Source organism: Arvicola amphibius, chromosome 2 (genome assembly GCF_903992535.2).
Source record: "Arvicola amphibius chromosome 2, mArvAmp1.2, whole genome shotgun sequence".
NCBI lineage: Eukaryota > Metazoa > Chordata > Mammalia > Rodentia > Cricetidae > Arvicola > Arvicola amphibius.
In genome coordinates, this window is record NC_052048.2 from 572,521 (window position 1) to 644,609 (window position 72,089).

Genomic DNA, 72,089 nt, shown 5'->3' on the forward strand with positions numbered 1-72,089 from the left:
GTCTGACTGCTGGTTAGTGAGCAGCACAGGATCATCTGTGGATAAATCACTATAGGTTCATAGGGTTCCCTGGTAGATAAATAGATCACACAGTTGAATGAGAATATTTGACAGAAATTAAAATTTCCAAGAACAGTTAACTTCAAATATAATTGTGGTTTTCCAAAATTTCAAGAAAATACTGTCAAAAGTACAATGATTTACAATGTGCTTCCCCAGAATTCTAGGATTTTGCTTGGATAATCTTTGTTAACTCAAAAAGGAGAACAGACAAGAAAACTTTCTGATATATCACAGTCTTTTATAAAGACATATTAATAAGTTTTATATTAAATAGAAAATTACTAAATCATGTATATGTAAAGATGACACTTCCACAAGTAACCAAGTAGACATTGTACCATAAACATTTAAAGGTCAAAGTCAGGCTAGGCAATCCATCAGTCTAATCAAATCTAGTTCATGCTCTAAGTTTATCTTAAAAATAAAACTATTTTTGTTACTCTTTATTGATTTTAAAGCAGATTACATATTGCCTTTAAAATTCCAATATTGGGGATGGAGAGGTGGCTCAGCAGTTGAGTGCTTGTTCTTTCAGAGGAATCAATTTTCATCAGCAAAACCTATAGTGGTCAGTTCATAACCATCTGAAACTACAGCTCCATGGGATGTGACACCACTCTTCTGGCTTCTTTGAGTGCCTGTACTCATGTGCACTATCTTATATAGACATTCACACATACATATAAATAAAACTAAAATAAGTTTTAACAAACACTCAAGGGCTCTATAGGTGACATATGCTGCCCTAGAGGACATAAATTTAGTTCCCAGAGCATACAGGATGGTTGACAACAATCCAGAGCTCCAGTTCGAGGGATCTGACACCCTCTTCTGAACTTGTGTATAGTGTATATACACGTATGCAGGTTTTGGTGGTTTGAATGAGAGTGGTCCTATAGAATCTGTTGGCAGAAGTATTTGAGAAGGATTAAGAGGTATGGACTTTTGGGGGGACTAGTGTTACTGAGGGTGGGATTTGAGGTTTTTTATTTTATTTTTATTAAAAATTTCCATCTCCTCCCCTCCTCCCACTTCCCTCCCCTCCCCTCTACCCATACCCCACTTCCTCCCTCTCCAGGCCAAAGAGCAGTCAGGGTTCCCTACACTATGGGAAGTCCAAGGCCCTCCCAACTCCCCCCAGGTCCAGGAAGGTGAGCATCCAAACTGACAAGGCTCACACAGAGCCCATTCATGTCGTAGAATCAAAGCCCATCACCATTGTCCTTGGCTTCTCAGTCAGCCTTCACCATCAGCCACATTCAGAGAGTCCGGTTTGATCACATGTTCCATCAGTCCCATTCCAACTGGCCTTGGTGATCTCCCATTAGACCTGTCCCACAGTCTCAGTGGGTGAATGTACCCCTCATGGTCCTGACTTTCTTGCTCACATTCTCCCTCCTTCTGCTCCTCATCAGGACCTTGGGAGCTCAGTTCAGTGCTCCAATGTGGGTCTCTGTCTTTATCTCCATCCATCACCAGATGAAGGTTCTATGGTAATATGCAAGATAATCATCAGTGTGGCTATAGGACAAGGCCAGCTCAGGCACCCTTTCCTCTGCTGCCTAATAAACAAGCTGGGGACATCTCCTTGGATACCTGGGAACCCGTCTAGAGTCCAGACTCTTCCCAACCCTAAAATGGCTCCCGTAATTAAGATATATACTTCCCTGCTCCCCCAACCACCCCTCCTCCATCCCAACCATCCCATTCCCTCAAGCTCTCCCCATGCCCTCCTTCTCCCTTCTCTCCCTGCATCTCCCCTTATCCCCACCTCACCCCCACCCCGCTGCTCCCAACCCCTGCCTGGCAATTTTGTCTATTTCCAATATGCAGGATGATAACAATGTTTTTCTTTAGGTTCACTTTCTTATTTAGCATCTCTAGAATCACGAAATATAGGCTCTATGTCCTTTATTTATGGCTAGAATCCACTTATGAGTGAGTACATACCATATTCCTCTTTTTTTGGGTCTGGGTTACCTCACTCAGTAAAGTGTTTTCTATTTCCATCCATTTGCATGCAAAATTCAAGATGTCATTTTTTTTTTTTTTACCGCTGAGTAGAATTCTAAAGTGTATATGTGCCACACCTTCTTTATCCATTCTTCTATTGAGGGGCACCTAGGCTGTTTCCAGATTCTTACTATTACAAATAGTGCTGCTATGAACATTGTTGAACAAATGCTTTTGTAGTATGATTGGGCATCTCTTGGGTAAATTCCCAAGAGTGGAATTGCTGGGTCCTGAAGTACGTTGACTCCCAGTTTCCTGAGAAACCGCCACACTGATTTCCAAAGTGGTTGCACAAGTTCGCATTCCACCAACAATGGGTGAGTGTTCCCCTTACTCCACATCCTCTCCAGCATAGGATATCATTGGTGTTTTTGATTTTAGCCATTCTGAGGGGTGTAAGATGGTATCTTAGAGTTGTTTTGATTTGCATTTCCCTAATCGCTAAGGAGGTTGAGCATGACCTTAAGTGTTTTTTGGCCATTCAAACTTCTTCTGTTGAGAATTCTCTGTTCAGTTCAATGCCCCATTTTTTAATTGGGTTAATTAGCATTTTAAAATCTAGTTTCTTGATTTTAGCCATTCTGACAGGTGTAAGATGGTATCTCAGCGTTGTTTTGATTTGCATTTCCCTGATTGCTAAGGAGGTTGAGCATGCCCTTAAGTGTCTTTTGGCCATTCGAACTTCTTCTGTTGAGAATTCTCTGTTCAGTTCAGTGCCCCATTTTTTAATTGGGTTAATTAGCATTTTAAAGTCTAGTCTCTTGAGTTCCTTATATATTTTGGAGATCAGGCCTTTGTCTGTTGCCGGGTTGGTGAATATCTTTTCCCAGTCAGTAGGCTGCCTTTTTGTCTTAGTGACAGTGTCCTTTGCTTTACAGAAGCTGCTCAGCTTTAGGAGGTCCCATTTATTCAATGTTGCCCTTAATGTCTGTGCTGCTGGGGCTATACGTAGAAGCGGTCTCCTGTGCCCAAATGTTGTAGAGTACTTCCCACTTCCTCCTCTAACAGGTTCATCGTGTTCAGATTGATATTGAGGTCTTTAATCCATTTGGACTTGAGTTTTGTGCATGGTGATAGACACGGATCTACTTTCATTCTTCTACAGGTTGACATCCAATTATGCCAGCACCATTTGTTGAAGATGCTTTCTTTCTTCCATTGTGTGCTTTTAGCTCCTTTATCAAAGCTAAACCTAACTCTTAAAAGTGCAGAACTTCTGAAGACCCATAAGAGACCAGTAGTCTCCGAGTTTGGAATATTTTGGTGATATCTCTCTAAATGCGACAATATAAACACTACAGGCACCACCAAAGCGACTCCCAAAGCTCTGCTCTATGCAGACACAACCCAGGCAGTGAAGTTATTGAGAGGCTGCCAGCAGAGATCACATAGCACTACTTAGGATGAGGCAGGAACACAGTAAACTCTGTGTCTGTCCACTGGCTCTCACCCAGGCAGGAGAGGACCCACCACACCAGCCACGAGCCTCAGCAGGCCCGTCAACCTAGTTTCAGGACAGGGACCCCTTACCCGCCAAGCCCAGCCACTGCTCCACTCGTGGGGACAGCAACCCCACCCCATCTTCCGCATACCAAGGCCGGCCAATCCTCCCGCTGGGAGACATTGGTCCCTTACTCACCTTGGCCCACCACTCCTCCTGTCTGTGGAGAGGAATCCCTCACTCACTATGGTGAAGCTGCCGAGCTGACACACTCTCTCCCAACAAGGGAGCCCAAGGCGCAGTGCAGAAGCGAAACTATGATTTCTTCAAGAAGAGATAAACCAGAAGTGCTAAACCGGAAGTGCTAAACCAGAAGCCTGGTTCCCAGAAGAACCATCCCATTTGACTGGTGGGTCTGCTGACGACTCTGATTGGCTAGTGAGGTATGAGTGACAGAACCAGGTGAACAGAAGGCACACAGCACAGCATTCCCAGCACTGGCTGCTAATCTACAGAAAGACATGTCCCAGATAGACTGGAGATTTATGTCAAATTCAAAAGCAAGTCTCTTGCTAATGTAAATCAATGGTTTTGGTTTTAAAAGGAAGTATACAAATTCAGAAAGAGGCTAATCAGACAATGTTGTACAAGAGGAACATTGGGTAAATCAAGAACATTATAATCATAGTCCACAGTGGTGTTGGAACTGATAACCAGAGTTTTCACCCTTCAGGATAGCAAGGCCAGGACTAAGAATTTCAAGTCCTTTGCAGTAAGAAAAATTACATTTGAGGTATCATTTTTTGTTCCAACATTCTTCTCTGTTGCTGTGATTAAATTCTCTATCAAAAAGCAACTCAGGTAATGAGGTTTATCTGGTTGATATTCTTAGATCACAGTCCATCCTTGTGGGAGCTCAGGATAGAAACTCAAGCTATTAAATGAAGGCAAAACATGGGGAAACATTGCTTCCTAGGTTTCTCTCTTATTTTGTCATGGTCTCATGATCTCTTCTGCAGGTCCACTCACTTAGAGATATTGTCAATTCAGTGGAAGAGCCTTCCCACATCAGTTGAAGCCAATACAATCTCTCTCAGATGCAGCAATTAGATGTTCTCATCTAAGCACACCCTCAACTGATGCTCCTTCAGACAACCCTAGGCAATGTCATGTTGACAGCTGAGGCTAATTAGGAAAAGACAATAATACACAAGAAGGTTTTAAAAATACAAAGTCAATGTGCTAATCACATCCAATCACTTAAACAGCAAAAACCAAAACATGAAGATAGCAGCAACTGGAAAACACAGATATGCCAGGAAATGGAAAAAGGCAAGCCTCTAAGAACAATAAATAAATAAAAACTAAAACAGACTCTAAACAGAAACTTCTCAAACAAAAACACAAGGAACTTTAAACAAGAAATTTTCTGGATAGAAACTGTTGAAGGCTGATTATTTTCCAGAGGAACAATATAATCAGACGATAATAAAACTAACAATATAGATTGCACCACTCAAAAAAATGAGACCTAAAGACATAGCTACCAATATTGATCATAATCTCTTAAACAAAAATGCCAAGATTTTAATCCAAATCAACTACAAGAAATCACTGACCATAACTCATCCAGTACACCCCATTCTTTGGAGAGATTCACTTGAAGCCTTCTGAGGTTTTAACTTTGTAGAAAATATTGTGACTACAAAAAGGATATCATTCTATTATGATAAAGAATAGAATGTCAGTTAGGGTCACTTAGACAACATTTTGCTTACTATTGTTGGGTTCAGGTGTCATGCAATTATTGAGGAGGGGGCCGACCACTAAAATTTATTAAACATGAAGCAAACTTTATTCCAGAAAAAGGAAGGAAAAAACCTCAATGGAACACACAAAGCTTATCAGTTATATCTGACCACAGCCAGAGATTGGATTTCTATATCAGTGGCAATAGGAGATTTCCAAACTACCCTTTTTACAGCAAGAAGCAAACATTATGCATGAACAAAAGAATTTTTATAATCTCGAGGTAAAGCTCAGGTACTAATTGCTTTGTTTGTTGTTATAATTTTCACTAACAGAGTTTTTCAGTTAAACTAGTATTTGCATTTAGCCTAATGTTTCTCTCTGCCACTTTCTGATGGTGTTTATATTAAAGTTCTCCAATCCCTTGATACTGACAGTTTTGCATATCAGGAAAGGATATGGGACAATGCACAACAGAAAAGTTATGTACATCCCATCATTTAAAAGTTAACTCAGCTCGTGACGGTTGTTGGTCATGGGTGGTCAGAGGGTTATCTAAAAGCTGACCCTCAGTTTGAAGTGGGACACTCAGTTCGCAGAGGGATGCTTCAGGCTTTCAGGCAGAGCTATCAGTTGTAAATCAAACTAATCCACTGTTTAATAATCCTTAATGTTGAAGAAGGCTACTGGTTGGTTCCCAGCTGCTCATCAGCTCAGACCTGAAATAATCACACAGTAACTATAGTATTTAAATTACTGTTTGGCCCATTAGCTCTAGCTTGATATTGGTTAACTCTTACATATTAATTTACCCACCTCCATTAATCTGTGCATCATCATGAGGTCCTGGACTACCAAAGTTTCAGCATGTCTATCTCCAGCAGAGGCTCAATGGCTTCTCATGACTCTGCCTTTTTTTTGCCCAGCATTCAGTTTAAATTTCCCTGCCTACTTAAGTTCTGCCCTATCAACAGGTCAAGGCAGTTTCTTTATTCAACAATGATATTTGCAGCATACAGAGGGAAATCTCACATACCTTAAGCTGCAGAGAAAGCTGCTGACAGTCTGTTCTCATTCTCCTAGGCTTACAACTTTATTTTTCATTATTTTTACATTTCTATTTCTGGAACCTAAACTTTTATATTCTTATTCTTGGACACTTCACTATGATTTTTGATTGCCAATAACTCTACTTCAAAGTGAAGAAATAAAAACATTTTAAAAATTAATACAAGATAACAGACTTTTAAAGAATTGGTATATACCTAAAGCAACTGTTTATACTTGTTTTATAAGTCACAATCACTTTTTTCTTTTGGTTTTTAGAGACAGGGTTTCTCTGTATCTTTGGAGCTTATCCTGGAACTAGCTCTTGTAGACCAAGCTGGCCTTGAACTCACAGAGATCCACCTGCCTCCTGAGTGCTAAGATTAAAGGAGTGTGCCACCGCCGTCCAGCCACAAGCACTTTCGATAACAAGTTTATTGCTATTTTTTGCAAATCTTTGTGCATGAGAATGAATGCTCTACATATGTATACAGGATCTAGAATAATAGATATTTATGAGTCTCTGATATGGTATCTGAAATAAGAATATATGAGGAACTACCTGCAAAGACATTGTATCCAATAAACCAAAAGTCTTTCACAGATTAACAGCAACAAGAAAAACAAAACCTAAGTAAATAAAAAAGCAAATAATTAACTCTTGGGAACATGATGCTGTATATAGTAAATTTGCAGCATAAAATGAATAAAATTCAATGACAATTTCCAAAATTTATAACAGAAAGGCTGATTACAAAGCTACATTCATAGTAGGAACACTCAGAGTAATCAATGAGATTATGAAAAAATAGTACACAGATTGACATAATATGACTTCTTGCTGGAAAGTGGTGGTGCACATTTTTAAGCCCAGCACTTGGGAGGCAAACACAGGCAGATCTCTGTGAGTTCAAAGCCAGAGAAACACAAAACTCAAAAAAAACTTATGACAAAGCTATAACAATCAAGAATGTGAACAATATTTAGAATAAATATTTAGAAAAATATTAAGAAAAATAAAATAATTTAATATCTGTTTCCTGTCACAAGGATTGTATCACAAGATATAGATTCTGCCCTATCTGTCTGCCCAACACCATGCACACCTGAGAAACCTTGGTAGCTCCTTTAGTTGCCTAGAACTAAACATCACTGAATCATATCATTGCGGCTGGTGAGAACAGAAAGTTAGAAGCATTGTAATCATGTATTGCCAAAAGACAATAAACATCACCATAGTTCTACCAGCTTTTAAACTATTTGAAACCTTTATATTATAAACTTGAAAGTGGAATGCAATATTCAGAAAATCTAGAAACCATATCATCAGTTTTCCACTGCACACCTAAAGCATGCCCCTGTGACATTTATGGATCACTTAAAATTAATTACCTAGTTCTGCATTGCTAATCTCAACTATTGAAGTAGGAAAGTTTTCAACCACTGTCCTATCTCTCCCTTTCTGCACTGTTAATCTACCAGCTTCAAGCTTTGTCTAGGCACTCAATTCTTGCACAGATCCCTCTTCATCTATAATCACAAACTAAAAGTCAGAGAGACTGGAGGTCACTCAAGAGCTGGTTTATTTTTCCTTAACACTGACCAGTCAAAGCCCAGTCCTGAAGAAGATGTAGGACTATCTACCCAGCACTGGGCAGCAGAGGCAGGATTAATATTCAAAGCAATTCTCAATTACACAGCATGAGGCAACAACATTGCAAGCTCATAGTCTCCCATGCCAGGATAGAAAAGCCTCCCCCTCAAAAGGGAATCCTCACTCAAAAAAGCTCAGAGACCAAGGACCACTACCCAGGTCACCACAAAGAACAATAGAATCTGTTTGGCTCATGGTTCATCGCTGTCCAAGCAGCTCTGACAGCTCAGCCAACATGTTTCTCCTAGTCTGGGAACATTCACCATGGCATGGCTTGTGGTTATCCTTACAGCTCCCTAGAGCAGAACAAGAGAATCCTAGAAAGAACCTGTAAACTAACTCCTACTGATGCTCCTAATTGCCTACAGTCCCCTATTAGCTAGGACCGCTCAGCTGGGCTTCAAGACATTGGCAGTTACACTACTGGGTGAACAGAGATCAAATGTCTCAGAAAGTAAAAATCCTCCAGGTTTGTCCTTTCACACTATGGTCAAAGAAGATCATAATCTGGGAAACTTGTAGTTTTGTAAAATCATCCATTCTCTCAGAGTACTTCCTGTTCCTCCTCCAATGCACAGGGTCCTATGTGTACACATTCCATTACACAATCAATGCCCAGTGTAGCCAACCCTTTACTTCATAGCTGGGAAGTCCTGCAAACATAGGTCATATTCAAACAGTAATTGTTGTTAAACAAAAAGAAGCCATGAGAATTAGAATACAATGAATGGTCTATGGGAGGGCTTAGAGGCAGGAAAGAGAGTGGAAATAATGTATTTATAATCATGAAAAATTCTGTTCAAAAGTTGAAACAGTCTTTAAGGTCATGTGCTCCAGAGACTAGGGATTTGTATTAGAGCACACCAAGTAATAGTCACATCATTTCTCTCAGAGTATACCTCTTAAACCTGGAAAATAAAGCATGGTAGGCAGGGCCACACCATTTTATCCAGCTCTTCTATTTTACCTAACTACTGTAACTACAGTAATTTTGTTCAAGGATAAGTTCAGTTCTTTATATGGATTCATGAATACATGGTCTGTGGACCAACAAAATGGCCAGACATAAAATTTATGGAACATCTAAAATTGATCACCTCACTACTCACTATTACTCACTATTACTATTACTGCTAATATCAACTGTTGTCATAGCAGGAAAGCTTTTACTGTTCTTCTTGCCCATCTCTTTTTCTGATGTGACTACACTGGCTTTACAGTTGGTCACTGAACTCAATTCTTGCACAGGTTTTACTTCATTTGTAAATTCACAATAAAATCTATAGAAATTGGGGATACTCATTCACTAATCTATTTCCCCTTCACACAGACCAGTCAAGGTCCAGCCTGGTAGGAGTTGCAGAACTGTCTTTCCAGCACTGGGTAGCAGAGGCAGGATTAGGTATTCACAGCAATTCTCAGTTACATAGTATGAAGTAATCCTGAGCTACAGGAGACAATAATCTAATCCACTTGTTCTCAATCTTCCTAGTGCTATGACCCTATAATACAATTACTCATGACGTAGTGAACCCCCACCTATAAAATTATTTTTACTGCTACTTCATGACTATATTTTTGCTACTGTTATGAATTATAATATAAATATCTGTAGTTTCTGATGGTCTTAGGCCAGTCCTATGCTAGGTTCATTTGATCAATCCAAAATGAGCCATGACCCACCAGGTTGAGAACCACTGCTCTAAACTGATAATTCAAATACTGGGAAACATTGGAAATAGAAACAAAGAGATTATAGCAGTAATGCCTTTGAAAAAAATGAAATAAAAAATGATAAACAATAGTTGACTTCTAAAAACAATAAAAATAATTGAACACTTAGTTATACTGACTTTGAAACAGAGTAGGTACTTCCCTGGTAGGGAGAATGCCATTAATAAGAGAATGCATGACTTTGTCCCAAGTAAAATGTTAGCTGTTGAGTGCTCTAAGCTGACACATGGAGTTACAGACAATGGCCTGTGTTTCAAACATCTGAGCTGATTAACTGTGTCAACCAAGATTGAAAATATCTGCATGGGAGAGTTCACTAATTAGAAAATGGATACTTAGGAGTTCAAGTTCTCCTCCCTAAACTATACACCCAAGGGTGTCTGTCTTTATTCACATGAAAGGAAATAATGTATGATGGAAAAGTACACAGAAAGTAACACACTGTGCCCCATCAGGTCCTTCTTTGTTATGGAAACCCCTGCAGTCCATGACCTTAAACTTCAGTCTAATATCTAGCTATTGTCCAGTGTGTTTACCCCTGCAGTGTACATGGTACACTGTTCCCACTCTTCTGGTCTGAAGAGAGAAGCCTTGCTCCAAACACAAATTCTTTTGTTGTTATTGATAATGGACGCCTCACCATATGACTCAAACTGGTAATTTTAGAAACTCTGTGATGCAGCAAGGGTAATGCTGTGTGGGGCTATAGACAGGAAACAAGTCCACCTCAATCAGTATAGGGACATTGACTGTAAACTGCTTTTTTAAAAGCTAAGAAATGCAGCTGTTCTAAAATTATTATACTTTCATGGCACACAGGTTGTGACCCTATAATGGCCCCTTGAGCAGCATGTTGGAGGCCTTTGATCGGGAAGTGGGTCTTTGGCTGCTTGTAAGTCATGGTTATCTCTTTGTTATAGGAATGTACCTTAATAGCTGATTAATCGTGGTGAACAAACATTTGAATCTCATGATACTAATTTCTAACCAGCATGGTTTGCATACTACTTATCTTCGGGGTATCTGGGATGTGGTCCTCCCTTACTTAAATTCTACTTTGTGTGACTTTATGTCTCCTAAGAATTTCTGCGTCTTCAGAGAGCTCACTTAGGAAAAATTTGGAGGTTCCCACCAAGGTAGGGAAGGCCCTTTCCACGTGGGAGGCCTCGTGTTGAAAGGCCCCTAGTCTACAGTTCCAGCTCTCTATGCCAGGCTTAAAACTGGCTTCTGGGCTACAGTGGCAGCGTCTTGGTGAGTCACTTTTCTTATCTATGCTTTAGGGTATGGGGGGACCCATTCGTACTTATTTTTGTCATTTTCGGATTCCCAATTAATGAACTCCCCAACCCCTCCTGTGGAGCAACATTCTTTCCCCCTTCCTTCCCTCCCCCAATTCGGAGGTTCAAGGTCAAATTCCACCTTCCCCCTCCCCTCCTACCTCACTGCTCCACTCCTGGACCCCCTCTGCACACTGGGCTAGTCCCTCCCCTGCTCCCTTTTCTCTTCCAAATCTCTCTCAGGAAAAAAAAAGCGGCTAGCTTCCTTTTCTACTAATCATTCTGTTACCTCAGCCAGTAACAGATATTAGAAAAGAATTTTTAAAAAAAAGTTGAGGATGATCCCCAAACTCCTATATGGGAATTGGTGAAAATGGCCTTTAAGGTTTTTAATGCCTGAAAAAAATCAACTGAGTCTTCCTGACAGACAAAGCTACAACAATATACAGGCCCAGGCCTTACCAGCTGCCCTAAGGTCACAGGAAAGGGGACAAGGGAAGTCAATCACAAGACTGTATCAAGTGTGGCCTAAATGGTCACATGGCAAGATATCGCACTACACCTGCTCCGAGATTGTGCCCTATCTGCCAGCAACCTGGACACTGGAAATCACAATGCCCCTGTGCGGGCTTGTCCTCTATGCCAAGAAACGGAGGTCTGGCCTCATCACCATCAGCAAGTAAAACTGTGCCAGCCTTCAAACATCTCAGCCTTGTAGAGGACTGACACTGCCCATAGCCCTCTCCTAGGCTAGGGTCAGGCTACAGTGGCGGGTGAGTCCTTTACTTTCATTCTCACTCAGGCAAAAGTTTCCCTCACCAATTTCAGCTATGGGGGTAGAAGGGACCCATTCCTCCCCACTTAAAACTATGCCACTGCCCTACCATCTTGCAGGACATTTTTCTGCCATTCTTTCTTAGTGATACCTGCTTGCCCAACACCCTTATTGGGTGGAGATATCCTTAGCAGGTTCCCCAAAGCTTTGTTCCACTTCTGGGAGTCCCTTTTAACACCACCCATCTCCAAGATTCTATTTTACAGGTTGACTCCTCCTGCCAGACGTGTGCCCAGGCCAAACGACAAGGAGCTCTCCACATACACCAGCTTCACGGACACCAACTGGGCAAAGATTGGCAGGTTAATTTCACCCCTATATCTACTCATAAAAAACTTCGTTATCTCTTAACACGTGTGGACGCTTTAACAAGATGGATAGAAGCATTTCCAGTCTCCAGGGAAACAGCAGATGTGGCGGCTCAGGGTCATGAAGCCCGTGTCAGAAGCTCTCAACATCTCCTGGACAATGGGACTCATCAAACAACTAACCAAGCTCTTCACTGAACTCAGGTTATCTTGGCCCTCGTCTCAGGGCCACCCCATGTTCCCCTATGGGCCTGAACCCTTTTGAGTTGCTTTATGGCAGGCCCTTTCTCTTTAACCATCACCTCCCAGTACAAACTCCTCCACTGGCAGGGTACCTTCCCTACCTCTCCCTCTTAAGGTCCCTTCTCCGTTCACAGGATGACAATTATCTCCCTGCCCCCACACCAGTGGACCCTAATGCCCCTAAACCTACCCCGCTCTCCCCAGGGGACAAAGTACTCGTTAAACAGTTAACTCCTAGGTCTCTAGAGCCTCGATAAACAGGACCTCACACGGTAATCCTCACCACCCCCTCGGCTGGCAAGGTCTTGGGACACACATGCTGGTACCATCTCTCCAGGCTCAAGCGGGCACCTACTCAAGACACTTGGTCTGTCCAGCAGACAGGACCTTCCACCCTCTGGTTTTCCAGGATGCCGCAATGAAGGGCCTACCTCCTCCTCATCTGGCACTCTCATCTTTATCAATAACAACTTTTTTTTTCCTAGACACCTGCCTTCTCATCTCCACAAGGAACAGAAACCTGCATTCTCTGGGATGACAGTTCATAGAATGCCTTTCCAGCCACACCTCTCACTAAACATAGACACCTGGCTCTCCCCTCCCCCACGCTGCCCCGTGACCGCAGGAAGTAGCCGGATTTGAGTCTACACCCTTTGTTCCCAATGAGAGCCTAAGTGTTTGTCATAATTACCATTCCAATTTTCTGTCACCCCTATAGCAAAAGAGTCTGGAATGTTAGGCTGGGAACATAGGTCACAGTCCCTCGCATCTATCCCAGCCCACAGGCCTGGTCTGGACTTCAAATCCCAGCAGGCCAGGTCCTGACCCCAGGACAAATCCCCGGGTTTTTAAATGATCCCCAAAAAGAAAAATTCTTGGTCTCTCTTTCTCCCTCCAGGGGGTCTCGTTTCCACAGCTTCCCTGTTTACCCCTCGGGTCCACGCAAGAGAACAGTTCTCCATTAAACATGGATATTTCTTAATTTGGATTGTTTTGATTTGGATTGATTGGAAATTTTTGCATTGCCAGAGAGCTCACTTAGGAAATATTCCTAAAAATTTTACCATTAATTCTATTATCAATTCTACTCTTCTACATCACAGTTTAGCAGCGGAGTGCTACTCTACAGAGGAGAAATCTTTTACAAGCCCCAAAAAATATACTACAGACAGATCCTAAACCTAAATGTTAAAAGTGCAGAACTTCTGAAGATACTGTAGAGACCAATACTCTCCAAGTTTGGAATATTTGGTGATCTCTCTCCACATGCAACAATATAAGCACTACAGAAACCAACATTTGCAGCTCCCAAAGCTCTGCTCTGTGCAGACACAGCCCAGGCCTTGAAGTTATTCAGAGGCTGCCAGCAGGGATCACTTAGAACTAATTAGGATGAGGCAGGAACACAATAAACTGTGTCTGTCCACTAGCTCCCACCCAGGCAGGAAAGGACCCACCACACCATCTCCGAGCCTCAGCAGGCCAATCTACCTAGTTTCGGGACAGGAAACCCTTTTCCGCCAAGCCCAGCCACTCCTCAGCACATTGGGACAGCAACGTCATCCCCACCCCCTCTTACCAAGGCCGGCCACTCATCCCAACCTGGAGATATTAGTCCCTTACTCACGTTGGCTCACCACTCCTCCTGTCTGTGGAGGGCAATCCCTCACTCACCATGGTGAAGATGCCGAGCTGATATACTCTCTCCCGACAAGGGAGCCCAAGGTGCAGTGCAGAAGCAAAACTGTGATTTCTTCCGGAAGCGCTAAACCAGAAGCTCTAAACCGGAAGCGCTAAACCGGAAGCCTGGCTGCCAGAAGAACCCTCCCATTTGACTGGTGGGTCTGCTGGAGGTTCTGATTGGATAGTGAAGTCTGAATGACAGAACCAGGTGAGAAGAAGAGACACAGCTGCCTGGCCAATCACTGTTTATTTAAAACCTGACTGATAGAACACAGTCAATTCTCCAGCACCACCCCACTATATGACTCAAACTGGTAATTTTAGAACTCTGTGGTCCAGCAAGAGTAATGCCCTGTGGGGATACAGACAGGATACAAGTCCACCTCAATCAGTATATGGGACATTGACTCTAATTTGCTTTTGTAAAAGCTGAAAAATGCAGCTTTTCTAGAATATACTTTCATGGCACACAGGTTGTGACCCTATAATGGCCCCTTCAGCAGCATGTTAGAGGCCTTTGATGGGGAAGTGAGTCTTTTGGCTGGTAGTAAATCATGGTTGCCCCTTTGTTATAGGAATGTACTTTAATGGCTGATTAATACTGGTGAACAAACACTTGAATGTCATGATTGAATCTCTAACCAGCATGGTTTACATTCTACTTATCTTTGGGGTATCTGGGATACAGTCCTCCCTTACTTAAATTCTACTTTGTGTGACTTCATGTCTCCTAAGAACTAGTAAATACTTATACCATTAATTCTATAATCAATTCTACTATTCTACATCACAGTTTAGAGGTGGAGTGCTATGCTACACAGGAGAAACCTTTTAAAGCTCCACAAAATTAACTACAGATGGATCCTAAACCTAAATGTTAAAAGTGCAGAACTTCTGAAGACCCAGAAGAGACCAGTAGTCTCCGAGTTTGGAATATTTGGTGATATCTCTCCACGTGCGACAATATAAGCACTACAGGCACCACCATTTGCTGCTCCCAAAGTTCTGCTCTGTGCAGACACAGCCCAGGCCTTAAAGTTATTCAGAGGCTGCCAGCAGGGATCACTTAAAACTACTTAAGATGAGGCAGGACAAGGCAGGAACACAGTAAACTCTGTGTCCATCCACTGGCTCCCACCCAGGAAGGAGAGGACCCACCAGACCAGCCGTGAGCCTCAGCAGGCCGCTTTATCTAGTTTCGGGAAAGGGACCCTTACCCAGCAAGCACAGCGACTGCTCCACATGTGGGGACAGCAACCACACCCCCACTCCCACATACCAAGGCAGGCCACTCCTCCCCTCCTGGAAATATTAGTCCTTTACACACTTTGGCCCACCATTCCTCCAGTCTGTGGAGACCAATCCCTCACTCACCATGGTGAAGCTACCGAGCTAACACGCTCTCTCCTGACAAGGAAGCCCAAGGCGCAGTGCAGAAGCGAAACTATGATTTCTTCAAGAAGAGCTAAACCGGAATCGCTAAACCGGAAGCCTGGCTTGCAGGTGGAACCCACCCATTTGAGTGGTGGGTCTGCTCGAAGCTCTGATTGGCTAGTGAGGTCTGAATGACAGAACCAGGTGAGCAGAAAGACACAACTCCCTGGCCAATCAGTGTTTATTTAAAACATGATTGACAGAATACAGACAATCCTCCAGCATGACCCCACTATATGACTCAAACTGGTAATTTTAGAACTCTGTGGTCCGGCAAGGGTAATGCCCTGTGGGGATACAGACAGGATACAAGTCCACCTCAATCAGTATAGGGTACATTGACTCTAAATTGCTTTTCTAAAAGCAGAAAAATGCTGCTGTTCTAGAATTATTATACTTTCATGGCACAGAGGTTGTGGCCCTGTAATGGCTCCTTGAGCAGCATGTTGGAGGTCTTTGATGGGGAAGTGGGTCTTTTGGCTGGTTGTAAATCATGGTTGTCTCATTGTTAAAGGAAGGTACCTTAATGGCTGATTAATCCTGGTGAACAAACATTTGAATCTCATGATACTAATCTCTAACTGGCATGGTTAGCATACTACTTATCTTTGGGGTATCTGGGATGTGGTTCTCCCTTACTTAAATACTACTTTGTGTGACTTAATGTCTCCCAAGAACTGTTAATTCCTTATACCATTAATTCTATTATCAATTATGCTCTCCTACATCACAGTTTAGCAGTGGAGTGCTACTCTACCCAGGAGAAATCGTTTACAAGCTCCACAAAGTTAACTACAGATGATCCTAAACATAAATGTTAAAAGTGCAGAACTTCTAAAGATACTGGAGAGACCAGCAGTCTCTAAGTTTTGGCATATTTGGTGATATCTCTCCACATGTGACAATATAAGCACTATAGGCACCACCATTTGTGGCTCCCAAAGCTCTGCTCTGTGCAGAGACAGCCCAGGCACTGAAGTTAATCAGAAGCTACCAGCAGAGAGCAAGGTACACTTAGAACTACTTAGGATGAGGCAGGACAAGTCAGGAACACACTAAACTCTGTGTTTGTCCACTGGCTCCCACCCAGTCGGGGGGGGGGGAACCTACCACATCAGCAGTGAGCCTCAACAGGCAGCTCCACATACTTTGGAGACAGAGGCCCCTTAATAGCCAAGCCCAGCCACTCCTCCACACATGGGGAGAGCAGCCCTGTGCACCAAGAGTGGCCACTTTTCCCTCCTGGGGACATTGGCCCCTTACTCACCTTGGCCCACCACTCCTCCTGTCTGTGGAGAGCAACCCCTCACTCACCACAGTGCAGCTGCCAAGCTGACACGCTCTCTCCTGACAAGGGAGCTCAAGGCACAGTGAAGGAGAGAAAGTATGATTTCTTCAAGAAGAGCTAAGCCGGATCCTGGCTCCCAAAAGAACCCCTCATTTGACTGGTGGGTCTGCTGGAGGCTCTGAATGGCTAGTGAGATCTGAGTGACAGAACCAGGTGAGCAGAAGGAAGGTTCACAGTGCAGCGTTCACAGCACTGGCTGCTGATTATAATTCAACAGCAAGTCTCTTGCTAATGTAAATCGATTTTAAAAGGAAGTATACAAATTCAGAAAGAGACAATGTTGCACAAGAGGAGCACTGGGTAACTCAAGAACATCATAAACAATATCCACAGTGGTGTTGGGACTGATAACCACAGTTTTGGCCCTCTGTGAAAAGTCCTAGATCTGAGGATAGGAAACAACCCTTTTCCAAAGGCCATGGCCCCACATCTTTACCAGCTCTCCCAAGCATATTCCCAAGATTAGAGACAGAGCTCTGTTATTGCTCTATACATCATTGCCTTAGAGAAACCTCCCAAAGCCTAGGCAGGTTGCTAAACTCAGAGAGGACTGGTCACAAGTGTCTTCTAGAAGTTCTGCACTTAGCATTTGATGTTTAGGTGTAAGGTCCGTTTGGTGTTAATTTGTGGAAGTTGTAAATGGCATCTCATGTACTGTGTAGTACTCCACTACTCAGTCACAATGTAGAAGAGTAGAATTGGTGATATAAAGGACTGACCAATGCTTAGGAGATAGTGAGTCACACCAAGTAGAATTTAGCTGAGGGAAGGCTGCCTCTGAAATACCCAAAGACAAGTAGTATGTTAATCAGGAATATTAGAGATTTGGATGGTAATATGTAAATGTTAATTTACCTCTGTAGTGAAAACAACAAATGAGATGCTCATCTGTAGAGAGGATAGAGAGACCCCCGTGTAAAGAACTCTCTAGAGTAAGCTGGAGCATCATAGTTTTAAGAGGGATTTCTTAGTTGTTTTGTGCTGGATGTTGTAAACGTCAATTCCATTATGTTATGTATTTGCTATTTCTTGGTATCATCTGCATACTTGCATTAAAATCCAAGAGCATTGTTACAGTAGTGATGCCATGTATCATATGAAGAATGTCTTGTGTTTTTGTTTTGCAGCAAAAAAATCCCCTTTGAGTCCCATTTTTATTCCAACTTTCTTCTCTGTTGCTATTATTAAATTATGCAATCAAAAGCAACTCGGGTAATGAACATGTTTATTTGGTTGTTAACCCTATTTCACAATTCCTCAGACAGATAATCAAGCTATTAACTAAAGGCAAAATATGTGGAATCATTGTTCTCTGGCTTTGTCACTGTCTTGTGCTCAGCTAGCTCTCCTATCTATCCCAAGGTTGCTTGTTCAGAGATATTACCAACTCAGTGAAAGAGCCTTCCTATATCAATCAAAATCAACACACTCTCCCTCAGATACCTTAATCAGGTATTCTGATCTAGGCAAACTTTCAATTGGTATTTTCTTAGATCACTGTAAGCTATGACATGCTGATAGCTGAGGCTAATTAGAAGAAAGAGACAATAATGTACAGCAAGGTTTTAAAGATCCAAAGGCAATGTACTAATCATACCAATCACTTCAGCAGCAAAAACACAGGAAATGGAAAGAGGCAAACATCTAAGATAAAGAAGAAAAAACTAAAACTATCTTTCCACAGAAACTTCACAAACCAACAAAAACTCAAGGAACTCATAACATGAGAAATCTGAATACAAAGTTGGTGAGACCATTATTTTCCAGAAAATAAGCAATATACTTAAATAACAATGAATAAAATCAACAACATAGATGGGTAGCACTGACAAACAAAGACATATTATGCTCCTTTAAATAAAAACTATAAGATCAAAGCCAAAATCAAGCTCTAAGAAATCACTGAACAGCACTCATCCTATATACTTCAGTTCTTTATCATTTAGCAATAATAGAAAATGGCTTGGGTGAGGAGGGCTGTTCTACCAAAATTGGAGACCTTCTCATGCCTTAACTTCATGGAAAATAATTTTGACTACTAAAAAAAAAATCTCATTATCTTATAGTAAAGAAAGGTATGTCTGTGAGGATCACTTAGACACCACTTTGCTCCCGGTTGATGATTGCCTGTAAGTCTGCAATCAGAGTGAGGAAATGAAAACATTTTAAAACAAATGCAAGATAAGAGATTTTTAAAGAATTGGACACCTAAAGAAACTTGTTTTACTCTAATTGCTTTATAAGTCACAAGCACTTTTGAAAATAAGTTTATTGCTATTTTTGCATATGTTTGTGCAAGAGTGAGAATGTCTTCCATATGTATACAAGCAACACAAAAAAGAGGAGTTCAGATGCCCTGGATCTGAAATGGTAGAGTTATGAGCTTCACAATTGAGTTTAAGTATCTGAACTCAGGTCACCTCAAGATGAATATGTGCTGAGCCACCTGCCAACATCCATAATACCTTTTATCAAATAAACCAAAAGTCTCTCACACATTAACAAGAGCAACAAAACCTAAATAAAGAAGTAAATAAATGATCCTTGGAAACATGATGCATCAAAATTAAGATGATGTGTATGTTAAATTTGCACCATAAATGAATACAGTGCAATGACAATTCCCAACAATTTATAACAGGAAAGCTGATTACAAAGCTACATTCATATTGGAAGCACACAGAGTAATCAATGGGATTATGAAAAATAGTACACAAACATAATATGACTTCTTTCTGGGTGGTGGTGGCACACACCTTTAATCCCAGCACTCAGGAGGCAGAGACAGGAGGATCTCTGTGAGTGTGAAGCCAGCCTGGTCTACAGAGCAAGTTCCAGGACAGGCTCCAAAGCCACAGAGAGACTCTGTCTCAGGGACGGAGAGGAAAAGCCAAGAACAAAGGCAGGAAAATATAGTCAGCTATTAATCAAAATGTGTGATCTTGACCAATGTTATCCAGCTACTATGATTCTATGTGTATAGAAATTAAATTTAAAAAGACTTCACAATTTTCACAAAACTACCTGAAAGTGACCCTGAAACTGTTGTTTCTAACCCTCCAGCAACTGTTATTTCTTCCAGAGAGGCCCCATGCTCTAGAGCCCTCTCTGCAAAAAGAAATGATCTACTGCTATGGTTTTGCAGCCCCTTAGACCTCCTTGTGTTTTCAGGTAAACCCATCCACACTGATGTCCAATCCCAAAACAATATAGAATAATTTTTTTGCATTCTGTCACATGGATTATAGCACAAGATACAGATTCTACTCTATCTACCTGCCCAACACTGTACACACCTAAGAAATTTCTGAAGCTCAGAAACTCCCTTTGTCCCCTGGAACTGAACATCAATGAATCACACCATTGCAGCTGGTGGTAGAAGAAAGTCAGAAACACTTTAATCATGCATTGCTAAATCAACATCACTGTACTTCTTCTACCAGCTTTTAAACTATTTGAAACATTTATAAGACAAACTTGAAAGTAGACTGCAATATTCAGAACTTCTAGAAAACAGAGTATCAGTTTTCCAATCTGTCTTCCCAATGCAAACTAAAGGCATGACTCTGTTTATACATTGGACAGTGATATTACAAGCAAAATATCCTACCATGCCAGGGCTGCAGAGTCTCCCTCTCCCCAGGAAATCCATACTCCAGGAGCCTCAGAAGACAAGACGAACAGAATCATAGCCTGACTCATGGTCCATCCAAATCCCAGCAGAAATGACAGCTCAACAGACCTTCTCTGAACACGCTATACTCACCATGGCATAACTTGTGGTCTTCCTTACAACTCATTACAACAGAAGCAGAGAAGAATCCTGGAAAGAACCATCTGTAAGCTACCTACAACTATGATCCCTGCTTGCTAAGCCTTCCCAGAGTCCCTCACTGGGTAACAACACCCAGCTGGGCCTCAGAATATTATCAGCTCCCAAAATGGGTGATCAGAAATCAAATTACTCAGATATCACAGAATTTTCTGCTCTGCCCTTTCAGTCCAGTAAACAGGGCCCTAGTCCACAAAGTGTATTCTAGTACACATTCATCCACTTTCCTAAAGCATACACTGTACCTCATCAAAAACACAGGGTCCTTAGTAAGCACATTCCATTACACACTCAATGTGCAATGCAGCCAACCCATTGCCTCATACCTGGGAAATCCTGCAGCCAAACACAGGTTACACTCACAACTGCTGTTAAAGAAAAGCAGGACATGAATTAGAAGACAATGAGGGGTTGTGGTAGGACTTGAGGATAGGAAAGAGAATGTGGATATGATATAGTTATAATCTCAAGAAATCATTTTAAAAAGTTGAAACAGGCTTTATGGCCATGTGTTCCAGAAACTAGGGATTTGTATTAGAGCACATCAAAGATATCTCAAATCTTTTACCTCAGAATGTATATCTAAAACCAGTAAAATAACAGTCCTGTTAGGCAGGCCCACAACATTTCACTCTGATCTATTTTGGTTGAACTCTTGTAACTATAGCAATTTGATTTCATGATAAGTTCAGTTCTTTATCCAGATTCTTGATTGCCTGGTCTGTGGACACCAAGAAATAACCATCCAGACATTTATGGAGCATCTAAAATTGATTAACTATTCCACATTGCTTATCTCAGCTACTGTTTAAGTAGGAAAGTTCTCAACCACTGTCCTGTCTCTCCCTTTCTGCACTGTGAATCTTCCAGCTTCAAGCTTGGTATAAGCACTCAATTCTTGCACAGATCCCTCTTCATCTATAATCACAAACTAAAAGTCAGAAAGACTGGAGGTCACTCATTAGCTGGTTTATTTTTCCTTAGCACTGACTGGTCCAAGTTCAGTCCTGAAGAAGTTGTAGGACTATCTACCCAGCACTGGCAGAGGCAGGATTAGGTGTTTAAAGACATTCTCAATTACAGAGCATCAGGCACCAATATCACAAGCTCACAGTCTCCCACACACTCAACTGTAGAAGGGAGTGGCAGGCTGCATTCCACCTGGCTCCTGCATGGCTAGCTTTACACCGAAATAACAACACATAAATTGTATTCATTTAAACACTGCCTGGACCATTAGTTTCAGCCTCTTATTGGCTAATTCTCACATCTTGCTTTAAACCATATTTTGTAATTTGTGTAGCACCATGAGGTGGTGGCTTATCAGGAAGATCTTAACCTGCATCCATCTCAGAGAGGAGAGCTATGGCGACTGCCTGAGGCATCTGCCTCACTGCCTTATTCCCAGCATTCTTTTCTGTTTACTCTGCCTACCTAATTTTCTGTCCTATTAAAGGGCTAAGGCAGTTTCTTTATTAACCAATGAAAGTAACACATAGACAGATGACCCTGCTCCATCACTAAACAAAGATCAGAGGCCAAGGGCCACTACCTAGGTCACCACAAAGAACAAAAGAACCTATCTGGCTCATGGTTCATCCCTGTCCAAGCAGCTCTGACAGCTCAGCCAACCTGCTCTTGCTGGTCTGGGGACAGTGGCTTCTACATTCACCAAGACATAGCTTGTGGTCCTCCTTACAGCTCCTTAGAGCAAAACAAAAGAATCCTGAAAGAACCTGTAAACTACCTCCTACCCTCATTAGCTAGGACCACCCAGCTGGGCTTCAAGACATTCGCAGTTACCCTAATGGGTGAGCAGAGATCAAATGTCTCAGAAAGTAAAAATCCTCCAGGTTTGTCCTTCTACACTATGGTCAGATAAGATCATAATCTGGGAAATTTGTAGTAAATCTATTATCACAGAGCACTTCCTGTTCCTCCTCCTCCAAAAAAAACGGGTCCTATGTATACATATTCCATTCTCCACTTAAGGTCCAGTGTAGCCAACCCTTTACTTCACAGCTGGGAGGTGCTGCAACCAAATACAGGTCACATTCAAACAGTAATTGTTAAACAAAAAGCCATGAATTAGAACACAAGAAGGGTCTATGGCAGGGCTTAGAGGCAGGAAAGAGATAGTGGAAATAATGTATGTATAATCCTGGAAAATTCTGTTCAAAAGTTGAAACAGGCTTTATGGTCATGTGCTGTAGAGACCAAGGATTTGTATTAGAGCACACCAAGTACTACTCACATCATTTCTTCAGAGTATACATCTTAAACCTGGTAAATAAATCAAGCTTAGTCAGGGCCACACCATTTTATTCAGTTCATCTGTTTTACTTGAAATACTGTAACTACAGTAATTTGGTTTAATAATAAGTTCTTTATATAGATTCTTGTATGCATGGTCTGTGGACCCACGAAATGACAGTCAGCACATTTATGGAATATCTAAAATTGATTACCTCACTACTCACTGCTAATATCAACTACTGTCACAGTAGGAAAGCTTTTGCCCTCCTTCTTGCCCATCCTTTGTCTGTTGTGACTACACTGGCTTTACAATTGGTCAGGGAACTCAATTCTTACACAGGTTACACTTCACTTGTAAATTCACAATAAAATCTAGAGAAGTTTGAGGATACTCATTCACTGATCTATTTCTCCTTCACACAGACCAGTCAAGGTCCAGCCTCATAAGAGTTGCAGGACTGTCTTTGCAGTACTAGGTAGCAAAGGCAGGATTAGGTGTTCACATCAATTCTCAGTTACATAGTATGATGCAAGCCTGAGCTACAGGAGACATTAATCTCAATATTAATATTAATCTCAATATTCCTAGTGCTGTGCCTCTTTAATACAGTTACTCATGATGTAGTGATCTCTCCACCTATAAAACTATTTTCACTACTACTTCATAACTATGTTTATTCTAGTTATGAATTATAAATATCAGTACTTTCTGATGGTCTTAGGCCAGTCCAGTGATAGGTTCATTTGATACCCCAAAATGATTCATGACCTACCAGGTTGAGAATCACTGCTCTAAACTGATATAAATAAAAAGATGAATAAATAAACAGCACTTAAAATGCAATGAAATTCAAAACCTGGGAAACATTGGAGAATAGAAACAAAGTGATTATAGCAGTAATGCCTTTGAAGAAAATGAAATATAAAATATAATAACCAATAATTGACTTCTTAAAATGATAAAAATAATTGAACACTTACTTATACTGACTTTGAAACAGAGTAGGTAGGGAGAATGCCATTAGTAAGAGAATGCATGACTTTGTCCCATGTAAAATGTTAGCTGCTGAGTGCTCTAAGCTAAAACATGGAGTTACAGCCAATGGCCTCTATCTCAAGCATCTGATCTGACTTAGCTGTGTCAACCAGGATTGAACATATCTGCATGGGAGAGTTCACTAATTGGAAACTAAATATGTAGTAGTTCAAGCTCTCCTCCCTAAACTGTATACCCACTGGTGTCTGTCTTCATTCACATGCAAGGAATTAATGTATGATGGAAAATTACACAGAAAGTCACACACTGTGCCCAATCAGGTCCTTCTTTGTAATGGATACCCCTGAAGCTCACTCCCTTAAACTTCATTCTGTGATCTAGTTTTTGTCCTGTCTTTTCCTCCCTTCCAGTGTACACAGTATACTGTTCCTACTCTTGTGGTCTGAAGGGAGAAGCCATGCTATATGAAAATTTTTTAATGTTATTGCAATGGACGCACCAAGATATGACTCAAAGTTGTAATTTTAGAACTCTGTTGTGCTGCATACGTGTAATCCAAAAATATATGGTGGTTAGTCAAGAGGATAGCAAGAGTAATGCCCTGTGGGGCTACAGACAGGATTTAAGTCCACCTCAATCAGTATAGGAGACATTGACTGTAAACTGTGTTTCTAAAAACTGAAAAATTGCAGCTGTTCTATAATTATTAAACTTTCATGGCACACAGGTTGTAACCCTGTAATGGCCACTTGAGCAGCATGTTAGAGGCCTTTGATCGGGAAGTGTGTCTTTTGGCTGGTTGTAAATCATGGTTGTCTCATTTTTTTGTAGGAATTTACCTTAATGGCTTATTAATCCTGGTGAACAAACGTTTGCATCTCATGATACTAATCTCTAACAGGCATGGTTAGCATACTACTTATCTTTGGGGAATTTGGGATGCAGCCCTCTTTCACTTAAATTCTACTCTGTGTGACTTCATGTCTCCTAAGAACTAGTAAATTCTTATACCATTAATTCTATTATCAATTATGCAATCCTACTTCAGTTTAGCAGTGGAGTGCTACTCTACACATGAGAAACCATTTATGAACTCCACAAAATTAACTACAGATGGATCTAAACCTAAATGTTAAAAGTGCAGAACTTCTGAAGATACTGGAGAGACCAGTAGTCTCCGAGTTTGGAAAATTTGGTGATATCTCTCCAGATGCAACAACATAAGCACTACAGGCACCACCATTTGTGGCTCCCAATGCTCTGCTCTGTGCAGACATAGCCCAGGCAGTGAAGTTATTCAGAGGCTGCCAGCAGGGTGTTTGAAGGATCACTTAGGACTACTTAGGACAAGGCAGGAACACACTAAACTCTGTGTTTGTTCACTGGCTCCCACGCAGCCAGGCGAGAAAGCAACAAATAGGCCGCAAGCCTCATCAGGCCACTCCACCTAGTTTGGGGACAGTGGCCCCTCACCCACCAAGACCAGCCACTCCTCCCCACCTGGGGACATTGGCCCCTTAATAACCTTGGCCCACCACTCCTCCCATCTGTGGAGAGCAAACACTCACTCACCTTGGTGAAGCTGCCGATGTGATAAACTCTCTTTCCCAACAGGGGAGCCCAAGGCACAGTATGTGAGACTGTTATTTCTTCAGGAAGCTCTAAACCGGAAGCTTGGCTCCCAGAACCCTCCCATTTGACTGGTGGGTCTGCTGGAAGCTCTGATTGGTTAGTGAGGTCTGAGTGACAGAACCAGGTGCCCAGAAGGGACACAGCACAGCATTCCCAGCACTGGCTGCTAATCTAAACACATACCTATCCCAGATAGGCTGGAGATTTATGCCAAATTCAACCTCAATCTCTTGCTGATGTAAATTAATGATTTGGTTTTAAAAGGAAGTATACAAATTCAGAAACAGGATAATCAGACAATGTTGCACAAAAGGAACATTAGGTAACTCAAGAACATTATAAACATAGTCGAAAATGGTGTTGGAACTGATAACCAGTTTTCATCCTTCTGTGAAAAGTATTGGGTTCTGAGAATATGAAACAATCATTTTCCAAAGGCCCTGGCCCTACATCTTTACTAGCTCTCCCAAGCATGTTCCTGAGATTAGAGACAGCTGTTATTGCTCTATACATCATTGTCTTAGAGAAAACTCCCAAAGCCTAGGCAAGTTGCAAAACTCAGAGAGGCCTAGTTTCAAGTATTTTCTAGAAGTTCTGCACTTAGCATTTGACATTTAGGTGTAAGGTCCATTTGGAGTTAATCTGTGGAAGTTGTAAATGGCATCTCATGTACTGTGCAGTACTCATAGAAACAATTGGTACCTTCCTATGATCAACTAACTGCTTACAAAGGATGACCACCACCAGGTTTGCTGACTGTTAATATTTAATCACGAAAGAAAGTATCCCCTCCATCTGAGTACACAGCCTCTTTTCCAGGAAACTATAGGCAATTCATCCCTAATGACATGTCACCTTGTGGTTTTAGGAATGAGGTAGAGTACATAGCCTGGGAAAGACATGGGAAGATGTACATTCTGTGTATGAACCTAAGAGAAAGCCATCTTTAAAAGTGGGAATTTACCTTGGGTGCTATCAGGCTTACATCCTATGTCCACTGAGAAATGTATTGTAATGGAGAGTATATGGGCAGTGGAAGTGTAGAGAGAAGGTAAGCTCCACATATGCAGCTATGGGAGAGCCACTGTATATACTGGATGGAGACATGCCTATGTGGATATTTTGGGGTATCTTAGTTAGAGCTTCTATTGCTGTAAAGAGACACCATGACCACAGCAACACTTATAAAGGAAAACACTTGATTGAGGCTGACTTACAATTTCAGAAGATTTAGTCCATTATCACATGGCAAAAAGCATGGTAGAAGCAAGCAGAAATGATGCAGGAGAAAGAGCTGAGAGTTCTACATCCAGATCAGCAGGCAGCAGAAAGTGACTATGATAAATACCTCAACAAGGCCACACTTCATAATAGTGCCACTCTCCATGGGACTTTGGGGGCCATTTTGATTCAAACAACCACAGAATCAAAACTCTTGTAAGTACCTTTTCAACCATGTTCAATAAGTAAGCTCAATAAACTCACTAGTTACCCAGGATGGACTTTGGTGAAATTGTACTTTGTATCTTCTTTGGGGCTTATGGTTATAGAATAAAAATTGTTTCCTCCCACTTCACAGGGGAGAATATTCTTACAACAGGTCATTAACATATTTGTTAATGTTACTACTTATCATGGTATTAGAAAAAGGAAGCCGTACATAAAAGAACATATTAGAAGAACATAAACGTGTAAATGACCATAGATTAAAAAGGACTTAGATATATGAACATGATTATGACTGGATGGCTCCAGGATAAAGAAGACTGGAAAGGTTTTACAAGCTATGAAGGTCTGAGTAAGTTGTTTAAGGTACATAAGGATGAAACTTAGGAATCATATATTTATTAAAGTTTGCAAGATCAGATTCCAACTATTTCAAGGACTGGCTAAAAGGTATGTCCAACAAAGTTTACTGAGTTGTATCTGACTATTGAAGTATTATAAAGTAGTTAAAAGTACAAAACTAGTATAAAACTGATCTTCTAGGTGTTTAATAATCATTCTTAAAGGCTATTCATTAGAGGGATCAAAGGGGGAATATTTCTCTCATTTCTAAGCAAGGTCAGTGAGGTGCCAAGGAACAAAGGCTATTTATTGATCATTTATTATCTTGTTCATGGAGGCCATGGATAACCCAATCAATGAATTTGAATCATTATCAAGTCTACAAAAGGAGGATCAATGTGGGAAAGATTTGTTCAAAGCTTCAAAGGAAGCCACAGCACATAAAGCAAAGCTTTTGACTTAGCCTCACATTGATGGACAACTGATAATAGAGAGACTTGAAGAATCTGAGATTCCTTCCAAGCACAAGTGACCTCTAAAGACTAGCTGCTCAACTGGCCTTGATAACACAGAAAGAAAGATTAATTTTTCCACCTGCATTGGTATTCAGTACTCAAGAAGAAATTTTAATCAAAGGATAAGAGGATTGATAACAACAAAAGGGTTCACACTCCACAGACATTAGATGTAAGTCTACATGAGATGTTAGATAGCAAATCTCAGTAATATTTTCTTGATAAAAAGATTCTGTACAGATGTGAGACATCAGACATTGGCTCCTAGAGCACCTACACACAGCAAAGGACAGACAGACCCATGATTGTTTTAACCTCCAAATTATATGATGCTAAATACCTCTCCTCTCCATATCCAGAAGCAACATGGCAAGGGCATCATGCTAACTTTTGGATGATGAAACAGGTATAAAAGGGTGTGACAGTTGGTTGTGGGCTCATCACTCTGGAGACCAACTGTAGAAGTTAAATGGAAACCTCTAACAGATGGAAGCTATTGTGAGCCCATAAAGAATGTCTTAAGGACTTTGGATATTTTAGTGCTTCACAGACAACAGTACATCTTCCAAGACAACTCTGTCTACATCTGAGAGTTTGCTCTTTACGAGAGGCTCTATGGAAGGGTATCTTAATACTACCACCTGATGCCACAAATTCAGCTGAAACAAACCAGATCAATCATTGCCCCAATCCCATAATGGTAGTTAGTGTTACCTCTTCAGAGGAAGGTGGAATAAGAAATGGAGGTAGAAATCAACTATACAATTTAGGGAAAAAAACAATTCTCATGGCTCCCTACTGGCTCCCTCATGGCTCACAACCTACTTCCCTCTTATGCTCCTGATTGCTAGGCTTGCCCAGAGTCCCTCAATAGCTAGAATTGCCCAGCTGAGCCTCAAGACAGTAGCAGTTCCCCTACTAGATGAGCAGAAATCAAATGACTAAGCCAGCAGAGCCCTTCCCAGCTCTGCCATTCTACCCTAGGGGAACACAGGGCTCTAGTCTGGAAAATTGGTATTTTAGTAGAAACTCTTCCAGTCTCTCAGAGCACTTCCTGTTCCTCCTAAAAGACATGGTTTCCCTTGTGTGTGTGTTCCATTACAGAGTCATTGACCACTGTAATAAACCCTTTCACTCATAGCTCAGATATTCTGAAGCCAAACCTAGGTCAAATTCAAACAGCAACCCTTGACAAAGCAAAATTCATGATTTTTCTAATTTCTGGACAGTCTTAGAGGCAAGAAAGTGATGATGTAAATGATGTAATTATGATCCACAAAAATTAATCGAAAAAGGTGAAACAGGTTTATGGTCATGTGCTCCAAAGTTTAGTGATTTATATTAGAGCACACTAAGGATTAATAACACATTTTATCTCAGGCTGTACATCTTAAATATGTAAAATAACAGTTGTTTTAGGCAGGGAAACACCATTTTATCCAGTTCTCTTTTGGTCAGACTAGTGCACTAGTGCAACTACTGTAATTTGGTTTCATAAGTTTGGTTCTTTATCCTGATTCTTGATTCCTTACTTTATGGATGCAAGAAATGGCCAGTCAAAACATTTAGCAATCATCTAAAATTGATTGACTCACTACCTATTTCTTATGTGAGCTATGATCTAAGGGGTAAAGCTTTCATGCTCCTTCTTGCCCATACCTCTCTATGCTGGGACTATACCTGAACTCAATTCTTACACGAGTCCCTCTTCATTTGACAGTTCACAATAAAATACAGATTCGTTGGAGGACACTCATCTATTTTCCTTCTCACTGACCACTTAAGGCCCAGCCTTGAAGCAGTTGCAAGACTGTCTTTCTAGCGCTGAGCAACAGAAGCAGGAATAGGTGTTCAAAATAATTCTAAACTACATACTGTAAGAAAGGTAGGTCTCTATAAATTCAAGGTCAGCCTGGTCTACAAAGCTAGTTGCAGGACAGCCAAAGCTACACAAAGAAACCCTATCTTGAACAACAAAAATGAACTAATTTAGTTGTCTATGGTGTGCCCAACTATAATCAAGGTGGCCAAATCTCTCTGATTTTCTACAAGATCCTAGTCTATATACTGAGTTACAAGACAGCCAGGGATTCATAATGAGGCTATTATTTAAGTTAAAAAATAGAAAAGAAAAAAGAACAAATTATTAATAAAAGTAATAAACATGATATTTTTGGTGTGACTAATTTGGAACAGTGATGAAGATATATCCTTGGGGTCCTAACAGGTTAGATAGATGACAAGGGATATACACAACTAAGTTAATATAACAAAGTCATATAATGAAAGCATTCCCATCTCTAAAACCCTCCCCAAACCTCAGCTCCTGTCTCTCCTATAAAGTAGTCAGAAAAGGAGTAAATGTTTCTTTAGTAGACACAGTCTCACTTGGAGGAGTCAGTCTTTTTACAAGGTGAAATTCCCAAGGAAAATCAAATTTCATAGTGTCTATTATTTCACTAGTTATTAGCCAAAGGGAGAAATTTAAATGTATCTTAGAATATCTTTATTCCTGCCAGACAGACAAGTATTGGGGATTGATGGGGTGGAGACTAAAGAGCTTTACGTTCTCATGGAGACTGCAAAATGGGGGCTGCAGGGTACTGTCACTGACAGTTAAATGAGTTGCCAAAAAAGTAAATAGTGGAAGACCTGGAGGAGGCTGAACCACCATAGTAGAGTGGATACAGAGCACAGATGGTGCCAACTTACTTAAGTGCACCCTATGCCCTGCTCTTTGGCATTTGATCCTTGGGCTTTTGCAAAGCTCCATCCCTAACAATTTTTTCAACCACAGCTTCATATAAGTGTCTGATTAACTTAGCCTTACAGTGACTTCAGTTCAAGTCTCAGGATCTCCCCACAACCTGAATGTCATCTGGTCACCAGCATTCAAAACACCTAACTAGAGATTTTGTAGACATCAGGGAAGCACAAAATGATTCGATTCCTATAAGTCAGACTTCATGCCTGCAAGTTCCTTTTCTCTCCTTCACAGGAGGTAAAAACTCAACCTGGGGTCCATCTGACATGTGAGCTTACGGGTTCCAATAGATGCCTATTTACCACACTGGCGACAAACTCATTACAAATATCCATATATTACATATTTATTTGTGTGTTTGTGTATATTAGGATATATACATATCTTGATGTTCCATGTTTCTTCCTGTCCCCATAGTTAAATATTTGGTATTTCCTCTTGAAGAACATAAGTTTCTAAGTACAAACAGTATTAAAAGGACATCATAATGCGTAAAAGATTGTTAACACTGTCAAATTTATTTCTAGAGAAGAAGTAGTCTTCTCTTGTAGGTAGAAGAATCTTGTTCATTCCTGGCTGCCTAGAACCGAAATAATCACACAGAAACTATTTTAATTAATATACTGCTTGGCCTACTAGCTCAGGATTCTTATTAACTAACTCTAACATCTTAAATTAACCCATTCCTATTATTTTGTATTTTACCACAAGACTTGTGATTTACCAGTAAGGTTCCAAGACATCTGTCTTCTTCAGCAAATACATGGAGTATGACCCCACTTTCTTTTCTCCTCAATCTCTGCTTGGAATTCCTGCTTTGCTCTATTTTGGCCTGCCATAGGCCCAAAGCAGCTTCTTTATTAATCAATGGCAACAAAATACATTCAAGCATACAGAGGGGAATGACAAATCATGGTGTAGCTGATTATATAACTTTGGCTAAAGATATTACCAAATACTTTATAATAAGAAGTCCTCAGTATCTTTTTCAGGTAGTCAATGTCTACAGTAATATACAAAGATTTTAATAGAATGTTGCACACAAAAAGTTTTACTCCTTATTCCAGGCGGTGGTGGTGCACGTCTTTAATCCCATTACTTGGGAGGCTGAGGCAGGTGGATCTCTGTGAGTTCAAGACCATCCTGGTCTACAAAAGCTAGTTCCAGGACAGCCTCCAAAGCCAAAGAGAAACCTCATCTCAAAAAACAAAAAAAAAGTTTTACTCCTATACAAAGTACAAAACTTTATTACACTGAATACATTTATAGGGTTTCTCTGCAATATGATTTTTTGTCATGATTTAGATTGTTCATACATGCAAATGCTTTACCACACTGATTACATTCATAGAGTTTATCCCCAGTGTGTGATCTTTTATGCATTTGAAGAGTCCTGTGAAGTACAAAGGCTTCACCATACTCTTTACAAGCATAGGGTGTCTGTCCAGCATGTGTTAGTTCATTTCTTTAAAGATAACTATGATAAACAAACCCTTTACCACACTAATTACATACATATGTTTTGCTCTCTCCAGTATGGGTTCTTTTATAATTTTAGAGAATATTGTGACATGCAAAGGCTTTACCACATTGATGATATTCATAGGGTTTCTCTCCAGTGTGTGTTTTTTTTCATTTGCTTGGAGACTACTGTGACATACAAAGACTTTACCACACTGATTACATTCATAGGGTTTTCTGTCTAGTATGGTTTTTTTCATGACGTTGAAGATGACTGTGCTGTACAAAGGCTTTACCACAGTGATTACATTCATAGGGTTTCTCTCCAGTATGGATTCTTTCATGTATTCGAAGATGACAATGATACACAAAAGCTTTACCACACTGATTACATTCATAGGGTTTCTCTCCAGTATGGCTTCTTTGATGCAATAGGAGACTATTGTGATATGTAAAGGCTTTACCACAATGATTACATTCATAGGGTTTCACTCCAGTATGGGTTCTTTTATGATTTCGGAGACTAGTGCTATATGTAAAGGCTTTACCACACTGATTACATTCATAGGGTTTCTCTCCAGTATGGCTTCTTTCATGACTTTGAAGAAGACTGTGCCGAGTGAAAGCTTTACCACACTGATTACATTCATAGGGTTTCTCTCCAGTATGGGTTCTTTCATGTGTTTGGAGGCTACTGTGATATACAAATGTTTTACCACACTGATTACATTCATAGGGTTTCTCTCCAGTATGGGTTCTTTCATGTGTTTGGAGGCTACTGTGATATACAAATGGTTTACCACACTGATTACATTCATAAGGTTTCTCTCCAGTATGGGTTCTTTCATGACTTCGTAGATGACTGCGCTGTGCGAAGGCTTTACCACATTGATTACATTTATAGGGCTTCTCTCTAGTATGGGTTCTTTTATGTTTTTGGAAAGCACTGAGACATGCAAAGGCTTTACCACACTGATTACATTCATAGGGCTTCTCTCCAGTATGGGTTGTTTCATGATATTGAAGATGACTGTGCCGAGTGAAAGCTTTACCACACTGATTACATTCATAGGGTTTCTCTCCTGTATGGATTTTTTCATGACTTTTAAGATGACTGAGCTGTGCAAAGGCTTTACCACACTGATTACATTCATAGGGTTTCTCTCCAGTATGAGTTCTTTCATGACTTCGTAGATGACTATGCTGTGCAAAGGCTTTACCACATTGATTACATTTATAGGGCTTCTCTCTAGTATGGGTTCTTTTATGTTTTTGGAAAGCACTGAGACATGCAAAGGCTTTACCACACTGATTACATTCATAGGGCTTCTCTCCAGTATGGGTTGTTTCATGATATTGAAGATGACTATGCCGAGTGAAAGCTTTACCACACTGATTACATTCATAGGGTTTCTCTCCTGTATGGATTTTTTCATGACTTTTAAGATGACTGAGCTGTGCAAAGGCTTTACCACACTGATTACATTCATAGGGTTTCTCTCCAGTATGAGTTCTTTCATGCCTTCGTAGATAACTGTGCTGTGCAAAGGCTTTACCACACTGATTACATTCATAGGGTTTCTCTCCAGCATGTGTTCTTTTATGCATTTGAAGACTATGGTAATGTGCAAAAGTTTCACAACATTGATTACATTCATAAGGCTTCTCTCTAGTGTATGTTCTTTTATGCATTTGAAGGTGACTATGATGTGAAAAAGCTTTCCCACACTCATTTCCTTCATAGGGTTTCAATCTAGTATGTGTTTTTTCATCCCTGTGAAGATGATGGTCACATGCAAAGGCTTTAACACATTGAGTATATACAGAAGTTTTCTCTCTAGTTTGACTTCTTTCATTCCTACAATGATAATGGTACATGTGAAAGCATTGATACATTTAATACAATGTTGAATATTTTTATGTGCATAAATTAATTTTACAATATAGTACTCTTTTAAAGAGGAATTATATGTTAAGATTTAATCAACATATTTACAATCTTGTTTTTTCCCTTCATTAAGGCTTGCTTTTCATCTTTGAAGATAATTGATAACAGCCTTTATTACATGGTTTACATTTACAGAAACTTTTTTTCTGTATGAGAATTTTCAAGTATTTGAAGAGAACTGAAAAAAAATCACAGCTTTATCACTCTTATTGCATTTATAGTTTTCTATACTGTGAGTGATAGCACATTTGCTAAGTAAACTAGGACAAACAGAAATATTTATACAGTCCTAGTACTCATGGTGTGTTTCTGAAATGTGAGCTTATTGATATATTAGCAATGAGACTAGAAAACCAATTACTTGTATACTTGTACATCAAATTTAACAAGTATACTCAACATGGATATTGCTAAATATCTTCTATTTGTTCTGTGAGAGAGGTAGGTTATATCATTTCACATCCCTATGGTCATGTGGCTTGTATCCAGAGTAACATATGATATACCTAGTAAAGATAGAATAACAAATATAAGGTTTCCACATAAGTTTACACAGTTTGACTTTTTGTCCTCATGAACTTGTGGTATCTGGATTAAGGACTTTCCACAACAACTGCCCCTTGATTTGTAACTCTAACTGCCCCCTCCCTAAACTTAACACAGTCACAAGTATATGCGTTAAACTACCTTTTCTATGGACTATTAGTGTAATAGAGAGATATAGAGATATACTTATCACCTTTTCAACATGTATATCTTTATAATATACTATTAAATAAATGCATTGACAATTTTACACTATAGCTCTAATTGTATTATGATTTAAATGGCAATATAGGTAAGACATTGTTTCCTTGACTTTTTTCTTAAAAGAATGACTTACAAATGCAGTTCACCTATCTAAAATTAAGGTATATGATTTTTGTGAGAATTTAATAATCATTGATGCACTTTGTTATTTACACTGTTGCTTTGGTTTAAAACACAGAGGATACATTATAAATTCTTCAGAGGTACATTTGTATCAGCTTATACGTGAAAATTACCTTTCATATCTTCTAGAACTTTTACAATGTTCTTCAATATTATGGTCTTCCCAACTGTATCCTAAAATATAGTGCCAGAAAAGTGTATGTTATATATTAAAAATTTAGTTACCATTTGAAGCAAACCTTACAATCATGCCTGATTTATGCACCCCATTCTTCTTTTTCAATCATTTTACAAAAGAGCTTCATTAATCAATGAACTGTTGTCCCCTTATTTGAAATATGAAAGATAATTCTGCCTTACCTATAGTAGTAAGGTTTCTGTAGGTCTCCACCATCACATCTTTGTAGAGACTCTTCTGGGAAGGATCCAGCAAAGTCCATTCTTCCCAAGTGAAGTCGACATGCACATCATCATAGGTCACTGCATTCTAAAATATCCCATACGTGTGTACAACAGAAAATATGATTTTGACAACACCGTAAATGTATACTTCTTTGATAATATCGTCATATATAATTCTGGTGCTCCCCATACTTATTCCATGACATAGACATCATAATTTAATCACTAAGTCACAAGAAAACTGAATAGGAGGTTCACCTCTGTCATTTCTGAACCCTTTGGGATATCACCTTGCATGAGAAATGCCTACTAACTGACAATAAAGGATAGGTAAAAAGATTAACAGTACAGAGTACAAATAAGAGAACTTGTATGAATAATTAATTCCTAACTAAAAAAAAGAAAAATAAGATGAAAATGCTGGATGCATTAAATCATGCCTCTAATCCTTGCACTCACAAGGCAGAGGCATGTATATCTATCTGCTTCTGAGTTGAATACCAGCCTAGTCCATGCAGTCACTTCTAGGGCAGCCAGAAATACATGTTAAATACCTGTTTCACATGATAAAAATTAGTCAAACTAACATAAAAGTTAGAAATAACTCATAGGTTTTTGCTGAATTTTCTACAAAAGTTATGCATTCATTTCAACTCTTTATTCATCTAGCAGAAACCTGAAGTGCCCCAATTTAAACTGCAACATAAATAAGATTTTACTAAAAGGCACTGTGTTTTAAAAATTACAAAGGAACAAATGAAAACAATAGCAATTAATATACTGATTACAAATAATAAACACAGAGCAGGAAAGATGGTTCAACAGTAAAAAGTCTTCCTAGTCTTGCATACAGGTGGCCTCAAGGACTTACACGGGGGATCATAACTATCCATTATTCCAAGTTCAAGGTATACAAGTTCCTAGTACCATCTTTTGATCAATATAAGAATCAGGTACTCAGATGGTAAATATCCATGCATACAGGTATAATACTCTTTTTAAAATAAAAATTCAAGGGCTGGAGAGATGGCTCAGGGGTAAGAGCACTGGCTGCTCTTCCAGAAGTCCTGAGTTCAATTCCCAGCAACCATGGTGGCTCACAACCATCTGTAATGAGACCTGGTACCTTCCATGCCAGTAGTAAATTGTATGCTTAGTAAATGATCAGTTTGAAAATTAAAAAATAAAAATTCAAAACAAAGCAGGCAGAAAGGAGGTTATGCACCTGCAATCCAACGACTCAGAAGGCACCGACAGTATTAATGTCATGAATATATGCCATCCTGGGAAACATAATGTTATGTTACCCTCTGTAAAATTTTAAAATTCAAGATATGGGTGAAGCTCAGTACAATAGCATATCATTGATAGAAACAAAATCCTTAAAACAACAATATAAAAATTAAAAAGTCAGGAATGCTGGATACCTTTAATCCCAGCACTTGAGAGTCAGAGTCAGAGGTTCTCTGAGTTTGAAGCCAGCCTGGTATATAGAGCTGCTTTCAGGACAGCTAGGGCTACAGAGACAAACCTTGTCCTCAAAAAAAAAAATATATATATATATATATAAACAGTAGGCTACCAAACTACCATAGCACCAAAGAGCAGTTAATTCTACTGAATCTTATGTGATTTAGTAATAGCGTTTATGATGGTGGGGAAGTTACAACACCAAAGAAGAAAGTTGACTAATTAGTTTCCACCACAGCACAGTAGGCACAAAAAACAAGAAATGGGTTGAAGCTATACTCATATTGTGGGATTCCCTTCTGTACGCTGTGATTATCATTGGTTAATAAAGAAACTGCTTTGGACCTATAACAGAGCTATAGGCCAGAACTTAGGTAGGTGGGAAAAACTAAACTGAATGCTGGGAAGAAAAGGTGGATTCAAAGAAGTCATGTAGCCCTGCTAAAGACAGATGCTGAGAACTTTACCTGGTAATACACAGATTTACAACTTTACATGGCAATAAAAAGATTAATAAAAATGTAAGAGTTAGCCAATAAGCTAGAACTAATGGGCCAAGCAGTGATTAAATGAATACAGTATCTATGTGATTATTTTGGGGCTGAGCAGTTGGGAACAAACAAGCATCCCTCCTTACTATATCCTATGACATCCCTATGAGAAATTTCATCCAGAAAGGATCCTCCTACTAATGGTTTCACAAGCAATCAAATGGAAGTTACCAAGAAGAGGCACATGTTAAAATACATCTTTGTATCTGGGAGGTTTTTCATTCAATCAATTACATTCTGACCTGGGTCATTACTATAGGCTCATGGTCATCCATGAAGAAAATTAATTTAGACACTACAATGATACTCATAGTCTGCAATAGCCCCTACACTGTTCAAATGTTCAAAGTCTCTTCTGATGCTCAAGACAATCACTTGAGAGTGATTTGTTGACAGAGGTTTCTGTCCCGCCCAGTCCCACAATCATTCAGTCCTAAAGAAAGACACAGAGGTCTACATTAGTTATAAACTGGTTGGCCTATTAGCTCAGGCTTCTTATTAACTAATTCTTACATCTTACTACATAATTCTTGTCTGTGTTAGCCACATGGCTTGGTATCTTTTAACAGTGAGGCATTCTCATCTTGTTTCCTCTGCATCTGGGTGACAACTGCAGACTGAGCCTTTCCTCTTCCCAGAATTCTCCTGTTCTGGTCACACCACCTATCCTTCCTGCCTGGTTACTGGTCAATCAGCATTTTATTAAACCAATACAAGTGACAAATCTTTACAAGGTATAAGACCATTGTCCCACAGCAAGTAGCATCTTGTAAAAATCAGAAAACAAGTTTCATCTTTCCAACATACAATGGTACAGAATACCGTTCACACTCCAAAATAGAGAAATGGAGACATAGTGAGGGAAGATTGAACCAAGGCAAGACTGAAGCATAGCAGGGCAAACATCAAATCCTATAGGTCTGTCTCAGATGCACAGGGCTTCAGTTTCAAAGGGCTTAGATGGCCCTATCCCTGCATCTTCTCATACATCTCTCTCTTCAGTTACATTCCATTCCCTATATTCAGTTAATTCTCCATAGAAGATGCCTTATAGTTTAGGAATCTCAGTATCTTTTGGTATCAAAATGCAACCTAGGCTGTATCAAAATACAATCCTTGATGTTGGGGAATATTATTGTAAGATGTGTTATATTGATTTATGTTATGAAACAATTGTTTCAATGATGCAAATATGAGTTGCATTTGTTTAATTCTGTGAAGCTATAATACTGGGCTGGTCTAAAATACCTGTTTGGCCTAATGAACAGTCAATGGCTTGGTAGGAAAGAATGAGATGGGCTGGCAGGCAGAGAGAATAAATGGGAGGAGAAATCTCAGAGGGGGAAAAAAGGAAAGATGACCAAGAAAAGGAGAGGAAATCATGGGCAAGCCACTCAGCTACATAGCAAGCCACAGAGTAAGATGTAAAAAACTGTATACACAATAGAGAAAGATAAAAGGCCATAGGAAAAAAGTAGATGGGACAATTAGTTAAGAAAAACTGACTAGAAACAAGACAACCTAAGACCAGGAATTTATAAGAAATAATAAGCCTCAGTGTATGTCATTTTTTTGAGAGCTGGGTGACAGGCCCCCAAAAGAGTAAAAACAACAACAGCAATAGGTTTTATCCTTACAGCTTCATGAAATGAACTCTCACAATCTCTTCACTGGGTTTCTGACTCTGCTAAGCATGGATGCCAGTAACAATGCTGAGTTGTAACCACAAACTAAGAACCCATTACCTTGAATTTTAATTCTTTCATTTCCAGGACCAGCACATGATGAATGGTCTTGAAAAGTTTAACTTCTTAATTAACAGATACTAACACGCTTGGACCACAGGCATAGCAGGTTTGTATGAAGTTGCTTCCTAGGCCCAGGAATCACTTTGCTTGCTCGTTGCATAAATTGAAGGTTTATGTAGATGGAGTCTTACTCTTGGAGCACTTTGCTAGACTTTCATTCCATGGCAAGGGCCTTGTCTATAATAGTAATAAACTCCTTGAAAATCCCTGCTTGTTTCAGTGATTGGCTGCCCTGAAATTATCTTTTCATTTTCATTTATTACAGCCCCAAATGTTTTCTTTTTATTGTAGACCTAAATGAATCATCAGGAATAAATATCCAATAAATCCAATATTTCATTTAAGGAATTAGCCCCTTATTTTTTAATTGTGTTTTATTAAAGTTCCAGGTCATAGGAAGAAAAAGGAAGATTTTGGAGCCAAAATATCACACAAATGACCTCTAACTTAATCTGTTATAGGGTCTATCATTACCAACTGAGATCCTATGATCTCAATCTCTACTTTCTGGCATTTCTCTTAACATTTCCATCTTCCTGGTCCTACAAGAACAACCAATTTAGTTCTGTGTACTACTTTCTTTATTTTTTGACATCTAAAGTCTAGATATCTTCTATACTCTTTCAAGAGACATCATTACCAGGTTCTGCCTATCAACAATATTACTTTTGGTTTCCCATTTTTTGTTCAAAATTGGATTTATGTTGCTCTGATTAAATCATCTAACCAAAAGCAGCTCAAACAATGAGTGGGGTAATTTGACTTCATCATTTTCAGATTTTGGAATAGAAAATCAAGCTAATAGTTGAAGGCAAAAATCTACCAAGATTATTTCCTAGCTTTCTCTCTTGCCTAGTCAGCTGTGCCTCAGACAGGTAGAGATTAATTTTCAAAGAGCTTACATAGCACTATCAATGAAAACTTTCATATATATTTGCTACTTCTACTTCCTGTATGTAGTTCTCCATGGCAGATATCTCATAGCTTGGGTATCTCAACATCAGGTCATCTAAAATTACAACTCTGTCTTCATCTTCAAGCTTCATGCAAGGAAGTCTCACAGTCTCCTCACTAGGTTTCTGACTCTGCCAAACATAGATGGATGCAACATGCTAAACTGAAACTACAGAGGAAGAATCTATGACTTATAAATTTTGATTTTTTTCCAGAAAAAAATACAACATGGGTCCTCCCACACACAATTTGGCTTCTAAGTTGATATGGATGCCACCAAGCTTGGATCAGCATTCCAGCAGCTTCTGCATGAAGTTGCTTCTTTGGATTAGGAATCAAATTGCATATTCCTTTGAAATTGAAGACTTAGATAGATGGAATCTTATCCTAAGTAACCTTCCTAGGCTTCAAATGATAAGAAGGGCCTTCTATTTAGTGGTTATAAACTTCTTGAAATTTTCTCCCTCTTTTTCACCACAGGACTGCCATTTGAATCTTCCTAGTGTTCTTTTTTTCCCAAAAAAAAACCTGGCTTTTCATTTCTTTCTACATCACACATTTTTCCCACTATAGACCTAAATAAATCATCAGTAATAAACACCCAACAGAATCAATACTTTGTCTAAGAAATCACCGAATTACTTTTTAATTTTGCCTTACGCAATTTCTCAGGGAATGAAAAAATTTGCAGTGATTTGGGAACAAAATATTATACAAATGACCCATAGATAAATTTTTCATGAAGTCTATTTCCCACTGAAATCCTATGAACTCAAGCTCCACTATATGCATTACTTTCAATACCCCCATATTTCTAGTCCTACAAAGATAGTCAATTAAGCTCTGTAAACAGTTTTCTATGGATTTTGCCATCTAAAGTCCTAATATCTTCCACATTCCTCCAAAAGACAGCATTACCACATTTTACCCAGCAACAACAATCACTTTTGGTGTATCACATTTCTACCTAATTTGTTCATATCTTGCTGACGTCTTCTAAGTACCTGGGCTTATGTACCAAGCTAAGATCACCTGATGGGGCCATAAGGAATGAAGCCAGACTTGGGCTAGAAAGGCCACAACAAGACAAGGCTGTGACTTTTATTGAGGACACTCAGACTTTTTATTTATCAAAAATAGAAGATAATGGCAATTTCTAGGATCAAAACAGTTGTAGCTTTCAGGATTATGTGGGATTCCCCTCTGTAATCTGTGAGTATGTTTTAATCCCATTGGTTAATACAAAAAACTGCTTTGGGCTTATGGCAGCATGTGATAGAGCAAGGTGGGAATCCCAAGCAAAGATAGAGGTGAAAAGAAAGGAGAGACAGGTAGACACCATGTAGCTGCCAAAGGAGACAGACACTGGATGGAACCTTACTGGTAGGCCACAACCACTGGAGATACACAGATTAACAGAAACGGGTTAATTTAAGATGTAAGTATTACTTAATAAGAAGCCAAAGCTATTGGCCAAGCAGTGTTGTAACCAATATAATTTCTGTATAATTATTTGTGGGCAGCCAGGAAACAAATGAACACCCTCTGTTAACAAAATAGTGTTAAAATAAAACCTAAGAGAGTTTTTTTAAAAAAAATCTAGACACAAAAGAACAGAGTTAAGCATGACTTCTTGTTAGCCACATATTTTCTCCAGATGAGTTTTGTTAGCTGGCAGCAAGCAAGAGTACCACAGCTTCCTGACTCAGCATTGGCAACAAAGGATGCACAGCTTCTTTAGGAAAGGGCTTCCTGTTTTGTGCTGGCACAAATAGCTCTGACTCTTTTGGGAGATACTGCACTTAAACGGGGTCTGTGTGTACCATGTTACAAATTGCATAATGGAGACATAGACACGCCATGTCCCTGGAGCTGGGGCAGAGAAAATGGATCACAGAGCTGGCAGTAAACATACCTCTGCCATGTTGGACTAAGTAGAGCAAACAGGCAGGGCTGAGGAGTTGGTCCTAGCCATGCCTGTTTAGCATTTAACAAAAGTGTTTCTGGTCAGAAAATAACTACTAATGTGCAAAGAAACAGATTCATATAAAAAGACCTGTAAATGGGTCACAGTGTATAAATGTATGTAAGCTTGGGAGAGAGAAGACAGACATAGATTAAAGGAGTAAAGAAAAATAAGCCATGTAAAGATGGGAAATAGAGAGTTTAGATTATGTATATTATTGTGTTTTCTTTGAGTTTTTTTTTTTTTACTGTGAATGAGCTAAGTACAGAGAGACATTTCATTGTGCAGGCTACTAAGCCAAACCAACAGATATACTTTAAAGGTCTCTTGACTTCAAAATTTGGGTCTAAGGATATGTTGCTTTGGAAAAAAGATTCTGCTTTTGTTTCTGCAGAGGATGAGAACCTGTGGATTCCTTCCAGAATAAGGTGGTTTGAGGGACCAATATCCCCTGATATGTCTCCATGAACCTTCAAAAATACTTTGCCCAACAAAAAGCAGAAAGGAGTTTGGAGAGAACTACTACAAAATTCCCAAATATTGTTTACAAATGTTTGTTTACATTTAAAGGGAATATGATATAGACATAATACTTTGCATTTGTATACATTTTGGTCTATTGATACAAATTTAAGGTCAATTTTGTTAAATGAATCTCTGCTCTTGTTTAAGGTATTATATTTATTCAGTTCACTTAAAGATGATATTTATAGTTAAATACAAATTAATAGATAGTCATTTATAATAGTTAAACTTGTAGTCATGTTAGGCTTTCTAAATGTACAGAGATATCATATGGATAGGTATTCTTCAAATCTTTCAAAGACATACAGAATATGGCATTTTAAATGTTTTAAAAACTTAGACCTTTTCATGACAGTGAAACTTGTCTCCTTCTGGTAGAACAAATTGTTTCAGAGAGATTAATGGGCACTGAAGAAACTCATTATGGAATTTGCCTTCAACGTGACAAGGCTATTTGGGCAAGAAACTGCTCTTGCCTGGATTGCTGGATGGTTTATTGTATAAACTGGACATGCAGGACCTACAAAAAAATGACTGCTAAAGTAGCCTAAAGAAGGTGAGACAGTTCCTGCTTCATGAAAGAGACTGCTAGACATTCTGCAGGACACAGAAAAAAAAGGTGACTGAGAAACTGTCAATATAGGTGGAACTGTCTTTGAAATTTTCTACTTCTTAGGTAATATTTATCCTTCTGGAGTCTTTGCTGGAGTTGAAGAAAGACAGTTTTATAATTATAAAAGATAGATTAGATATAAAACTTTTTACTCACAAAGATAGATGTTAGAGTATTTTCCTTAATTTTCCAAATGTAAATGGACTAAATAACTATAATTCTTGCTTGATAATTGTTTTGTTATATGTAATCTTGCTATATCAAAGTTAAAACCTTTCTTTTTACTTAGACAGAAGAGGTGAGGTGATGTGCGATTCCCCTCTGTATGCTGTGAAAATGTTTTATTCCCATTGGTTAATAAGGAAACTGCTTTGGGCCTGTGGCAGCACAGACTAGAACAAGGTGGGAATTCCAAGCAAAGATAGAGGAGAAGAGAAGGCAGAGTCAGGGAGATGCCATGTAGCCACTGAAGGAAACAGATGCTGGATGGAACCTTACCAGTAGGACACAGCCATTTGGTGATACAAAGATTAATAAAAATGAGTTAATTTAAGATGTAAAAGTCACTTAATAAGAAGCCTAAGCTATTAGATATGCAGTCTTTTTTATCTTGTTTCTTTCAACTTTAAATTATTTAATACATCACCACATCAATTACACAAGGAAATGGCTTAGCTTTTCACAACTGTTTTGTTGTTGTTGTTGTTGTTATTGTTGTTGTTAGAGCATTAAAAGTCGCTATGGTCCAAGAACACCCATTCTCTCAGTTATTGGCAATGGCTCAGCTTCTTACAAACCACCCTCAGGCAGAACAGGCACTACAGAGAAAACTGCCAATATCTCAGGGAATATTGCAGGCACTTCAAAAAGCCTCCAGGCCACTTCCTGTTGGTGGACATGTTGAAGGAGCCGAGATGCTAGAAAAACAGGAACAGCTCACATACAAGGGGTAGGAAGCCCAGGTAGAGGGTACAGATCCCTTTAACCTGTCACCAGAGGACACAGTAGGAATCAGATTCCAACAAAGGCTGCTGGCTCAATTTGGTCTGACTGACTACTGGCCTAACTCTACCTCCTCTTCTCCTAACACACTTGTGCATTAAAGGAGATAGACTGGACATAAAACAGACCAGTCTCACTGGCACCGCATGTCTTTCTCTTTGGTTTTCTTTTCTTTGGGGTAGGAGTAGGGCTGGGAATTGAACTTGGGGCCATGCACATGTTAGGAAAGTGGTGTATCCCTGAGCTATATCCCCAGCACAGTTTCATGGGGTGTGTGTGGTATGACTGGAAGACATGGATTCTACAGTTTACCTCAAGATACATCATGAGGTTGGGACACTATGCTCTGAAAGGGACTCGAGCATCCAAAGCCAACATTCACTTCCACCCTGGTTTTGTCTCAGAACAGGAGAGAAGAGGCCTGGTTCTGCTGCACTGCTGCAGGTGAGTAATGTCTTTGTCAGATCCTTCCTGGGCCTCATGTGGGGCAAGAGTCATCACACATCAGACTCTTCCCTTCCAGAGAGGCGCATAGTCCCATCCTTCAATACCTGGCCTTAAACCTCCTGTTCTAAAAGTCTCTGGCGTGTCTCTAGCATGATCTCCTCCATTACTTCTGGCTTTAAGATATCTTTGATCTGATGTGCAAGGGAGGCCTCCTAGCAGTACAGGATGCTGGTGTCATAAAGCATTGTTCTCTGAGTTACCAGCAAAACTATGCAGTTCCGAAGCCAGGAGATTACCTCTTGATGGCAAAGGGCTACCGGTTCCAGGTGTGCAATGAAGCCTCCAGCATCCTCATCTTTGTGCTCAGGTGTAGGGTAGATCTAGATGAAACCATTGTTACCCAAAATCACTGAAGCACCACATGGCAAGTGATGGAAATGAGTCTTCTGTTGTTTCACCAGGGAAAGAGAGACCTGGACTAAAACTACCTGACCTAGCTTTCCATATTTCAGGCTCCTTGTGTACAGAGAAACAGCTCCATCCAAGAACACTACCTGAACTTCCACACTGATGAGGTCTCCTTCCTGTAAGAAGCCTCTCATGGCCAGTTCATCCTCTGCAGATCTTCTCCTCAGCTCCCCTCCAGGCAGGTTCATGGATGAGAGGAGTAAGAAGGAATCTAGCCTGGAATTTGTCTCCACCTTCCACCTCTTCTGTTGAACCTCTGTGATTCTGCCCACTACAATGTCTCCTGCCTCTCCATTGTATCTGGTTTTCAAGGCTTTCACACAGATCAGCTTGTTCACTCTCTCCAACAAGCCAGCCACAGATGCAATGAGCTTCTCTTCCCTTCCCCCATGTATGTCCCATGGCCCCACATGAATCCTGTGTCCATGGTGATTGTATCCCCTAGTACCAACAAATGTTTCTTAGAGTCATGGCCCAGGCTCTCACTGAAAGATTTGCAAGCCTTAGAAAGCCTCATCTCCATCGCCATCTGAGTACCAATGACTTATGCAGGCTTTGCTCTACTCTCGACGCTGGATATGCAGTCTTATAATTAATACAATTTCTGTATAATTATTAGGGGTCTGGTCAGTGGGGAAATGACCAAGAACCCTCTGTCTGTACCAGGATGTAATTAAGTTTGCAATTTATACAGCATATACAAGATTAATGTCTAAGTTCAGTTGTCCTGTTAAGTATTCATGATTCCTTGATTACTAAGGGATCATACAAAGAAGCACAAATCAGCCTGAATGCTTTACTGCCTGAGAAAATACAACAGTCTGTCAGGAACTAGGAGGTATATTGTGACCCAGGAACCATGGACTTCAACCTAAAAAACCTATGACACGGGTTTATCAAGGCAGTTAGGTCAGGCCAACTCCACAGTTCCTGGAAGAGCTTACTGCCCACTAAAATCCTATGACCTTGACCTCTACTGTCTGCCCTTACTCGCAACATTCCCATCTTCTAGGTCCTACAAGAACAGCTGATTAAGCTCTTTGTCCAGTTTTCTGATATCTTAAGCATTCTTATAAGAGTCAACATTCCCAAGGTCTTCTACAGCAACAAAATCCCCTTGGAGTCCCATTTTCATTCCAACTTTCTTCTGTTGCTGTTATTAAATTATGCAATCAAAAGCAACTCAGGTAATGAACATGTTTATTTGGTTGTAAACCCTATTTCACAATTCCTCCTTATGAGAGCTTAGGATAGATACTCAAGCAAATAACTAAAGGTAAAATGTGGAATCATTGTTTTCTGGCTTTATCACTGTCTTGTGTTCAGCTAGCTCTCCTATTCCAGGATTGCTTGTTCAGAGATATTGCCAACTCAGTGGAAGAGCCTTCCTATATCAATCAAAATCAACACAATCTCTCTCAGAGCCCTTAATCAGGTATTCTGATCTAAACACACTCTCAATTGGAACTTTCTCAGATCACTCTAAGCTATGCCATGCTGATAGTGGAGGCTAATCAGAAGAAAGAGACAATATACAAGAAGGTTTTAAAGATCCAAAGGCAACATACTATTCATATCAATCACTTAAGAAGTAAAAAACAAACATGAAGATAGACATGCCAGGAAATGGAAAGAGGCAAACATCTAAGATAAAGAAGAGAAAACCAAAACTGTCTCTCCACAGAAACTTCATAAACCAATAAAAACTCAAGGAAGTCATAACATAAAAATTCTGAATACAAAATTGTTGAGACCATTATTTTCCAGAAAATAAACAACATACTTAGATAACAATGAATAAAATCAACAACATAGATGGGTAGCACTGACAAACAAAGACACAAATGATGTAGGTGTGTCTTCTATCTGATGATTTCATTGGATAATTAATAAACTGCCTGGCCCATCTGATAGACCGGCCCTTAGGTGGGTGGAGTAGACAGAACAGGAAGAAGGAAGTGAGGTAGATGGCTCAGTCAGATGCCATGCCTCTCCTAAGTTAGGCAGACTGCCCTGCCTCTCCTCAGAGAGAGAAGACAGACGCGATGAAGCTCCAGCCCAAGATGGACGTACGCTAGAATCTACCTGGTAAGGCACCACTTTGTGGTGCTACACAGATTATTAGATATGGGTTAGTCAAGATGTGAGTAAGAGGCTGAAACTAATGAGCCAGGCAGTATTTAAAAGAATACAGTTTCCGTGTAATTATTTCGGGGCATAAGCTAGCCAGTGGCCGAGAGCAGGGCAGGACGAAAAGCAGGCCTACCCGCAGCTCCTCACTACACACAAAGACATATTATGCTCCTTTAAATAAAAAATACAAAATTCTGCTGGGCAGTGGTGGTGCACACCTTTAATTCCAGCACTTGGGAGGCAGAGGCAGGTGGATCTCTGTGAGTTCGAGGCCAGCCTGGTCTACAAGAGCTAGTTCCAGGACAGGCTCCAAAGCCACAGAGAATGGCTGTCTCAAAAAAAAAAAAAAAAGACCTAAAACCAAAATCAAACTGTAGGAAATCACTGACCAGCACTCATCCTAGACACTTCAGTTCTTTATCCTTTAGCAATAATAGAAAATGGCTTGGGTGAGGAAGGCTGTTCTACCAAAATTGTAGAGATTCACTAGAAACCTTTTCATGACTTACCTTCATAGAAAATAGTTTTGACTGCAAAAAAAAAAAAAAAAAAAAAAAAAAAAAAAAAAAAAAAAAAAAAAAAACCTCATTATTTTATAGTAAAGAAAAGGATGTCTGTTAGGATCACTTAAACATCATTTTGCTCCCCCTGACTGATGATTGCCTGGAAGTCTGCAATCAGAGTGCGGAAATGAAAACATTTTTAAAACAAAATGCAAAATAACAGGTTTTTAAAGAATCAGTAGACACCTAAAGCAACTTATTTTACTCTAATTGCTTTATAAGTCACAAGCACTTTTGAAAACATGTTTATTGCTATATCTTTGTATATGTTTGTGCATGAGTGAGAATGTCTTCTGTGTGTATACAAGTAACACAAAAAAGAGGAGTTCAGATGCCCTGGATCTGAAATGGTAGAGTTATGAGCCTCACAACTTGAGTGTAGGTATCTGAACTCAGGTCACCTCCAAAATGAATATGTGCTGAGCCACCTGCCAACATCCATAATACCTTTTATCAAATAAACCAAAAGTCTCTCACACATTAACAAGAGCAACAAAACCTAAATAAATAAAGAAGTAAATAAATGATCCTTGGAAACATGATGCATCAAAATTAAGATGATGTGTAACTTTGCACCATAAATGAATACTGTACAATGACAATTCTCAACAATTTATAACAGGAAAGCTGATTACAAAGCCACATTCATATTGGAAGCGCTCAGAGTAATCAATGGGATTATGAAAAAATAGAACACAGACTGACATAATATGACTTCTTTCTTTAGTCCCAGCACTCAAGAGGTAGAGACAGGAAGCTCTCTGTGAGTCTGAAGTCAGACTGGTCTACAGAGCAAGTTCCAGGACAGGCTCCAAAGGCACAGAGAAACTCTGTCTCGGGGGAAAAAAATTACAATGCTGAATCAAGAATGTATTGATATTTGGGAAAGAATAAAGAGGATGGAGAGGAAAAGCCAAGAACAAAGGCAGGAAAATATAGTCAGCTATTAATCAAAAGACCAAAGGAAACTTAGTCAGTAAACATGTGATCTTGACCAGTGTTATCGAGCTACCTATGATTCTATATGTATAGAAATTAAGTAAATAAAGACTTCACAATTTTCACAAAATTACCTCAAAGTGAATCTGAAACTGTTGTTTTTGACCCTCCAGCTACTGGTATTTCTTCCAGAGAGGCCCCAAGCTCTAGAGCCCTCTCTGCAAAAAGAGATGATCTACTACTATGGTTCTGCAGCCACTTAGACCTCCTTGTGTTTTCAGGTAATCCCCAGTCCCACTGATGCCCAATCCCAAAATAATATAGAATAATTTCTGCTTCCTGTCATATAGATTATAGCACAAGATATAGATTCTGCTCTATCTACCTGCCCAACACCATACATACCTAAGAAACCTTTGCAGCTCAAAAACTCCCTTTGTCCCCTGGAACTATACATCAATGAATCACACCATTATAGCTGGTAGTAGCAGAAAGTTAGAAACATTTTAATCAATGCATTGCTAAATCATCACTGTAGTTCTACCAGCTTTTAAACTATTTGAAACATTTATAAGGCAAACTTGAAAGTAGACTGCAATATTTAGAACTTCTAGAAATCAGATTATCAGTTTTCAAATCTGTCTTCCCACTGCACACCAAAAGTATGACTCAGTTTGTACATTGGACAGTGATATTACAAGCATAATATCCTACCATGGAAGGGCTCCCTCTCCCCAGGAAATCCATACACAGGGAGGCTCAGAGGACAAGGACCACTGGCCAGGTCATTACATAGAGCAACAGAACCACAGTCTGGCTCATGGTCCATTCAAATCCCAGCAGAGAGGACAGCTCTCTGAACACCCTACACCAACTATGGCATAGCTTGTGGTCTTCCTTACAACTTATCACAACAAAAGTAGTGAAGAATCCTGCAAGCTACCTGCCACTATTATTCCTGAATGCTAAGACTTTCCAGAGTCCCTCATTGGCTAAGGCCACCCTGTTGGGCCTCAGAATATTATCAGCTGCCATAAAGGGTGATTAGAGATCAAATGACTCAGAGAGCACAGTACTTCCTGCTCTGCCCTCCCAGCCCAGCAGACAGGGCCCTAGTCCAGAGAGTTTGTATTCTAGTAGACATTCATTCACTTTCCTAGAGCATACCCTGTTCCTCATCCAAAGCATAGGGCTGTTTGTTTTCACCTTCCATTACACTCTCAATGTGCATTGCAGCCAACCCATCACCTCATACCTGAAAAATCCTGTGGCCAAACACAGGTCACATTCACAACTGTTGTTAAAGAAAATAGACCATGAATTAGAAGTTAGTAAGAGGTCATGGTAAGGCTTGGGGAAAGGAAAGAGAATGTGGATATGATATAGTTATCTCAAGAAATTATTTTGAAAAGTTGAAACAGGATTTATGGCCATGTGCTTCAGAAATAAGGGATTTATATTGGAGCACATCAAAAATTTCTCAAAATTTTTATCTCAGGGTGTATATTTAAAACGAGTAAAATAACAGTACTGTTAGGAAGGGCCACAACATTTCACTCTGATCTACTTTGGTAACTATGGTAACTATAGCAATTTGGTTTCATAATAAGACCAGTCCAGATTCTTTATTGCCTGGTCTGTGGACACCAAGAAATGACAATCAGGACATTTATGGAGCATCTAAAATTGATTACCTCATGCCGCATTGCTAATCTCAACTACTGTTAAAGTAGGAAAGTTCTCAACCACTGTCCTGTCTCTCCTTTTCTGTATTGTGAATCTACCAGCTTTAAGCTTGACCTGTGTACTCACCCTCTTCATCTATAATCATACACTAAAAGTCAGAGAGACTAGAAGTCACTCATTAGTGGTTTATTTTTCCATCCCACTGACCAGTGACGGCCCAGTCCTGAAGAAGTTGAAGAACTATCTACCCAGCAATGGGCAGCAGAGGCAGGATTAGGTTTTCAAAGCAATTTTCAGTTACAGAGTGTGAGGCAACAATATTACAAACTCATAATCTCCTATGCCATGATAAAAAGTTGAATCAGGCTTTATGGCCACATGCTCCAGAGACAATGGATTTGTATTAAAGCACACCAAGTTAACACTCACACTATTTCTCTCAGGTTATACATCTTAAACTGGGAAAACAGTCATGTTAGGCAATGCACACCATTTTATCCAGTTCTATTTTGATTGAACTAGCATAACTACAGTTATTCGTTTTTATAAAAGTTCAGTTCTTTATCCAGATTCTTGATTATCTGGTCTGTGAACTTGAGAAATGGCCAGTCAGGACTTTTATTGATCATCTAAAATTGATTACCTCACTGCTCATTGCTAATTGTGATATGGCTAATAAAAACCCAGAGACAGAAATTGGGGTTCAACCTGAAGGTCAGGAAAGTAAAACAGGCAGCTACTAGCTCTTACCTCTACCTCAGTTCAAAATGGAAACTCTGCCTCCATGAATCTCAGAATGAGACTGTGTGTGAGCTGTCTCCTCCCATTTTATATTCCTCTCTAGTTCTGGGATCAAAGGTGTGTACCACTGGGATTAAAGGCATGTGCTGCCCTGTTTCTATGGCAACTAGTATGCTACTGGGATTAAAAGTGTGTGTTACCACTGCCTAGTCTGTAAAGTAGGCCAGTGGAGCTGTTTTACTTTCTGATCTTCAGACAAGCTTTATTTATTTATTAAAATACAAATGAAATATCACTACAGCTAATATCAACTACTTTCAAAGAAGGAAAACGTTCACCCTCCTTCTTGCCTCTCCCTTTCTGTGCTATGACTATACCTGCTTTATAGTTTGCTAGTGAACTCAATTCTTACATATATCTCTTTTCATTTGTTAAGCTTCCCAAAAAAGACAGAGAAGTTGGAGGACACTCATTCATTGGTCTATATTTCCTTTGTACAGACCAGTCAAGGCCCAGACTGGAAGGAGATGCAGGACTGTCTTTCCAGTCCTGTGCAGTAGAGGAAGGATTAAATGTTCAAAGCAATTCTCAATAAGTGTAAAGCAAACCTGAGACATAGGAGACATTAATCAAACCAGTGGTCCTCAATCCTTCCGAATGCTTTGACCCTTTAATATAGTTCCTCATGTTGTGACCACACTCCAACTATAAAATTATTTTCACTGTTATTTTATAACTGTAATTTTGCTACTGTTATGAATTGTAATATAAATATAAATATCTATGCTTTTCAATACTCACATTTGATAGGTAATTTGATCCTTCAAAGGGAGCCTTAGCCCCCCCATGTTAAGAACCACTGCTCTAAAGTGATACAAATAAATAAATAGATAGCACTAAAGAAAAAATGGAATAAAATTCTTAATGACCAGGAAACATTGGGAAACAGAAATTAGAGCAGTAATGCATTAAAGAAAATGAAATTTTAAAAATGATACTAATAATTGACTTTTTAAAATAATAAAATAATGAGAACACTTACCTATACTGACTTTGAAAAAGACCAAGCACTTCTTTGGTAGAGAAAATGCTACACAACAATGACCTGAGTCTCAAATCTCTGAGCTGACTCATCTGTGTCAACCAGGACTGCACGTGTCTGTGTAGAAGAGTTCCCTAACTGAAAAGTGAATACTCAGTAGTTCAAGCAAGCTCTCCTCCCTAAACTGTACACCTACCAATTTTGTCTGTCTTCGTGAACATGGAAGTAATTAATACAAAGAATTAAATTACACAGAAAGTCACTCACCCTGCCCTATCAGACCCTTCTTTATGATGGAGACCTCTTCAGCTCACTGCCTTAAACTGTAGTCTGTGAGCTAGCTATCACCTAGTCTGTCTCCCCTTGTGGTGTACACAGTAAGTACACTGTACCTCCTCTTCTGGTCTCTTCTGAAGGGAGAAGCCATGTTCCACATGCAAATCCTTTCCCTGTTACTGTAATTAACAGTCCACTATGTGGCTCAAACTGGTAATTTTAGAACTCTGTCATGCTACAGACCTGTAATCCAAGAATTTAAAGGGTTCCAGAAAGGGTTCAAGTCCACCTCAATCCACATAGGAAACCGACTCAAAACCACTTTTCAAGAAAACATCTGGAAACGCAATTGTTCTAGAATTAATATATCTTCGTGGCACATGGGACTTAATGTTGGTTGTGACTGTTTAATGGCCCCTTAAGCACCATGTTAGAAGCCTTTGATGGAGAGGTGGGCTTTTTAGCTGGTTGTAAATGCAGTTTATCTTGTTGTTATAAGAATCATTTCTTGGGGATGGAGAGATGGCTCAATGGTTAAGAGCATTGCCTGCTCTTCCAAAGGTCCTGAGTTCAATTCTCAGCAACCACATGGTGGCTCACAACCATCTGTAATAAGGTCTGGTGCCCTCTTCTGGCCTACAGGCATACACACAGACAGAATATTGTATACATAATAAATAAAAAAAAGAATCATTTCTTAATGGCCAGCTAATTCTGGTGAACAAACACATCTATCTTATCATACTAAACTCTAACAGACATGGTTAGCATACTACTTTGGGGTATTTGGGGTGCAGCACTCCCTTAATTTACTTCTAGTTTTGACTTACTGGCTTCTAAGAATTGGTGAATTCTTATACCATTAATTTTATTACCATCAATTCTACTGTTCCACATCACAGTTTAGCAGTGGAGTGCTTCTCTACACAGGAGACACCGTTTACAGGTTCCATAGAATTAACTCCAGACAGATCCTAAACCTAAATGTTAAAAACGTAGAACTTCTGGAAGATACTAGAGAGACCAGGGCTCTCCGAGTTTGGTAAATCTGCCTCCCTTAGGAACAATACAAAGTACCACAGGCGCCGGCATTTCAGTGACATCAACAAAAATTTTCCGAAGCGCAGTCCCGCTCCCAATGCCCTGCACAGATGCAGCCCGTGGAGTGAAGGTAAACAGAGGTTGCTGGCCAGTCCCTGAGACGAACCACGCAGAAACATGCCGAACTCTGCGCCTGACCACTTACTCCCACCCAGGTGGGGAAGGACCCATCACACCGGCTCCCGCGGTCCAGCCGGCCGCTCTATCCACTCTGGGGACAGCGGCAACTCATTCACCACAGCCGGCCACTCTTCCCACTCTTTCCAGTCTGGGGAAAGACTCACTCACCATGGCGTAGTTGCCAAGCTTGCCCGCACTCTCCCACAGGGAAGCCCACAGCTTAGCACACCGGACAACTTCCGACTCCCTCAGCAGAGGATTCGAGCCTGGACCCTGAAGAACCCGCCTTTTCACCAGTCGAGTCCACTGATTGGCTAGTGAAGTTTGAATGACTGGACCCAGTGAGCTGAAGGAACACAAGGCAGGGGGTTTCCCTCCGTCCCAGGTCGGCTGGAGATTTGTGCCAAATTCAACAGAAGGTATCTGGCTAATGTAAATAACTAAATTCAGTTTTTAAAAGGAAGAATACAAATTCAGAAGGAGGCTAATTAGACAATGTTGCACAGAGAGCACAGGGTAACTCAAGAACATTATCATCAAGGTCCACATTGGCGTTGGTGTGGTTATCAGTATGGAAAAGGTTGGGTTCTCCTCACAGCTTCTGAGTGCTAGGATTACAGGAATGGAGCAGCACACCCCAATTATGCAGCACTAAGAATGTAACCCAGGGCTTCCCCTCACCCTCATAAGTCAGATCTCCAGTACTGCTGTACCTTGCTTTTTTTGTTTTATTCCAAATTAATTATATTTGTTTTTTTAATTCTACTTCTCTTTCCTTCCCTTCCTTCTTTCCTTCTTTCCTTCCTACCTCCCTTCCTCCCTATCCCTCCCTTCCTTCCTCCCTCCCTCCCTCCCTCCCTCCCTTCCTTCCTTCCTTCCTTCCTTTCTTTCTTTCTTTCCCACTCTAGAAAATCCAATGCCTCTGCCTCTCTGGGCCACTGTACTTATGTGAGTGAAGCTACACACAGAATTAAAAATAATAAAAATTAAAACGATGAGTTAACGTGGCATTTAAAAAGTATATAAAAGCAAAGGAGAACAGTACTGGGAGTGTTATGAGGCATCCAGTGGTGTTGGGTCAGGACCTGAGTTTGTCTAGGGCAACCCAAGCACTGCCTTCTATCCTCAGCAGTGCATAAACTGTGGTGTTGACACAGAACAGAGCAATTTCTGATGGTTGTTGGGGGTAGGGGTAGAATGAGAAGAAGCCTAGGTACTGAATGAAAGTCTATTTATCCGTCTTCTTTTCTCAGGATTTCCCTATGCAGCCCTGGCTGTCCTAGAACTCACTCTGTAGCCCTCCAAAACTCAGTCTCAGCCTCCAGAATGTGGAGAACACAAGTCTGAGTGACCACCAGTGGCTAAACTCGGGAATCAGTTGGTGCTCTGCCATAGGGTCTCCATGACCTCTTGGTTTTTTTTTTTTTTTTTTGGATTTTTTTCCTCATTTTTTTTATTAAAAATTTCCATCTCCTCCCCTCCTCCTCCCCCTTCCCTCCCCTCCCTTCCACCCATAACCCCACTCCCTCCCTCTCCAGGCCAAAGAGCCATCAGGGTTACCTTCACTATGTTAAGTCCAAGGTCCTTCCAACTCCCCCCAGGTCCAGGAAGGTGAGCAATCAGACTGACAAGGCTCACAGTGAGCCCGTCCATGCTGTAGAGTCCAAGCCCATCGCCATTGTCCTTGGTTTCTCATTCATCCTCCACCGTCAGCCACATTCAGAGAGTCCGGTTTGGTTGCATGTTCCATCAGTCCCACTCCAACTGGGGTTGGTGATCTCCTGTTAGTTCTGTCCCACCGTCTCAGTGGGTGGGCGCACTCTTCTTCACAGTCCTGACTTTCTTTCTCATGTTCTCCCTCCTTCTGCTCCTCATCAGGACCTTGGGAGCTTAGTCCGGTGCTCCAGTGTGGGGCTCTGTCTCTATCTCCATCCATAGCCAGGTGAAGGTTATATGGTGATATGCAAGATATTCATGAGTATGGCTATAGGATCTGGCCTTTTCCAGCTCCCTCTCCTCAGCTGTCCAAGGAACTAGCTGGGGGCATCTCCCTGGATACCTGGGAACACCTCCAGATTCAAGTCTCTTGACAACCCTAAGATGGCTCCCTTAATTAAGAATTATGCTTCCCTGCTCCCATATCCACCCTTCCTATTTCCCAACCATCCCATTCCCCCAAGCTCTCCCCATCCTCCCCTTCACACTTTTCTCTCCCCATCTCCCCTTGCCCCCATCCCAGCCTACCCCCAAGTTCCCAATTTTTGCCCGGCAATCTTTTCTACTTCCAATATTCAGGAGGATAACTATATGTTTTTCTTTGGGTTCACCTTCTTATTATCTTCTCAAGGATCACAAATTATAGGCTTGATGTCCTTTAATTATGGCTAGAAACCAATTATGAGAGAGTACATCCCATGTTCATCTTTTTGGGTCTGGGTTACCTCACTTAGAATAGTGTTTTCTATTTCCATCCATTTGCATGAAAAATTCAAGATGTCATTGTTTTTTATCGCTGAGTAGTATTCTAATATGTATATATTCCAGTTTCTTCATCCATTCTATAACACCCGATTCTGTGTTACCCCCTCGGTACAGTTCGCGTGCCACTGTACCTTACATGAGTCGGACAAGGGCCTGGAGATTAAAAGAACACACAAAGAGACCCGGGTCATTGGAAAGGAGATCAGCCGAATGCCATTTATTTAACCTTGGGGAAAATCTTCCCACTGCTGCCCAAGGAATTCCACCCAGGCAGGTGGGAAATTACCATACCAACAATAGAGTCAACAATGCCCTACAGCTAATCACCAGGCAGGGCAGAGGGAGCACAGGAACAAACAGGGTGCTTAGTCATCTGACCAGAAACTGTCCTCAAGATGAGCCCCAGGAACAAGGACAGACCCAGGCCATACAGGTCCCCCTTTTATATAAATTATGACTAGGCCTGTCTTGGGTGGCATTGGACGTCAGGCAATACCCCTTACCCATCATGGGAAAGCATCCAGGTCAAAACATATTTCCTGTCTTAGGTTGGGGTAGCCCCCAAAAAACCTTTCCCATCATTGGCTCACTAGTGACCCATCACCGAGTTCAGCCAGATTTGTGCTGAAAGATTCTCTGGGGCAATTGCTCAGAGGACTTGCCACATGGCAAGATTGACCTGAGTTTGCCTTTGTCTCTCGCAACATGAAACCATGAAGTCGATGCTCCAGCACATATAAGCACTCCTTAGGAGACTGTGCCTGCTTAATAAGTCTGCCCAAATTGGAGTCCTTTAAGTACGGTCTCAGCACTGATGAAAGGAACCCTGGTGTAGTAAACTAGAATAATCTCAAGAGCCAATTAGTAAATTGTATACTCCAGGGTCCATGATAAACAGCAATAAGCCTTTACTGTAACCTAGCAGTGGACTTTAACCACAACCAATAGCAAAATTAACTTCAATATTCATTTGTAAATTTAGCTCAATTTGAATGGCCAAGGCATTTGCAACCTGCCCTGGGAGGGTATCCATTGTGCAAGCAGAAGCAACTGACTGACTAATGGAACATCCAGCAGCTCTAGCTGCTCTGGCAGCCACAGCAATGGCTGCATTATCACGGGATGGGTAGACAGGTCCTTAGCACTCGGACCACTATAGCTAGCTCCTCAGGATCCCAGCAACTCTTCAGTAGACAAGCCAGTATCTACTTGATCTCTTGGCTCTGTCCTGTCTTTAGGCTTCTGGACGGGAAAATCCACAGCACACACCAAACCAATATTGGATTGTCAGCATCCTGTGGGAAAACACAAACAGCCCCTCTTCCCCACACCAATGCAGGATCTGGACCATACCAGGTGCCATCTGCTAGATTCTTCCATTAAACATGAGGCATCCCAGAAGAATCTGACCGCCAGTGTCGGTCAGCAGCAGTATGAGATTGAGCATCAACAGTTAAAAAATTTAAAATGTATAAAATGAAAGACAAATGGTCCCTGGGGGTAGAAGCATATTCCCCCTTTTTTGTTTTATGCAAATAGACTTTGAGCGTACGATGTGCTCGTTCCACTATAGCTTGTCCTTGAGGATTATAAGGTATTCCCGTTTTATGAGAAATGAAAAACTCAGAACAAAATTTAGCAAAGCCAGTGCTGGCATAGGCTGGCCCATTACCAGTTTTTACAGTTTTTGGAACTCCCATGTAGGCAAAAGCCTGGAGACAGTGACTTTTAACATCACGTAGTTTTTTTCCTGTATGAGCTGAGGCAAAAATAAGATGAGAATACGTATCCACGGTTACGTGAACAAATTGCAAACGCCCAAAAGAAGGAACATGGGTAACATCCATTTGACATAAATGATTAGGAGCAAGCCCATGAGGATTAACTCCCAAATGAGGAACAATTAAAAGTTCTGTACACAGAGAACATTTTTTATCAGTGGCTTGCTCTCGAGATATCTTAAAATGAAATCCTAACAACCCAGCATTGAGATGAAAACGATTATGAGCTTTTTCCGCGGCTTCATAAGATTCTAGACTAACCGCACAAATTTGGTGGGTAAGCTGATCAGCCAATGCATTCCCCTAGCTCAAGGGACCAGGGAGGTCAGTATGAGCCCGTAAATGCCCTACGTAAATGGGAACAGATCGGGCCCAAAGCAAGGTTTGAATAGCCAAGAACTGCATCTGGACTCGAGATATAGAGGCAATATAAGCTGCAGTTTCCAAAGGTGCAAGAATTTTGCTTATATTGACTATCAGTAAAAAGGTTAAATGGAATATCAGCATATTTCTCTAAGGCCATTTGTGCAGCAATCAATTTAGCCACCTGAGCAGATTTAATATCAACAGGCTGAATATCAAAATCAGGAGGGGAGGCTAACACAGCTCTCCCTGTGGAAGATCCATCAGTAAACACATTCCGAGCCCCTGCCAGAGGCTGCAAAGAAATAACTTTAGGGAAACATACCGGATGATTTTTGAAAAAGGTGACCAATTTATCAGAAGGATAATGATTATCAAACTTGCAGGGATTAGTGCATAAAAACAAGGTCCAATCTTCAGCAAAATTTTGTAACCAAGTTATTTCTGCCTGGGTATAAGGCATAATAACCTTATCAGGTAACATTACAAAGGTTTGCAAACTAAGTTTATACCCTTTCTGAATAACACGTAGCTCAGCTCACGGGTATGAGATAACAATTTTTACAGGTAACACGTGTTCGTGTACCCATAGGATGGGTCCTCACTGCCAAAAAACTCCAGTAGGACTATGCTGAGAGGGAAAAATTATCAATAGCAATGGCTGACTATAGTCAATATAATGAGTATGAGCAGAGGCAAGCTTTTCCTCAATTAAAGTAATACATTTCCTTGCCTGAGGTGTCAACTCACGAAAGGAGGTTGGGTCTGGATTCCCTGCAGAATGTCCATAATCATTTCTTGCTCTAAGATCTTACAGCAACCTCCATTTACTAGACTTTTTCTTAATAACAAAGATAAGAGTATTCCAGGGAGAAGTGGATGTCACTATGCATCCTGCCTCTAGCTGTTCCAGGAACTCACTCTGTAGACCAGGCTGGTCTTAAACTCATAGAGTTCCATTGGTCTCTGCCTCTAGTTGCTGGGTATAGTTGCTGGGATTAAAGGCATGTGCCACTACTCCTGGCTTTTTTCCTGGGCTGATTAACCATCCCTTTACCTGCAGGGCAGTTCCTTTGGTTGTGTCCTGACCTTCCATATTGCAAACAATTCCTTGACCTAGCTCCACCTTGACCTTCCTTAAGGGCAGACACAATTACCCTACCAATCATGTGAGTGCCATCAATGTCCCTGCCTAACCGGATAAAGTCATTTAAATCTCCACTTCTTCTTTTTTTTTTTTTTTTTTTTTTTTTTGGTTTTTCGAGACAGGGTTTCTCTGCAGCTTTTTATTTTTTTTTTTTTGAGCCTGTCCTGGAACTAGCTCTTGTAGACCAGGCTGGCCTCGAACTCACAGAGATCCATCTGCCTCTGCCTCCCCAGTGCTGGGATTAAAGGCGTGCGCCACCACCGCCCGGCTTAAATCTCCACTTCTATGGGGGCGTAAAACCTCTTGGCAAAAATCATAAGACAAGGATCATATGCAATCTGTGCTGCTAAACCAGCATACTGTCCTTCACCAGTTAACTTGTCAAGGTTATGCTGGGGGAAACCTGCCTGGGCATTTTTCCGTGCGGTCTTTTTGCAATTTCCCTGCATTCCACCTCTCCATAACAAATAATCTCCCCCTGAAAGACAAGCCCTGCAAAGCTGTATCCAGTCACTGGGTGTAAGGTTGAGTTCTGCAAAGGATTCCAATAAAGCTATAGTGAAAGGAGCATGAGCTCCATAGTCCATAACTGCTTCTCTCTTTTTTTTTTTTTTTTTTTTGGTTTTTTGAGACAGGGTTTCTCTGTGGCTTTGGAGCCTATCCTGGAACTAGCTTTTGTAGTCCAGGCTGGTCTCGAACTCACAGAGATCCACCTGCCTCTGCCTCCCGAGTGCTGGGATTAAAGGCGTGCGCCACCACCGCCTGGCCATAACTGCTTCTTTTATCTGCTTAATATCCTTAAAGGCCAGGGGGTTATTCTGCCTGATTCTCTGTTCTTGTGGATCAATAGTTTACACAACAGGATAAATCTGCCTCTCTCTACTACTGTTTTGGATCTCTTGGATTTCTGTCTCTAAGTCTATGGGGGCAGAAGCACTGGTATAAGGATTTGAAGTGTCAAGAAATGTATTTGTAAAGAGACCTGGGTCATTGGAAAGGAGATCAGCCGAATGCCATTTATTTAACCTTGGGGAAAATCTTCCCACTGCTGCCCAAGGAATTCCACCCAGGCAGGTGGGAAATTACTATATCTAACTGCTGCACAAGGACTTCTGCCCAGGCAGGTGGGAAATTACCATACCAACAATAGAGTCCACAATGCCCTACAGCTAATCACCAGGCAGGGCAGAGGGAGCACAGGAACAAACAGGTTGCTTAGTCATCTGACCAGAAACTGTCCTCAAGATGAGTCCCAGGAACAAGGGCAGAACCGGGCCCTACACATTCTTCCACTGAAGGGCATCTAGGTTGTTTCCAGGTTCTGGCTATTACAAATAATGCTGCTATGAACAAAGTTGAACAAATGCTTTTGTAGTATGATTGGGCATCTCTTGGGTAAATTCCCAAAAGTGGAATTGCTGGGTCCTGGGGTAGGTTGATCCTGAACTTCCTGAGAAATCGCCACACTGCTTTCCAAAGTGGTTGCACAAGTATGCATTTCCACTAGCAATGGATGAGTCTACCCCTTACTCTACAACCTCTCCAGCAAAGGTCATCATTGGTGTTTTTGATTTTAGCCAATCTGACAGGTGTAAGATGGTATCTCAAAGTTGTTTTGATTTGCATTTCCCTGATCGCTAAGGAGGTTGAGCATGACCTTAGGTGTCTTTTGGCCATTTGAACTAATTCTGTTTAGAATTCTCTGTTCAGTTCAGAGCCCCATTTTTTAAATGGGTTAATTAGCATTTTAAAGTCTAGTCTCTTGAGTTCCTTATATATTTTAGAGATCAGACCTTTGTCAGTTGCAGGTTGGTGAAGATTTTTTCCCAGTCAGTAGGCTGCCTTTGTGTCTTAGTGACAGTGTCCTTTGCTTTACAGAAGCTGCTCAGCTTCAGGAGGTCCCATTTATTCAATGTTGCCCTTAATGTCTGTGATGCTGGGGTTATACGTAGGAAATGGTCTCCTGTGTTCATATGTTGTAGAGTACTTCCCACTTTCTCCTCTATCAGGCTCAGTGTGTTCAGATTAATATTGAGGTCTTTAATCCATTTGGACTTGAGTTTTGTGCATGGTGATAGATATGGATCTACTTTCATTCTTCTACAGGTTGACATCCAGTTATGCCAGCACTATTTGTTAAAGATGCCCTCCTTCTTCCATTGTGTACTTTTGGCTCCTTTATCAAAAATCAGGTGTTCATAGGTTCATGGGTTAAGATCTGGGTCTTCTATTCGATTCCATTGGTAGACTTCTCTGTTTTTATGCCAATACCAAGCTGTTTTCAATACTGTAGCTCTGTAATAGAGTTTGAAGTCAGGGATGGTAATGCCTCCAGAAGTTCCTTTATTGTATAAGATTGTTTTAGGTATCCTGGGTTTTTTGTTTTTCCATATAAAGTTGATTGCTGTCCTCTCAATATCTGTGAAGAATTTTGATGGGATCTTGATGGGGATTGCATTGACTCTATAGATTGCTTTTGGTAGAATTGCCATTTTTACTATGTTGATCCTCCCAATCCAAGAGCAAGGGAGATCCTTCCATTTTCTGGTATCCTCTTCAATTTCTTTCTTCAAAGACTTAAAGTTCTTGTCAAATAGATCCTTCACTTCCTTGGTTAGAATTACCCCAAGATATTTTATGCTATTTGTGGCTATCATGAAAGGTGATACTTCTCTGATTTCCCTCTCTGCTTCCTTATCCTTTGTGTACAGGAGGGCAACTGATTTTTTGGAGTTGATCTTGTATCCTGCCACGTTACTGAAGGAGTTTATCAGCTGTAGGAGTTCTTTGGTGGAGTTTTGGGGGTCGCTTATATACACTATCATATCATCTGCAAATAACAAAAGTTTAACTTCTTCCTTTCCAAATCAAATCCCCTTGATTCCCTTATATTGTCTTATTGCTATTGCCTGAACTTCAAGCACTATATTGAAGAGATAAGGAGAGGGTAGACAGCCTTGTCGTGTTCCTGAATTTAGTGGGATGGCCTTGAGTTTTTCTCCATTTAATTTGATGTTAGCTGTCGGCTTGCTGTAAATAGCCTTTATTATATTTAGGAATGACCCTTGTATCCCTGATCTGTCCAAGACCTTTATCATAAAGCGGTGTTAAATTTTGTCAAATGCTTTTTCAGTATCTAATGAGATGATCATATGGTTTTTTCCTTCAGTTTATTTATATGATGGATTACATTGATAGATTTTCATATGTTGAACCAGCCCTGCATCTCTGGGATGAAGCCTACTTGATCGTAGTGGATAATTTTTCTAATGTGTTCTTGGATTCGGTTTGCCAGTATTTTATTGAGAATTTTTGCGTCAATGTTGATTAGTAAGATTGGCCTGCAATTCTCTTTCTTGGTTGAGTCTTTGTGTGGTTTAGGTAAGAGGGTAACTAACTGTAGCCTCATAAAAGGAATTTGGCAATGACTCTTCTGTTTCTATATTATGAAATACCTTAAGGAGTATAGGTATTAGGTCTTCTTGGAAGTTCTGGTAGAATTCTGTATTGAAACCATCTGGTCCTGGGCTCTTTTTGGTAGGGAGGTTTTTGATAACAGTTTCTAATTCTTCGTGACTAACAGGACTATTTAGATTGTTCACCTGATCCTGGTTTAACTTTGGTATATGGTACTTATCTAAAAAAATGTCCATTTCTTTTACCTTTTTCAATTTTGTGGCATACAGGCTTTTGTAGTAAGATCTAATGATTCTCTGAATTTCCTCTGTGTCTGTGGTTATGTCCCCCTTTTCATTTCTGATCTTATTAATTTGCTTGTTCTCTCTCTGCCATTTGATTAGTTTGGCTAGGGGCTTGTCAATCTTGTTGATTTTCTCCAAGAACCAGTTTTTTGTTTCATTGATTCTTTGGATTGTTTTTTGTGTTTCTATTTTGTTGAGTTCTGCCCTCAGTTTGATTATTTCCAGTCTTTTGCTCCTCCTAGGTGAGTCTGCTTCTTTTTTCCAGAGCTTTCATGTGTGCTGTTAAGTCTCCAATGAGTGCTTTCTCTGTTTTCTTTAAGTGGGCACTTAGTGCTATGAACTTTCCTCTTAGCACTGTTTTCATTGTGTCCCATAGGTTTGAGTATTTGTGTCTTTATTTTCATTAAATTCAAGGAAGACTTTAATTTCTTTCTTTATTTCTTTCTTGACCCAGGTGTGGTTCAGTAGTTGACTGTTCAGTTTCCATGAGTTTGTAGGTTTCCTGGTGGTAGCATTGTTGTTGAATTCTAATTTTAATCCGTTGTAATCTGATAAGACACAGGTGGTTACTAATATTTTTGTAACTGTGGAAGTTTGCTTTGTTACCGAGTATATGGTCAACTTTTGAAAAGGTACCATGAGCCGCAGTGAAGAAGGTATATTCTTTCCTATTTGGGTGGAATGTTCTAGAGATGTCTGTTAAGTCCATTTGGTTCATTACCTCCATTAAGTCTTTTAATTCTCTGTTAGGTTTCTGTCTGATTGACCTGTCCATTGGTGAGAGAGGAGTGTTGAAGTCTCCTACTATTAATGTGTGTAGTTTGATGGCTGCCTTGAGTTCTAGTAATGTTTCTTTTACATAAGTGGGTGCTTTTATATTAGGGGCATAGATATTCAGGATTGAGACTTCATTCTGATGGATTTTTCCTGTTATGAGTATAAAGTGTCCCTTTCCATGTCTTCTGATTGATTTTAGATTGAAGTCAACTTTATTAGAAATTAGTATGGCCACACCTGCTTGTTTCTTAGGTCCCTTTGCTTGGAAAAACCTTTTCCCAACCCTTTACTCTGAGTAGATGTCTGTCTTTGTGGTTGAGATGTGTTTTTGTAAACAGCAGAATGTTGGATCCTGTTTTCGTATCCAGTCTCTTAGCCTGTGCCTTTTTATAGGTGAATTGAGTCCATTGATATTAAGTGATATTTATTACCAGTGGTTGTTAACTCCGGTCATCATTTTTGGGTTTTTTGTTTTTTTTCGTAGAAGAGATTGCGTGTCTCCCTTCTTTGAGATGTGCTGGTGAAGGGTCGCTAGATGTCTGAGTTATTGTGGGCATTGTTGGACTCCTTGGTTTGTGATTTTCCTTCTATTACTTTCTGTAAGGCTGGATTTGTGGCTACATATTGTTTAAATTTGTTTTTATCCTGGCAAATTTTGTTTTCTCCATTTATAGTGAATGAAAGCTTGGCTGGGTATAGTAGTCTGGGCTTGCATCCATGGTCTCTTACTTTCTGCAGTACATCTATCCAGGACCTTCTGTCTTCCATGGTTTCCATTGAGAAGTCAGGTGTAAGTCGGATAGGTTTCCCTTTATATGTTACTTGACCTTTTTCCTTTGCAGCTCTTAATATTCTTTCTTTATTCTGTATGTTTTGTGTTTTGATTATTATATGGCGAGGAGATTTTTTTTTGTGATCCAGTCTATTCGGTGTTCTGTATGCTTCTTGAACCTTCATAGAAATATATTTCTTTAGATTGGGACAGTTTTCTTCTATAATTTTATTAAATATATTTTCTGGACCATTGAGCTGTACTTCTTTTCCTTCTTCTACCCCTATTATTCTTAGGTTTGGTCTTTTTATTGTGTTCCAGATTTCCTGAATGTTTTTTGATGAGAATTTGTTTGTTTTGCTGATTTCTTTGATCAGTGCATTTATTTTCTCTATGGTATCTTCTGAATCAGAGATTCTTTCTTCTATCTCTTGTATTCTGTTGGTTATGCTTGTTACTGTAGTCTCTATTCGTTTAACTAGATTTTCCATATCCGGCCAGCCCTTGGTTTGTGTTTTCTTCCTTGCCTCCATTTCAGTTTTCAAGTCTTGGACTCTTTCCATTATTTGTTTGATTGTTTTTCCTTGGTTTCCTAGCATATCATTTACGGATTTACTCAATTCTTCAAATTTTTTGTTATTCTCATCCATTTCTTTAAGGGAGTTTTTCACCTCCTGTTTAAGGGCCTCTATCACTTTCAAAAAGTCAAAGTTTTCTACTTCTTCTTGATTGAGGTGTTCAAATCCTCCTGTTGCAAGATTGCTGGGCTCTGGTGATTTCATGTTGTTTTTCAGATTGTTGGAGGAATTCTTGCATTGGCACCTGCCCATCTCTTCTTCTGGATGCTCCTCTATGGATCTTCTTTTACAGGATCAGGTGTCCTTGCTTGTCTTTTGGATATATCTTCTGGCGCTCCTGGATGTATCTTCTGGTGCTGAGATCAGGTGTCCTTGCTTGCCAAGGAGCTCACAGACAAAGGGCCTACCTTGCTGCAGGCAGGCTATTGAAACAAAGAAACTCCCGCCCACCGGTTGCACTCCCTATCCGGCCCCAGTGCCCCAATCAGGCTGAGCTGGAGATGTTATGAACCCGAAGAGGGGAGGAAGAAGGGAAGGTTTTTCTGGATGCAAGCTGGGTGGGGTAGGAAGAGAGAAGCAGTAGCCAGGGAGAGTGGCCCCAACTGGAAGACCAGGGAAGTGTAGGGTGTTGGGGAGAAGGTGTGCTCAGCTCCCCGGCTCCCGGGCTGCTGCCGCGGGGTCAGGAACTCACTCACCTCCTGGATGTATCTTCTGGTGCTGAGATCAGGCGTCCTTGCTTGCCAAGGAGCTCACAGATGAAGAGCCTACCTTGCTGCAGGCAGGCTATTGAAACAAAGCGACCTCTTGTTTTTTTTTTTGTTTGGTTTTGTTTTGTGTTCTACTGTTTTTTTCCTGTCTGTAAATCCACATTTCTTGCCAGGTGGCAGTGGTGTGTGCCTTTAATCCCAGCACTTGGGAGACAGTGGCAGGGGGATCTCTGTGAACTCCAGGCCAGCCTGGTGTAGAGTGAGTTCCAAAACTGCCAGGGTGACACAGAGAGGCCCTGTCTTGAAAAAACAAAATACAAACAAAAACAAACAACTAACTAAATGTACAATAAAGTAACAGAACAAGAAATTAAAAACAGAGTGGAAAACCTTTCTGGAATTACAGAAATAAAAGGAAGCATGATGTAGTGGTACACACTTTGAATCCCATCATTCAGGAGACAGAGGCAGGTGGACCTCTGTGAATTGGAGGCTGGTCTGATCCAGCTAGTAATTTCCCAGGCCATGTAGATAGGTCCCGGTCCTAACTAATTCACTAAATAAAAAAATCTATAAACATGGAATCAAACAAACAAAGGAAGGCAGTACTGGGGGCCTGGCTTATTGGGAAGGAGGGAGCCCTGGCCAAAGTGCTCAAAGTTCTTGGTTCTGTTATCTGTACTGCATAAAACTTGGTATGCTGCCAATATCTGCAATCCCCAACACTCAGGCACTGGAAATAAGCAGATGGGGTGGGGAGAAGCTGCTTCCATGCTGCTTTCCAAAGTCAGTTCTTTTCAGCTTTCTGAGGGAACTCCATGCTCATGTGTCTTTTTAGCTTACTTGATTTTACTTCACTTTTTAATTAGATTTCATTTTATCTAGTATTCAGCAAGCCCTATGGATTGGTCTCCAGTTCCAAGGGACCTGACACCTTCACACAGACATAAATACAGTCAAAACAGCAATGCACATGAAAAGAAATAAATCTAAAAAAAAACATAAATTTAATTGACTTGGAATAAAAATAACAAATGAGAGACAGCAGCCCTTGGATCTGGCTAATAACCTAGGGTGTCTGGAGCCCTGGATTCTATCCTCTCAGTACTGCAAAAACTGGATTGCTGGCCCATGCCTGTAATCACAGCATTCAGGAGCTAGAAAATGGAGGACTAGCTCCCCACCCCACCCCACAGCCCTGTGAGTTGGAAGATGACCCCAACATTCAACATGTGCTCTACTGTACTGAATCCAGTGTTTCTAATGCTCATTTCTCTGACACACACCCCAAAAATGTTTATTCAGGTGTGGTATCCAAGAACCTATACAAGTCTAGGTACAAGAAATAAATAAGTAAATATCTCTGTGTAACACAAAAATAGGGTAGGTGCCTTGAGAGAGGCCAGAGACATTGGAGTGGACAGGCATAGATAAATAATACAGTTAAAATAAAATAGATAAGTACACACATGTGTAACCCTGCTTGGTGGGTCAGCTATTCAGGGTCCTCTGAAGGGGCGCTACCTGAAAGAACATGGGCTGGAGAGAGAAACGAGACCAAGCAAGATTCTATTTGTCAAGGTCTCGTTTGTTAGGGTGAAGGTTACAGCTTATATAGCCCTTGAAAGGGGTGGAGGTAGGGGTAGGCAGGAACTTTGCCGGGGTAGCGAAAGGTCATCAGTCAGTACCCCTGGTTTAAGCCGAAACATGTGATTACATTAACATTTTTCAAGATAGTTGGAATAAGGGGCATGTTCCATTAACAGATAGTTCTCAAGATAGTTGGGATGTGGGGCAGGTTCTCCGCAAACATCCTTAGGACAATGACCTCTGCTATCCTTTAGGACAATGGTCCCTGACACACGTGAATATAATTAACTTGGAATAAACAAACAAGAGACAGCAGTGCTGGGGATCTCACTTATGAAGGGAGGGGATAAGCCATGGTCTAGGGTACCCCCAAGCCCTGGGATCCAGGCAGCTTCATGTTATTCAAGTCTCTTTTTAATTTTATTTATTAAAAAAGAAAAAGAAATACTCACTTTGCAATCATCATCTAGGCTTCTTCTCATGCTGTCCCAAGTCCCAACAACCACCAGAACTTGCTTTGTTCTGTGTACTGAAAATAAAAGTGTGTATCCCGGTGTACACACACACACTGCTGAGAACAGAACTCTAAATTAACTCAACACCTGAAGCTTCATCCCATCCCCAGCCCCTTTGCTTCTCTCTCTCTCTCTCCCTCTCTCTCTCTCTCTCTCTCTCTCTCTCTCTCTCTTTCCCCCCCCTCTCTCTCTCTGTCTGTCTGTCTCTCTCTCTTTCTCCATCTATCATCTATCTATCTATCTATCTATCTATCTATCTATCTATCTATCTATCTCTATCTATTATTTTTTAATTTCAGGCTAATGTTTTTAATTGTGTAGGGAGGCCAGAGTTGAGAGGAAATAATAGATGAATGAATAAATAAATAAATAAGATAGATAGATATGATAGATGGATGGTTAGATAGATAGACAGATGATAAATAGATAGATGATAGATAAATAGACAGACAGGTGGATAGATAGATAGATAGATAGATAGATAGATGATAGATAGAGATAGGCAGATAGATGTAGATAGACAGACATACAAACAGATATATAGATGATAGAGATAGGTGGATGGATAGATGGATGGATGGACAGACAGACAGACAGACAGACAGACTGACTGACAGACAGATAAAGAGAGAGGAAAAGTAAATGTAGCTAGGTGGTGGTGATGTACACTTTTAATCCCAGCACTTGGAAGGTAGAGGTGGGTGGGTCTCTGTGAGTTGCAGGCCAACCTGGTCTACAGAGCAAGTTTCAGGACAACCAGGACTACATAGTTAAACCCTGTCACAAAAAAAAAAACCCTGTCCAAAAATAAAATAGAAGAGGAAATGTAAGAGTAAAATTAAATAATTAGGCATAAACAAAAATATAATTGTCTTGGAATGAAACAAATATCCACTGATTCACCAGACTTTCTTTTTTTTTCTTTAACCCCAGGAAGGTTTTATGCTTATATGTATGTATGTATGTATGTTTGTTTGTTTGTTTGTTTGTTTAAATAACTTGTTCTGTTACCTTTATTGTACATTGGCTTCACCAAGGTGGAAGGTGTCTTTTCATGGTAAATTGGTCATTCAACAGAGGTCATTGATGTAATGACTGGGACCCTGGACATTCACTGCTCTGGCCCTTTCTCCAAGGCTCTCCTCCTTCTTGTTTTCAGTTTTTCAAGACAGGTTTTCTCTTTGCAGCTCTGACTGTACTGGCACTCAATTTGAATCACCAACTCAGGATCTTCTTTTCTCCAGAGTGCTGACATTAAAGGTGTGTGCCAAAACTCCCTGCTCCAAACTGTCCTAATGTTTACCCTTTATACAGTGACTCTGCTAGACTCCTACCACATTCCCTGCCCCATGGCTACCTCAATGCCCTCCAGGCTGCCTCAGTTTCCCTCCCCTGTCTGCCTCAGTGCCCCCAAGCCCATTCCCACCCTTGCCTCAGCAACCTTCCACCTGCAACAGTCTACCCCAGGCTGCATGGGAGTCCCCTCTGGCTGCCTAGCTGTTCCCGAATGCTGTTATGGTACCCTCCTTGATGCCTCAATGTCCCACCCCTGGGTGCTTCAGTGAGTGCCATGCTGCTTTGGTGTCTCCACGTAGTCCCCCAGGCTGCCTAGTGCCTCCCCCAGCTACCTCAGTTTCCCCCAACCTAGCCACTTTGGTGCCCCCCCCCCAGTTCCCTCTTGTTTCTCCCAGCTGCCTTAGTGTCCATGAGACTACTTCAGTTCCTGTCATCTACCCTAGTATTCTGGCTGCCTCAGTGTCTCCTGGGAACCTCCACGTCTCACCAGATGCCAGTGTTCCATACCAGATGCCTCTGTACCACCTACCCTACCCCTCAGTTGCCTTTGTGTTTCCCCCCACTGTGATGGGGGAAGCTTTGTTAACCAATCATCTTTAAGAAGTGGAGCCTAGTTAAGGCGTGGTTACCTGGAGCCCAGGAAGAAAAACTGGGGCAGACCAGGTGCTTGTGAAAGACCTGGATAAATCCAGGCTTCCCCCAACCCCCAGCAGGAAGAAAATAGCCAAAAATCTAAGCAGGGAGAGAAAAATCAGGAATCTAGGATTAGCCGGTTCAGTGACTATGTTTCAGGAACTAGCTGAAGATAAAGTTAGATTGTAATCTTGAGAATAATCTTGAGAAAGGAACTAGCTGATAATGACTTTGGGAGTGGTGTTGAGAGGCAGGGAGTTGCCCCCTTGTGATCATCACTGGTATTCTTGAAATTTTCTACACCCTTCCTGCCCCTTTTGGATCACTGGGTGATGGTTTCTTCTCTTAAAACCCCCTTCCCTTGGTCACTCGTGGTTGAACTCTTCCCCTGTGTGGTTTATGAGTCTCGGCCCCAGTGCACTGGTTCCTGTCTCATCTCATCATTAAACCTCGTGTGATTGCAGCAAGGATGGTCTCTCATAGTTACTGGGGGGGTCATATTATCCCGAGACTTGAGTGAGAGTCTCCCTTTAATTGGGTCTTTCACTCACTCTCTTTGGGTGTTTTTCTGTGGGACACAGTGGAACTTGGGCTTCCCATTCTTGTGGCGTGAGTTTCCCCTTATAATCAGTAAAAATATAATTGTTTATCTTTAAGCAGGCCTGGTTATTTCCCAAACTGAGTTAACTTCTACAGTTGGTACCTGGTTTGTGGGGCCACTTGAGTCTCTGGTGGCTCTGGCTAGCCACAGGCCTGTGCTGATTTGGGCATAGAATTCCCGCACAGTGGCCCTGATTAGCTGCTACCGGTTGACTTTGGGGTCTGGTTTTTTCTGCGCTAGTGGAAGCTCAGGTAGTGCAGGCAGAGAGATGTGGGAGGCCAGGGCGGAAAAAGCTGAGGAGCTCATACCCAGCCCATCTCCTCCAGTGCCTTGGACAATGTGCCCTCTGTCCTGAGCAGGAGCACTGCCTCCCTCCGCCAACTGTCTAATGGGGCTGTTGAACAGTCAAGCAACTTCACAGAGCACACAGTCTGTGATTTATACTAAACAACTTCTTAATTTAAGCATATCTTTCAGCATTTAACCTAAAATCAGATTTAAACCAAGCACGTGGCTCCAAGTGCACAGTGACACCTACTGGCAGATAATGGTTATTGCACCTACTCCAGCTAATTAAACCACAGGTGAGATTCATTATTCTAAATTAATTCATAAGTTACTGATTTAAAAGGGCAATTGCCTCACTGGTGGCGCATGGAAAGCCGAGACTTGGGGGGGGGGGTTTCCAGGAGTGAGATACTGAGGCTTCTTTTCAGGTGGAAGAACAGCAACCTTTATTTTGACTGTGGAAAACCACTGGCCAGAAAGAACACAAACATCCTTGTCAATTACAGACCACAAGGAAGTTCCCCTGTCGGTCAGGGGGAGTGAGGGCGGCTGGATCACAACAGCAATATGTCAGACAGTCTAACTGTCCAAGGTTTCAATAGCCTCTTCACTTACACCATGTGTGAGGTTTTACAAGATGTATATGATGCTTATTCTACATCACTATTATTATTTCTTTTTTTTTTTTTAAAGATTTATTTATTTATTATGTATACAACATTCTGCCTCGATGTATGCCTGCACGCCAGAGGAGGGCGCCAGATCTCAGTATAGATGGTTGTGAGCCACCATGTGGTTGCTGGGACTTGAACTCAGGACCTCTGGAAGAGCAGTCAGTGCTCTTAACCTCTGAGCCATCTCTCCAGCCCCACTATTATTATTTCTAATGCTTAGTATTGTCCTCAGTATTTTTTTCTTAAAAGTATGGTTTGATAATGGGGCTAAGAATGAGGCATTTTTAGAAATGTGCACTCTTTACAGACTGAATCCAGGCTTCTTAGAAAAGAAGTTCTTCTACACCTGCTGCCTCAGTATCTCCTTGTGGCTGCTTCAGTATTCCTCCTGAGTACCTCAGTGTGCCACCAGCTATCTAAGAA

The 72,089-nt window shown here is 40.6% G+C and overlaps 1 protein-coding gene and 1 pseudogene across 1 annotated transcript; both read right to left on the reverse strand.

Moving 5' to 3' along the window:
* Window positions 1–8,165: 8,165 nt before the first annotated feature.
* On the reverse strand, window positions 8,166–37,629 carry LOC119806466. The gene is given in 9 exon segments (XM_042054449.1): window positions 8,166–8,263; window positions 9,087–9,247; window positions 16,630–16,770; window positions 19,886–19,937; window positions 20,988–20,997; window positions 33,463–33,699; window positions 33,784–33,932; window positions 35,316–35,442; window positions 37,621–37,629. Coding segments are annotated over 9 exon segments (984 nt in total).
* A 7,174-nt stretch (window positions 37,630–44,803) lies between these two features.
* On the reverse strand, window positions 44,804–45,690 carry LOC119806467 (annotated as a pseudogene).
* Between the last annotated feature and the right edge of the window lie 26,399 nt (window positions 45,691–72,089).